Below are 72089 nucleotides of genomic sequence, written 5' to 3'. Positions count from 1 at the left end.
AAAGGCGTGTGACATGCCGAACGTTCCAGAATGTCGGACTCGTCGGCTGGCTCTTGCTAACGAGAGCGCGGTTGTAGCAGACGCAGACAGTGACTCAGTTCTGCAGTTTCGACATCGCCCTTCTGCCGGGGGTTCCCCCTGTCCTATAGCACAGGGTGCTCGCGTCACCCTGTTAACGAAGCTGCCTCGCCCGTTGCTGCTCGTCTGCGCTGGGTCTCCAGCCTCAATGCAGACGCCGCCTATGGAGATCACTGCCGCACACTAAAAGAAGACCATGACAGCATATATCACCATCATCTGTGTCCCAAAAGAATTACGCGATGGTCGATTCCGAAAACAAAATAGAACGTGTAGCTCAACAGATTGAGTGACTCTCCAAGATCAGAGGGTGTATCTACAAACGTGTATACTACACTAATAGAAAAAATCGGAACCTCAAAAAGTAATGGATGTAGAGTAGTGATATTTCGGGTATAAATTTCTCTAGGTAACATACACCACTGGCCATTAAAATTGCTACATCACGAAGATGCGTTACAGACGCGAAATCTAAGCGACAGGACTAAGATGTTGTGATGTGCAAATGATTAGCTTTTCAGAGCATTCACACAAGGCTGACGCCGGTGGCGACACCTACGGAGTACTGACAAGAGGAGCGTTTCTAGCCGATTTCTAGCCTGGTGATACGTTGTTGTGATGCCTCGAGAAAGGAGGAGAAACGCGTACCATCACGTTTCCGACTTTGATAAAGGTCGAATTGTAGCCCATCACGAGTGCGAATTACCGTATCGCGACATTGTTGCTCGCTTCGGTCGAGATCCAATGACTGTTTGCAGAATATGGAATCGGTTGGTTCAGGAGGCTAATACGGAACGCCGTGCTGGATCCCAACAGCATTGTATAACTAGCAGTCGAGATGACAGGCGTCTTATCTGCATGGCTGTAACGGATCGTGCAGCGACGTCTCGATCCCTGAGTCAACAGATGGGGACGTTTGTAAGACAACGACCATATGCATGAACAGTTCGACGACGTTTGCAGCAGCATGGAGGAGATCATGGCTGTGGTTACCCTTGACGCTGCATAACGGGAGCGCCTGCGATGGTGTACTCAACGGCGAACCTAAGTGCACGAATGGCAAAACGTAGTATTTACGGATGAATTCAGGTTCTGTTTACAGCATCATGATGGTCGCATCCGTGTTTGGCGACATCGCGGTGAACGATCATTGGAACCGTGTATTCGTCATCGCCATACTGGCGTATCACTCGGCGTGCTGGTATGGGGTGCCATTGGTTACACGTCTCGGTCACCTCTTGTTCGCATTCACGGCACTTTGAACAGCGGACGTTCCATTTCAGAAGTGTTACGATCCGTGGCTCTACCCTTCATTCGATCCCTGCGAAACCCTACATTTAAACAGGATAATGCAGGACCGCATGTTGCAGGACCTGCATGGGCCTTTCTGGATACAGAAAATGTTCGACTGCTGCCCAGGTCAGCACATTCTCCAGATCTCTCACCAATTGAAAACGTCCCGTGAATGGTGTCCGAGCAACTGGCTTGTCACAATATGCCAGTGACTACTCTTGATGAACTGTGGTATCGTGTTTAAGCTGCATGGGCAGCTGTACCTGTACACGTCATCCAAGCTCTGTTTGACTCAATGCCCAGGCGTATCAAGGCCGTTATGACGCCCAGAGGTTGTTGTTCTGGGTACTGATTTTTCAGGATTATGTACCCAAATTGCGTGAAAATGTAGTCACATGTCAGTTCTAGTATAATATATTTGTCCAATGAATACTCGTTTATCGTCTGCATTTCTTTTTTAGTGTAGCAATTTTTATGTCCAGTGGTGTAAAAACTGAAACTGGAATCACTGAACTTCTGCGGAACGGCAAATTACCTAGACCTACACCTATATTTCCGATACCACCATGAAGAGCTTGGCGGAGGGTGCATCCTATTTTACCAGTTATCAAGATTTTTACACGTTCCATTGACATATGGAGCACAGATAGAAGGACGGTTTAAATGCTACCGTGCGTGCACAAATTAATCTAATCTTTCCCTCACGATCCCTACGGGAGCGATACGTAGTATATTCCTAGAAAGTCGATTCTTGTTGTAAGGGATAGTTTATATCTCTAAGAATCGGTCCTTTCAGTTTCTTCAGCATCTCTGTGACACTCTACCACGGGTCAAAAAAAGCTATGAACACTCGTGTTGCCGTTCTCTGCACGCGTTTTATATCCCCAGTTGGTCCTGTCTGGTACAGGTCCAACATAATTGAGAAATATTCTAGGATGGGTCACACGAATGGTCTGCAAGCAGTCTCCGTTGTAGAATGATTTCATTCCCTCGGTATCCGACCACCTGCTTTGTCCACGACTGAATTTATGTGATCGTTACAATACAAATCGGTACAAAGTGTTACGTCCAGGTATTTGTATGAGTTGACCAATACCAGCTGTGACTCACTGATACTGTTATCATAGCTTTCGTTTTTTTAAGTGGACAGTTTTACATTTCTGAACATTTAAAGCAATTTTTCAATCTTTGTACCACTTTGGAACCTTATCGAGATCTGACTGAATACTAATGGACGCTCTTTCAGATGGTACGTTAATATAGGTAACTTCATCATTTGCAAGAAGTCTGAGCTTACCATTAACCCTGTTCGCTAGATCATTAAGCTGCAATAATATATAACATTATCGATTTGGATCTCAAGAGCGTGAGTGGGGAAGGGATAGCTCGAAATATTCCTTTCTGAAATCAATGAACTTAGTTTGTATATATTGTGTTATCATTTATGACGGATTTTAATAGTGTGTAATTACCAAGTCGATGGCCGTCAACTACATATACGTTACGAACACATATGTAGACGGTTTATTTCTGTTTCAAAATGGTTCAAATGGCTCTGAGCACTATGGGACTTAACTTCTGAGGTCATCAGTCCCCTAGAACTTAGAACTACTTAAACCTAACTAACTTAAGGACATCACACACATTCATGCCCGAGGCAGGATTCGAACCTGAAACCGTAGCGGTCGCGTGGTTCCAGAGTGTAGCGTCTAGAACCGCTCGGCCACTCCGGCCGGCATTTCTGTTTCGGGCGTGATCTGCTGTAAGTCGTCTTCCATAAAAGTCCGATCTCTAAACAATTAAATGAGCAGTAAAACGGTGAGCTTGGATTATGTCGCTACACTGGTCGAATGTTTACGTGTTACTGTCGTGAGCTTCTACGGAAAGAGATAGAAGGACAATGAAACTACTACTTGGTGCTAAATAGTTGGACGTCCACTGTTGTGGTTGGCACGAGGGCCAACCGTGTTTTTCTAAAGGAGGCCGAAATACACGCGTCTCAGCTCACGCAGGCTAGCGTGAGGTCTGGAACATGACAAGGGGATTAGAATTGAGAAAAACGGACGTAGCTGGTAGAATACTTAACTTTAATCCATTCATGGAGAACGTCGCTCTTTATGGTACATGATTCACAATATCAATAGTACGGATACTGACGCCTTGCTAGGTCGTAGCAAATAACGTAGCTGAAGGCTATGCTAACTATCGTCTCGGCAAATGAGAGCGTAGAAGTCAGTGAACCATCGCTAGCAAAGTCGGCTGTACAACTGGGGCGAGTGCTAGGAAGTCTCTCTAGACCTGCCGTGTGGCGGCGCTCGGTCTGCAATCACTAATAGTGGCGACACGCGGGTCCGACGTATACTACCGGACCGCGGCTGATTTAAAGGCTACCACCTAGCAAGTGTGATGTCTGGCGGTGACACCACATCCACTATTTGTGGGGTTCGGAGGCTTGTCTGCTCTGTAAAGTAGGACAGGCGTCTCTGCCAAAAGAACACAATGCTGGTTGAAGCACAAGTGTTTCAGAGCACATCGTTCATCATACATTTTTGAACATGAAGCTTCGCAGCAGATCACCCCTACGTGTTCACATGCTGACCCAATGACATCGCCGATTAGATTGAAGTGGACACGGGACCCTCAGGATTCGACCGGACGGAAACGTGTCACCTCTTTGGATGAATCACATTTTTGCTGCACTAGGTCGCTCTTCGTCTTGTAAGTAGGCTGTTTAGGTTTTCTTATTGGTAACGCCACATTGCGCTCTGTATGAAAAATCACTGGCTATGCTGTGTGCAGTCAGTGGCTGGTTGGCATTGTTGTAATACTCGCCATTGTAGCGTTGGACAGCTGGATGCTAACAGAGCGTAGCGTTGCGCAGTTGGAAGTGAGCCGCCAGCAATGGTGGACGTGGGGAGAGAGATGGCGGAGTTTTGAAATTTGTAAGAATTGATGTCATGAACTGATATATATATATATTATGACTATTAAGGCAAATACATTGTTTGTTCTCTATTAAAATCTTTCATTTGCAAACTATCCCTATCAGTAGTTAGTGCCTTCCGTAGTTTGAATCTTTTATTTAGCTGGCAGTAGTGGTGCTCGCTGTAGTGCAGTAGTTCGAGTAACCAAGATTTTTGTGAGGTAAGCGATTTGTGAAACATATAGGTTAATGTTAGTCAGGGCCATTCTCTTGTAGGGATTACTGAAAGTCAGATTGCGTTGCGCTAAAAATATTGTGTGTCAATTTAAGCCCAGTCCTGTATAATTTTTCTAAGGGGACGTTTCATATGTCGACCCTTAGCCGAGGTTACCTCACTGGAATCTTCTGATTTTTTTTCTTGTAATTTGTGTAGTTAGTGTAGCCTTTGTTTATTGCTAGCGCGTAATTGTAGAGAGAATTTCCTCTGTAGTTGCAGTCTTTCATTGTTGTACAGTAAAACAGTTGTGGCATGCATGCAGAGTTGCACCAAGTATTTCGCAGTTGGCTTGCAATTAACTAGATATTATTTTCAGTGCTATGTTAATGTGTTTTCTTATTTTTGCTCTTCAAATTGTTCTTTTCTGTGTTATCGTGTGAAATATTGTGACAATAATGGCGTGTGAAAAACGTAATACTAGGCTCCAAAGTAAACTGAGAAATGACAGTGAAGACGAAAGCAGTATGTTAGCGCCACCATGTAATGAATTAACTAATGTTCAAAGTAGTAATTTAGTAATTGTGCATAGGGAAATGGAGAGGGTTTGCAAATAATGGTGTAGGCAGTGAAACAATTAGTGAACAGGGAAGCATTATCGATCGATCGGTCGGCAACAGCTCGCCTCAGGATTCCGAAATGACAGGACACAATCTTGCAAATACTGTAGATTCAGATTTTGCGTCCTCACCGATTTCTCAAATAAGTCAAGACACATTTTCTGTTTTTCAAACTGCGAATATTGCTGGTTCAAATGCATTGCCGAATAGCACTAAGGAACATGTTTCAGACACCAGTGCATTGTTATTACAATTAATGCAACAAATGGGACAAAAGCTTCAAAAGTTAGACACAATGGAACAAAATCAGAGACAAACACAGCAAAAGCTTCAAAAGTTAGACACAATGGAACAAAAGCTTCAAAAGTTAGACACAATGGAACAAAAGCTTCAAAAGTTAGACACCACGCTTGAACAAACACGTGAAGATTTAACTAATGAGTTACATGACATTGAATCGAAATGTCAAAAAGTCTGTAATGACGTAAAAACACAAATTTGTGAGCATTTTCAACCTATTTTTTCGCGGAATGAAAATGCATTACAGAATCACGAAGCAGCCATAAAAGAACTGCAAACTATTGTTCATGAAAATCATGAGACCTTGCAAGCTAAAATTGACTCAGTTGCATCTACCGATTCGGTTACACAACTTACAAAAACTCAAGAAAACTTAATGGACACAGTAGATACTCTGAAAATTGGTTCAGAAAGACACATGGAGGACATTAGTTCATTATCAGAGAAAGTAGTTGAACTTTCAGATCAGCTAAATAATTTATCTACGAAGGTAGATGATAATCTGAATGACACAAAACCGGTAGTCTTTAATGACACAGAAGAGTTCGAACAAATTAGGAAATTCAAACAAAATCAGAATCAAATTAATACGCAACACCAAAGAGAAATCCGGGAAGTACAAGATCAGCTGACACAGGTAATACAAGAATTACGTATTTCAGAGGACACTCGCACTCCAATACGGGAAGAGGGACATAAAAATACGGAACTGCCACAAAATAATAACACAGGGCACTTCGGAGATTATGAAAGAAATTGGCAAAGTACACCGAATTTTGAGATGGAACCGCCGAAACGATGTAACAATGACCGACATGCGACTCGCCGACATGATTATTTTGACTATAAGCTGTTCATTACTACACGTAAATTCAAAACATTTAAAAATTCTGGTAACGACATTCATCCACAAGCGTGGCTTCGTCAATTCCCTCATTGTTTTCCTCCCAACTGGTCATTAGAACACAGATTAGAATTTATGTGTGGCTACTTGTAGGATGAACCAGCTGTAAGAATGCCATCGGTCATTCACGATTGCCACAGTGAAGGAGAATTTTATCATGCCTTCCTCTCAGCGTATTGGTCTCAAGCTACGCAAGACCGAGTAAAACATGGCATCATAATGATGAAACATTTCGAACAATCTGAATTTTCCAGTCTTGTGAAATATTTTGAAGACATGTTGCACAAGAATCAGTACCTGTCAAACCCATACAGCCCCTCAGAACTCATCCGCATTTGCTTAATCACATTGCCTGAACATTTACGACATATTATTTTGACAGGACGTTGCAAAGACGACATTGAAGCTATTCAGGGACTCTTACAAGAATTAGAAATTGACACAGACAGTCGCGGAATGCGAAAACAGGAAAACAATCACTACAGGTCACATCCGTCACAATTCCGTGACGACAGAAACAATAACTGGACACGACAAGTCTATTCTTACAACGCAAATCGTGACCAAAACAGACACCACCCGTATGACAACCACTGGCACAGTAATAATAGTTACAGAGAAAGATCGCATTTCTGTAGTAACGAATATGACAGAGATTATCATAGAAACAGACAATATGGGAACAAAAACAATTATTATCAAGGGAGACAGAATAACTTTAGACGCAGCGGTCCAGCGCGCAGTTACGATTCAGGGAGAAATTGTCCATCACTTAACCGACAAGAAAGAAACTACAGGAACTACCGACATGACGACAGACGATATAATCATAACGACAGACCGAAATTTCATCAGAACTGGCGGGATTCAAACAGAACTGGACCCTCTCGTCAAGGCGAATTTGTAGAAGTTAGGTCTCCTAATCCCAATAACGGCGCGCCAACAAAGAGACAATGACTCACACCGCAGGCAGCCGACATGTGGCTCAGAGAAAAATAACATAGACGCTAAAAAAATTCCAGTACTCTTTACCGACGTATACCGCATGATAATTGCGTTCAAGTTAACTCTGAGCACTAGGAAGAGTAAAGGATTGTACTACATTTCACATGTAAAACCGTTTATTGAAAGATCATCTGCTTTTTAACTTTGTCTTTGCCATAAAACTTGTCACTTCACATTTCTAGTATGCTTTGTCAGACTTAAGAAACTGTTAACATGCAACAATGTTTGAAGTTAAATATCCGATAAAGAACCAAGAGAACTTATTTAAACAGAAATTACGAATGCATTGTTTTAGTGAACAGACGACACAGTGTTGTTGTTGTGTGTGTACATTCTTGCTTGTTAGTGGCACGATTACGTAACGACCATAAGGCTCACATACTTAGAACATTTACCAGTACTGCTAATGAGATTTTAATGCAACATTTTGGTGTACTTGAAAATACATTCCGGATTTAAAGTACTTTCTGTGAGATACCAGATGACACAGTGGTTAGTTTATGTGACAGCTACACGATTTTATCACGACGCTACTAATGAGTGACAATTTACGATGTTGCTTTTGCGGTTTATCTATTTTATATCTGCACAGTTTTTCTGAATTCTTCTGGAAAGTAAAACATGTTTTAGTAGTAACTTCTGTGGCATAGCTACAAGGAGACAGCCTTTTCCGTAGCACAACATTACCTTACAGCACAGTACTTTCTTCATCATGGCAATAACCGTAATAACTTAGATATCACTACGCAAAGCATTTCACTTCTGTTTATCATCAGGTAAGTACATTGACTTCTGCGGAACTTAGCTTTCGGAGGACGATAACTACGACACTCCCACAGAGATTATCTTACAACAAGACGCACAGTTTAGCGCTACAGTACACGTATTTTAGTGATTAATTTTCTACTTAGAACATTTACTTTTAAAGATATTTGAAGTACAATGATACAAAGGTTTTCCGTGATACATTTCATTCCATTGCTGCAATCTGTAACACCTGAGGATATAATTACATTAATACTCAGGGGGGTACACGCCTACTTTGTGTACTATGTGTCTGGCAAGCACAAGGAGCCCCAGCTAATATGGCATTTGCTTATACAACTTTACACATCGGTACCATATTTCTGTAACACATAAATTACACAGCTATCTGATAATTTAACTGAGAGACAAACATTCATTTCACTACATCAGTGACAGATGTTTACGTAATTACACAGTTGGATAACTTCACACTTACGAAATTGTATTTTGTCTGTACTTTGTGAAATGTTCATATTTTTTCGGAACCATTGTGATACTATGAGAGCTTTGAATGACATATTTGGTATGGGATCATGATTTTTAAAGTACGTTTGAGGTAGATGACACTATTGAAATGAGCAGAGAATATTTTTTTTAGGTTTTGAAATTATTGCAGAGGGCTATGACGTTTTTGAGACTTGACTGAGGTGTTATGATGTAATTATTACGACGACGATGTGAATTATGCTGCTGAGGTGTGTTTAAGCTGATGCTACACTCCTGGAAATGGAAAAAAGAACACATTGACACCGGTGTGTCAGACCTACCATACTTGCTCCGGACACTGAGAGAGGGCTGTACAAGCAATGATCACACGCACGGCACAGCGGACACACCAGGAACCGCGGTGTTGGCCGTCGAATGGCGCTAGCTGCGCAGCATTTGTGCACCGCCGCCGTCAGTGTCAGCCAGTTTGCCGTGGCATACAGAGCTCCATCGCAGTCTTTAACACTGGTAGCATGCCGCGACAGCGTGGACGTGAACCGTATGTGCAGTTGACGGACTTTGAGCGAGGGCGTATAGTGGGCATGCGGGAGGCCGGGTGGACGTACCGCCGAATTGCTCAACACGTGGGGCGTGAGGTCTCCACAGTACATCGATGTTGTCGCCAGTGGTCGGCGGAAAGTGCACGTGCCCGTCGACCTGGGACCGGACCGCAGCGACGCAAGGATGCACGCCAAGACCGTAGGATCCTACGCAGTGCCGTAGGGGACCGCACCGCCACTTCCCAGCAAATTAGGGACACTGTTGCTCCTGGGGTATCGGCGAGGACCATTCGCAACCGTCTCCATGAAGCTGGGCTACGGTCCCGCACACCGTTAGGCCGTCTTCCGCTCACGCCCCAACATCGTGCAGCCCGCCTCCAGTGGTGTCGCGACAGGCGTGAATGGAGGGACGAATGGAGACGTGTCGTCTTCAGCGATGAGAGTCGCTTCTGCCTTGGTGCCAATGATGGTCGTATGCGTGTTTGGCGCCGTGCAGGTGAGCGCCACAATCAGGACTGCATACGACCAAGGCACACAGGGCCAACACCCGGTGTCATGGTGTGGGGAGCGATCTTCTACACTGGCCGTACACCTCTGGTGATCGTCGAGGGACACTGAATAGTGCACGGTACATCCAAACCGTCATCGAACCCATCGTTCTACCATTCCTAGACCGGCAAGGGAACTTGATGTTCCAACAGGACAATGCACGTCCGCATGTATCCCGTGCCACCCAACGTGCTCTAGAAGGTGTAAGTCAACTACCCTGGCCAGCAAGATCTTCGGATCTGTCCCCCATTGAGCATGTTTGGGACTGGATGAAGCGTCGTCACACGCGGTCTGCACGTCCAGCACGAACGCTGGTCCAACTGAGGCGCCAGGTGGAAATGGCATGGTAAGCCGTTCCACAGGACTACATCCAGCATCTCTACGATCGTCTCCATGGGAGAATAGCAGCCTGCATTGCTGCGAAAGGTGGATATACACTGTACTAGTGCCGACATTGTGCATGCTCTGTTGCCTGTGTCTATGTGCCTGTGGTTCTGTCAGTGTGATCATGTGATGTATCTGACCCCAGGAATGTGTCAATAAAGTTTCCCCTTCCTGGGACAATGAATTCACGGTGTTCTTATTTCAATTTCCAGGAGTGTATATGAGTTATTTGGTTATGCTACGTATCTGTTATGATGAAATATTGAAGAAGTGTCGACGAATATGTATATGTGTAATAAGGTAAGGAATAATGAGTAGTGGTTAGGGACTCTGGTTTGTGAAAAGGTTGTTGGAAACCAAGAAAGAGTTATGAAATGTGTGTATATGCGTGAATGTATCACAATGCTGGTGAAAATATTTTGGACACTATTATATTTATAGGATTTTATTTTCTAAACATTTGTAACGCAAATTCTCAACGTGTGAAAATTTTTTATATGAGACTGTCACTGTAGCAGAAACTGCTGTCGTAAATTTTTCAGTAAAAAAGCCATTAGTTTGTGCCTTTCAGAGGCACAAGAAAGAAAAAGAGGCCATTATCCTCGCTATTGACATTCCTTTGTAGAGAGCATCACAAAAACGACACGCTCATTACTTGGAAAAGATACTTATTTACATCTGCACACCTGATAATGACAAGCGTCTTTCTATGAGAGTTGAGAGAATTTGTACTAACTTTTGAAATGTCACATGACTATTGAATGATATTTTTATGCTTTGCCTTTCATAGTTGCTTGTTTCATTTGTTATATGTTTTTATAAGATAAAATTAAATGCATTTGCTATTGTGAAAACTTTCTGTCAACATATATGTTAAATAATAATTTTATGATCCACATTCTTCAAAAGAAGGAGCACTTGGAAAGGAAAGAACAATAAGTAACTGCATATACAATTTTCTTTTCCAGTACTTGGTAATTTTTTTAGAATTAGTTTTTGTAGTGCGCCACTTTAATTTAATAGACATTAAGATGTGTATTTCCCTTATCTGCATTGTTGCTTTTGTGTACTATTTTTTTCTGCTTGTGGGTTTGTCATGTTTAGATATAAGTTATTACATTTGCTGCTGCTTGCTTTGCCAATTTCTAGTTTTTTTGTTATTGCTGTTTGTATTAATTGTTTTGTGCTGCTGCATTGCCTCGTCCCTTAGTTTAGCATCTGAGCTCAGTAGCTTTAAGTTAGCTTAAGATGGGGTAGGTTATAAAAGAGAATGAGTTGTGATGAATTGGAAGAAATGCATTGAGAAGCTATAAGAAATGATTTGGCCAAAAAAAAGTAGTGTACAGTGGATAAAAACTAGTTTTGAAAGACGATGTGAACAAAATACTGAAAGCGTGCTTGGATAGGATATTTTTGGTGGAAACAAATGTTGAGATATGACGAAAGATCTACAGAATGAAGTTTTCGGTTGGACTGCAGTACCAAATGTTACACTGAAAAGAAACCCTGTCCTTTCCTTGTGTTATCCCACTATGTGTTTGTGTTCCCTTGTGTATTTATGTTCTTCCGGTCTTTATATGTTTATCTGATAAGACTTATGTTGCAGAAGTTTTCTAATACTCAGCTACATAAACTATGATGAGGAATACTGTTATCCTCAAATATAATTTGCATTAATAATATGTTATTTACTTTGTAAAGATGTTAGACATTATTAATTCTGTTCTGTTTTAATGCTCATGTGTGAAGTTTATGTTTCAAAAGTTATTCTGATCTTTATGTATGTACTTATGTCATAATTCTTGTAACACTGATGTATATGTTTATTTCTATTCTTTTGCAAAGCCCCTATTACTACAAATGTTATCTGTATTTTTATGTTCTTTAATGATGTATTTTGTACCTTTGTTATTGTATTCTTATGTTATAATTGTATACACACCAGCTCTTCAAATTAAGTATCATTTCACTGCACATGTTTCTGTTGGTCAAAGTATATGGACAATATGTGAGAAGTAGGGACTGTTAGTGTTTGAACGTGTGTTGATAATTCAGCAAGGGACTGGTTAACAGCACTGCTGGTTCTAAGGACAATTAGAAAAAAACTTTGTTAGTGCACAAGTGGTGGTTCAAGGACTTGCGAAATTGTCTGCAAGACTCTTCGATGGTGATTGTGCACCTGCACAGACCCAATGGATGGCTGCTAGCCATCTTTACAAGAACTACAGTGGGTCTGCACCTTCGATGGCCCACCAATACCATTATTTCTACAAGGACTGAAGTGGTTCTGCACCTCTGGTGGCCCACCTATACCGTAATCTCTACCAGGACTCCAACGGGTCTACTCTGTGTTGACCTACCTACCAATATTCTTCAAAACTTCGACTGACTCTGCTGTGGGTTTGCTCTGTTGTGGCCCATTACCTGTCAGCATGTCTTTCCATTGAAAGGACGACACTACTTCTTCAAGACTGCATGGAAATCCACTACATTCGTGTGCATTTTCTTTTACTGCTCAGACTTTGAAAAAAAAAACCACTGCAATTTTACTGTGATGAATGATCAGGACTGTCTTTATGGACTGTGAGAAAATTTTAGCTTTTGACCAACATTGTATTAATAAGTGTGTGCATTTGATATCTTTCTTAACGTAATTATGAAATTTTTTTTTTCAAATCTGTAATGACCAGTGTCCAAAACAATTTGTAAATTTTTTTGTGGGGAGCATGGGGGCTATGAAAGTAGGCTGTTTAGGTTTTCTTATTGGCAACGCCACATTGCGCTCTGTATGAAAAATCACTGGCTGTGCTGTGTGCAGTCAGTGGCTGGTTGGCATTGTTGTCATACTCGCCATTGTAGCGTTGGGCAGCTTGATGCTAACAGCGCGTAGCGTTGCGCAGTTGGAGGTGAGCCGCCAGCAATGGTGGATGTGGGGAGAGAGATGGCGGAGTTTTGAAATTTGTAAGAATTGATGTCATGAACTGATATATATATTATGACTATTAAGGCAAATACATTGTTTGTTCTCTATTAAAATCTTTCATTTGCAAACTATCCCTATCAGTAGTTAGTGCCTTCCGTAGTTTGAATCTTTTATTTAGCTGGCAGTAGTGATGCTCGCTGTAGTGCAGTAGTTCGAGTAACCAAGATTTTTGTGAGGTAAGCGATTTGTGAAACATATAGGTTAATGTTAGTCGGGGCCATTCTCTTGTAGGGATTACTGAAAGTCAGATTGCGTTGCGCTAAAAATATTGTGTGTCAGTTTAAGCCCAGTCCTGTATAATTTTCCTAAGGCGACGTTTCAGTCTCAAGGAACAGCGTCATCGGGTTGAACGGCGACCCGAAACTTGGAGCGCCACGGGCGCAGGCTGGCGGGAACAGTGTTATGCTATAGCAGACATTCTCCTGCGCTTGCATGGGACCATTGGTAGTAATGGAAGACACGCTGACAGCTGCGAACCCCCTGCGTTCCTCATGCGTAATGTCTTCCGCGACGGTGATGTCATATTTCAGCAGTATAACTGTCCATGTGCCGGAGCCAGAATCGTGCTGCAGTGGTTTGAGGAGCTTTATAGTGAACTCACGTCGATGTCTCTTCGACCAAATTCGCCTGATGTAAATCCTGTGGGAGTCATCTGGATCAGTTGCCGAGAATTCTTCCGGGTTGTATGGCCGTGGTCCATTGAACTCTTCTAACCCTGACGTTTCGTACAAAGCTACGTTGGACATCTTCAGAGGTACTCCTGGTTGTGCTGACTCTTGCCGACTAACGTGTCGGACGTCGAAGAACGGCCTAAATAGCGTGAAAAGTGGGCGTGGTCTGGATTTTAACTGATAGCAGTGATAAACCTCGTCAAGAATAAAGTGTAACTATCGATCATAGTATGTCAAAGATAAAAATTTCTCATCGATTCTGTAGCGCCACTGTCCATATATCGCTGAGTTTCATAGCTTCTATTCCCATGTTTATATATTTCGATGACTTCTCCATATAGACATGGATCATAGTTCGTCATAGTACATAAAACTTCACTTTCCGAAAATTTCACTACGTGGTCACCCAACTGAAGAGCATATTCTGCCACGGTTGACTTGTCTGTTTTCCCTAGTCGGCAAAGACTTATGTTCCTTCAACCGTGTATTCACACTTCTCTTTGTATTTCCAGTGTAGACCCTACCACATGTACACGGAATCTTGTACACAAAATTGCAGACAAAGGGGGACGTTTATCCTTAATGGAACAAAGTGCTTGGACTATTTTCTTAGTTGGTCTGCAAATCGGTCGAACGTTCTGTTTCCACGGTATTTAGGCCGTTCTTCGACGTCCAACTCGTCAGTCGGCAAGACTCAACACAACTAGGAGCACCTCCGAAGATGTCCAACGTAGCTTTGGACGAAACGTCAGGGATAGAAGAATTCCATGGACCTCGGCCATACAATGCGGAAGAATTCTCGGCAACTGATACATCTGGTCATGAAAGCCTTCATTGTACTCATCTGGATCGTTATCGGGTGCCATTACGTAACAAATTAGGGGCCCTTTATTTACGCGAATTACGTGACCTGTGCAGCACATCTAGCACAAACAAACTGTCTTCCAAGAGTGCTAGTTCTACATGGCCTGCAGGATAGCGCCTGTAAAGTTTGAAAGGTAGGAGACAAAGTACTGGCAGAATCAACGCACTGAGGACGAGTCGCAAGTTGTGTATTGAGAGCTCATTTGCAGCTGGCACGGTAGCTGAGAGTGTTCGGTCAGAGGGTTAGCCGCCCTCTGTAATGAAAAACTGAGTTAGTGGAACGACGATGAACTTGAACAAGCGTCATGAGACATCTGCAGAGAACAAATAGACCGAACTCTCACGAACGAAATGAGATTTTTTTTTTAAAGAAAAGAAAGTTAGTAGGGCATCTGCCCGCGAAAGACGAAGATCCCGAGTTCGAGTGGCGCTCCGGCACACATTTTTAATGTGCCAGGAAGTTTCATATCAGTGCACACTCCACTGCAGAATGAAAATTTCATTCTGGTAACTGTCAGATCCACGGTACGCAGAGTCAGTGATGTATCTCGTTCCAAAGATGAGCAAACAAGCTATTAAACAGGTGGTCATAATCTTTTGGCTCATCTTTTTATCTGCTTTGAACAATCTCTGAGTTTCTTCCCTACTGGGGCATGAAGTATTCTTATAGTCTAAGGCTCTTTTCAAGGTGACGTGGTTTACAGACACATCGTTTCAGAAACCATAGTTGACTGTTTTTTATACAACACTACAGCGTCTTACCAAAAACGTAAAGCCATGTTATGTACAACATATTTCCAGAATGAACATGGTAGATACTTTACAAATAAAAACAAAACGCATCTGGTGAAAAATTGTTTTTGGTTGGAGTAAGCTTAAGACGTAAAAAAATTATTAATAATAATTGATATAAATGATTCATTCATTTTCAGTGTTCTACAGCTTCCAAAGGATTGTTGTTGTTACTGTGGTCTTCAGTCCCGAGACTGGTTTGATGCAGCTCTCCATGCTACTCTATTCTGTGCAAGCTTCTTCATCTCCTATTACCTACTGCAACCTACATCCTTCTGAATCTGCTTAGTGTATTCATCTCTTGGTCTCCCTCTACGATGTTTACCCTCCACGCTTCCCTCCAATACTAAATTGGTGATCCCTTGATGCCTCGGAATACGCTCTACCAACCAATCCCTTCTTCTAGCCAAGTTGTGCCACAAACTCCTCCCCAATTCTATTCAGTACCTCCTCATTAGTTATGTGATCTACCCATCTAATCTTCAGCATTCTTCTGTACCACCACATTTCGAAAGCTTCTGTTCTCTTCTTGTTCAAACTATTTATCGTCTACGTTTCACTTCCATACATGGCCACACTCCATACAAATACTTCCAAAAGCGACCTCCTGACACTTAAATCTATACTCGATGTCAACAAATTTCACTTCTTCAGAAACACTTTCCTTGCCATCGTCAGTCTACATTTTATATCCCCTCTACTTCGACCACCATCAGCTATTTTGCTCCCCAAATAGTAAAACTCCTTTACGACTTTAAGTGTCCCATTTCCTGATCTAATTCCCTCAGCATCACCTGACTTAATTCGACTACATTCCATTATCCTCGTTTTGCTTTTGTTGATGTTCATCTTATATCCTCCTTTCAAGACACTGTCCATTCCGTTCAACTGCTCTTCCAAGTCCTTTGCTGTCTCTGACAGAATTGCTTGTACAAATATGACTGATGCGTTAATGGAATCGTAACTCACAGAGTTTGTATTGTGCCCATTAGTTGGCATTACGAATGCATTGCCTTGACAAAATGGTGACAAAGCGAGAACAGAGTCATTCATTTCCGTCATATATACTCTGGAAAATATTGAGATTTTAAAACTCTGGAAAATATAGAACTTAGTAGCCGCGCATAACTGCTGCTGCGGAAGATGCTCAAGCAAACAAATATACTACTTTTAATTATTGTTTACTGACATTCGTAGGGCGAATTATTAGTTACAGAAAATAAAGGGCAAGGAATATAAACCGGCGATAGGTATTTTGCCAGGTGAGTAACGTGGATTATCAGTTTTATGTTACGCATTACCACTATTGTGCTAGTGTAGCTGGTTAAGCTTAGTTGTTTTCAAAATTCAGCGACTGGCATGTGCATTGTGATTTATTACTGACGTTAGTAAGCAACAGCATTTATTTAGGATATACAGGAAAGTAAACAAAGACACAATAATACTACCCACTTCCCAGTATATGACACACAAACATGCATACTTCCACTCTTCCACTACTATCTTTACCACAGACCAAATTGAATTGAAAATAATTATAGAAATATATACGGAAAAAGTTATAGTCCCAATCTAATTGACAACATTCTCAGGAGAAAGAAGGAAAAGTGGATAACAGCACATCTGTCTACTCCTCAGAAGACATTGACCCACACTGATAACAAATGGGTCCCCATGCTGTATGTAAGTAGGATTTCGCACGTACTAGCCAGCAAACTAAAATTCAAGAAATATATACCAACTTTTCGTTCTAGGAATACTGTTCCCCACATTTTGTTTAATAGTAAAGACAAGATACTACGTTTATTCCTGCAATCTGTATAGCAAATTATGTGTAGGTCGATCAGGTACGGCTACAACTACTAGATTAACTGAGCATGATAGAAATTGGAGACTGAATATGAAAGATTTCACTTTTGCCATACGTGCCCTGAATGATGTCATTCTCTTGATATTTAATGTGATGTTGTCCGTAGAGGAGCTAAAGGCTGAAAACTAACACTTCTCAACATTCTGGCTATTAATAAAAGAACACCGACCTCCTGCTTAAAGATCAGTCACAGTTTCGTTATTCACCTTTACTACAGTACCAGCAGGGAGTTAATATTTTCCTCACTATTTGTTAATTTTCTTGTTATAACTGTTCCACATCCACATTCCATACACTCCTTTCTCCCCACTGTCGATTCCCCCCCCCCCCCCCCTCCCCCTTTTCTTCGGGCATTACATTCACCAGTTTGTCCGTAAAACATAGCAGTCTGTGTCATAACTCACTTGTACCACGTTTTCGCCTTATATATTTCTATACTATTGACCTTTGACCATAACTTAATCGGTATGCAGGCGAAAGCGTGCGTACCTCATATGTTCCGAAGCGCCACACATGATAAAGGGATTTCCTTGAGCTTATACCTCGGGTTGTATTGGCCCTTGGGCTAGGGACTATTTACATACACATCAGAATAAGTTTTGCATCACCCCGGTTCCCAGAACACCTGAAGGTAGAGGTTGACTGTGGATATTGCATCACAGACACAGCCCCTTGGACTCTTTAGAGACGTCACTAAACCCTGCCGAAGATGCGCGAACCAAGCATGAGCAGCGCCTATTAGACGAAGGGGATCCGACAGTCGATCAGTTCCAGTCATTCCACCAGGAAGGAGGTAAACGGCTCGTGTTGTCTGTAGTTCAACCATGCCTAGACGGTCAGTACCGCGGTTCGATTGCGTCCGCATTGTTACTTTTTTCCGGAAGGGCTCTCAACAAGGGAAGTATCCAGGTGTCTCTGACTTAACCAAAGCGACGTTATTCGGATATGGAGGAGATACAGGGAGACAGGAACTGACGATGACATGCCTCGCTGAGGTCGCCCTAGGGCTACTACTGCAGTGGATGACCGCTACCTACGGATTATGGTTCGGAGGAACCCTGAAAGCAAGGCCACCATATTGAGTACTGCTTTTCGTGCAGTCACAGGACGTCGTGTTACGACTCATACTGTGCACAGTAGGCTGCATGATGCGCAACTTCACTCCCGACGTCGATGGCGAGGTTTATCTTTGCAACCACGACACCATGCACCCCGACACACATGGCCCCAACAACATGCCGAATGGACCGCTCAGGATTGGCATCATGTTCTCTTCATCGATGAGTGTCGCATGTCCCTTCAACTAGACAATCGTCGGAGACGTGTTTGGAGGCAACCCGGTGAGGCTGAACGCCTTAGACACACTGTCCAGCGAGTGCAGCAAGGTGTGGGGCCGACGTACGTCACTGATGGTCATGGAAGGCCCCGTAAGAATACAATACGTGAATGCCATCATCCGACCGATAGTGCAACGATATCGGCGGCATGTTGGTGTGGCATTCGTCTTCATGGACGACGATTCGCGCGTACACATCTTGTGAATGACTTCCTCCAGGATACCGACATCGCTCGACTAGAGTGGCGAGCATGTTCTCCAGACATGAACCCTATCGCACATGACTGGGATAGATTGAAAAGGGCTGTATATGGACGATGTGACCCACCACCCACTCTAAGGGATCTACGCCGATTCGCCGTTGAGGAGTGGACCAATCTGGACCAACAGTGCCTTGATGAACTTGTGGATAGTATGCCACGACAAATAAAGGTATGCACGAATGCAAGAGGACTTGCTACTGGGTTATTAGAGGTACCGATGTGTACAGCAATCTGCACCACCACCTCTGAGGGTCTCACTGTACGGTGGTACAATATGCAATGTGTGGTTATCATGGGCAATAAGAAGGGCGGAAATTATGTTTGGCTCAAAATGGCTCTAAGCACTATGGGACTTAAAATGTGAGGTCATCAGTGAACTACTTAAACCTAATGAACATCACCCACATCTATGCCCGAGGTAGGATTCGAACCTGCGACCGGAGCGGTCGCGCAGTTCCAGACTGAAGCGCCTACAAGCGGCGAAATTATGTTTATGTTGATCTGTATTCCAATTTTCTTTACAGGTTCCGGAACTCTCGGAACTGAGGTGATGCAAAACTTTTTGCGGTGTATGTATATCCAAGAGAATGATCGTTTTTGTGTCACTAGCCTACAGTACAGCGTCAGAGTATGAATATTACATATTTCCTCCTCCTTAGCAAATTGCTCCCCCTTGGAACAAATTGGTTGGTTCTTTTTGCATTTGAGATGGTGTATGGCGGGCTTGGTGGGACTTTTTGAGTCACTATTAGTTCATGGGAGGCTACTCGGAAATCCCCACAAAAATAGTTTCTTACTACATTTTCTCCGTCACCAGGGAACCAAAATCTTGTCGAGGATTGTAAGACGGCTATGCACATCAAATGGGTGAAATTTTTACAAGATATTCATAAGACACCGATTTCAAAATAGCTTGAAACTTTTCTTCACATCTTCATCCATGTCCGAGATACAAAGGTTCAAACTTATCCCATTTGCAAACGTAAAATACGCACGTAAAATCTAGGTGACATTTGGAAATACTTGACATCAGTAAATATGTAACATGGAGTTGTGTTGTTGTGGTTGTGGTCTTCAGTCCTTAGACTGGTTTGATGCAGCTCTCCATGCTACTCTATCCTGTGCAAGCTCCATCATCTCCCAGTACCTACTGCAACCTACATCCTTCTGAATCTACTTAGTGTAGTCATCTTTTGGTCTCCCTCTACGATTTTTACCCTCAACGCTGCCCTCCAATGCTAAATTTGTGATCCCTTGATGCCTCAGAACATGTCCTACCAACCGATCCCTTCTTCTAATCAAGTTGTGCCACAAACTGCTCTTCTCACCAATCCTATTCAGTATCTCCTCATTAGTTACGTGATATACCCACCTAATCTTCAACATTCTTCTGTAGCACCACATTTCGAAAGCTTCTATTCTCTTCTTGTCCAAACTATTTATCGTCCATGTTTCACTTCCATACATGGCTACACTCCATACAGAGTTGTAGCTTAGTTTTAAAAACCCCCTGTTGAATTAAATTTCAGTTATGCAAATATTAGCTTAAAAAGAGAAATTCAGGTTCATTTCTGTATAAATTTAGAAAGTACGGGGGTCGTTCCGAAAATAATGCCTCCTATTTTTTTGTGGTGACTTTGGATGATCGCACCAGATGTCGCTGGTGTAGTGCTATTGCTTGTACCTTCCTGTTTCATTTGCAGATGGTTCTGTTGTTATGCAGTAGTCGGCGCCAGCAGGGAAGTGTTCCAGAATGTAGTCTGATACGGGCGTCCGTATAAAACAGCTATGTGTGATTGAATTCCTCACTGCTGAAGAAATTGCGCCGATTGAGATCCATCGGCGCTTGTTAAATTTGTATGGAGACGATACAACAGACGCGAGGAATGTGAGGCGACGGGTACGGCATTTTCAAGGTGGTGAAAAGGGGTGGGCATGACACCGTTCGACCCTGCAGAGCTGTGTCACCCCTCGCAATGAAGAGCGTCTTGATCAACTCATACACGCTGATCGGCGGATATCGATCAGAGAATTGTGTGCAAAGCTGAAAGTCAGCTGTAATGCCTTGGAAACAGTGTTGGAGCGTCTTGGTTATCGCAAAGTCTGTTCGAGACGGATCCCGCGGATGCTTAGAGAAGAACAAAAAACTCATCGAATGGAAATTTGTCGGTTCTTGCTGGACAATTACTGAGCTAAAGGCGACAATTTTCTGAATATCATCGTACTGGAGATGGGACGTGGTGTCATCACTACGAGCCGAAATCCAAAAGACAGTTCGTAGAATGGCAACATGCGTATTCTCCGACAAAGAAGAAACTCAAGACACAGGCAAAGTGATGTACACAGTCTTCTGGGATAACCAAGGTGTAGTTCTTTTGAATGTCCTGGAGCCGGGAGAAACTGTCAATTCAGCATGCTACAAGACGACGCTGACTAAGCTAAAAGCCCGAATTTCCAGGGTAAGGTCAGAGAAGACGAACTTTCACATGTAACATGATAATGGTAGACCCCACACCAGTTTTGCGACCGTGCATCTCATTGCAAAATTCGACTGGACTATCTTACCACATGCTTCGCTCAGTCCAGATTTAGTGTCTTCAGACTTCCATCTCTTTGGGTCTCTGAAACATTGACTGCGTGGTGAACATTTTCAAGACTCGGATGCTGTTGTCAAAGTTGTGAGGAAGTGGTCAGCCTCAGCTGGTTCCGAATTTTACAAGCGCAGCATGCAGGTTATGGTTCATCTTTGGCGAAAGTGCATGGTGACTACGTGGAAAAATGACACTCTGTAGATGAAATATTGCTCTATTTAGCATTGCAATTGTAAATTGCTAAATATAGCAGTGGTATTGTGTCCCCCGCCCGCCACCCCATGAGCCATGACCCTCCCGTTGGTGGGGAGGCTTGCGTGCCCCAGCGATACAGATGGCCGTACCGTAGGTGCAACCACAACGGAGGGGTATATGTTGAGAGGCCAGACAAACGTGTGGTTCCTGAAGAAGGGCAGCAGCCTTTTCAGTAGTTGCACGGGCAACAGTCTGGCTGACTGACTGATCTGGCCTAGTAACACTAACCAAAACAGCCTTTCTGTGCTGGTACTGCGAACGGCTGTAATTTTTCCCGAGAGCATGCATCTTTACTGTATGGTTAAATGATGATAGCGTCCTCTTGCGTAAAATATTCCGGAGGTAAAATAACCCCCCCCCCCTTCCCCATTCGGATCTCGGGCGGGGATTACTCAGGAGGACATCGTTATCAGGAGAAAGGTAACAGGCGTTCTGCGGATCGGAGCGTAGAATGTCAGATCCCTAAATCGGGCAAGTAGGTTAGAAAATTTAAAAAGGAAAAGGGAAATGGATAGGTTAAAGTTAGATATAGTGGGAATTATTGAAGTTCGTTAGCAGGAGGAACAAGATTTTTGGTCAGGTGAATACAGGGTTATAAATACAAAATCAAATAGGGGTAATGCAGGAAAGGTACAGTAGTGAAAAAAAAATAGGAGTGAGGTAAGCTACTGCAAACAGCTTAGTGAACGCATTATTGTGGCCACGATAGACACGAAGCCCACGCCCACCACAGTAGTACAAGTTCATATGCCAACTAGCTCCGCAGATAACGAAGAGATTGATTGAAAAAGAAATTATTCAGATAGTAAAGGGAGTCGAAAATTTAATAGCCATGTGTGACTGGAATTTGATAGAAGGAAAAGGAAGAGAAGGAAACGCCGTAGGTGAAGATGGAATGGGGCTAAGAAATGAAAGAGGAAGCCGAATGGTAGAATTTTGCACAGAGCATAACTTAATCATAGCTAACACTTGGTTCAAGAATCATAAAAGAGGGCTGTATACATGGAAGAGGCCTGGAGATACTCGATTTCAGATAGATTATGTAATGGAAAGACAGAGATTTGGGAACTAGGTTTTAAATTGTAAGACATTTCCAGGGGCAGATGGGGACTCTAACCACAATCTATTGGTTATTTACTATAGCTTAAAACTGAAGAAACTGCAAAAAGGTGGGAATTTAAGGAGATGGGATCTAGATAAACTGACAGAACCATAAATTGTAGAGAGTTTCAGAGAGAACATTAAGGAACGATTAAAAGGAATGGAGGAAAGAAATACAGTAGAAGAAGAATGGGTAGCTATGAGGGATGAAATAGTGAGGGCAGCAGAGTATCAAGGAGGTAAAAAGACGAGGGCTAGTAGAAATCCTTGGGTAACAGAAGAAATATTGAATTTTATTGATGAAAGCAGAAAATATAAAAATGCAGTAAATGAAGCAAGCAAAAAGGAATACAAACATCCAAAAAATGAGATCGACAGGAAGTGCAAAATGGCTAAGCAGGGATGGCTAGAGGACAAATGTAAGGATATAGAGGCATGTCTCACTAGGGGTAAGATACATACTGCCCACAGAAAAATTAAAGAGACTTTTGGAGAAAAGAGAAACACGTTCATGAATATCAAGAGCTCAGATAGAAACCCAGCTCTAAGCAAAGAAGGGAAAGCAGAAGGGCGGAAGGTGAATAAAGAGGCTCTGTACAAGGGTGATGTACTTGAGGACAATATTATGGAAATGGGGAGGATGTAGATGAAGATGAAATGGGAGATATGATACTACGTGAAGAGTTTGACAGACCACTGAAAGAACTAAGCCGAAACAAGGTCCCGGGAGTAGACAACATTCCATTTGAACTACTAATAGCCTTGGGAGAACCAGCCTTGGCAAAACTCTACTATCTGGTGAGTAAGATGTATGAGACAGGCGAAATACCCTCAGACTTCAAGAAGAATATAATAATTCCAATCCCAGAGAAAGCATGTGTTGACAGGTGTGAAAATTACCGAACTATCAGTTTAATAAGTCACGGCTGCAAAATGCTAAACGAATTCTTTACATACGAATGGAATAACTGGTAGAAGCCGACCTCGGGAAAGATCCGTTTGGATTCCGTAGAAATATTGGAACACGCGATGCAATACTGACCTTACGACTTATCTTAGAACATATATTAAGGAAAAGAAAATCTACGTTTCTAGCATTTGTAGACTTAGAGAAAGCTGTTGACAACGTTGACTGGAATACTCTCTTTAAAATTCTAAAGGTGGCAGGGTAAACTAAAGGGAGCGAAAGGCTATTTACAGTTTGTACAGAAACGAGAATGAGATGGCTGTTATAAGAGTCGATGGGCATGAAAGGGAAGCACTGGTTGGGAAGGGAGTGAGGCAGGGTTGCAGCCTATCCCTGATGTTATTCAATCTGTAGATTGAGCAAGCAGTAAGGGAAACAGAAGAAATATTCGGAGTAGGAATTGAAATCCATGGAGAAGAAACGAAAACTTTGAGACTTCCTGGCAGATTAAAACTGTGTGCCGGACCTAGACTCGAACTCGGGACCTTTGCCTTCGCGAACAAGTGCTCTACCATCATTTTGGTATTGTTATCATCATTTTGTTCGCTATTATGCGTTGCATCTGCTCGGGGCGGACGTAGTAAGACATCCGTTGAAGTTCGTTGTTGTTCTATTAGCCCAGTTTTTTTTTTATTACAGAGGGCAGCTAACCCTCTGACCAAACACGCTGAGCTACCGTGCCGGCACCATCTGAGTTACCCAAGCACGACTCACACCCCGTCCTCAGTGCTCCACTTCTGCCAGTACCTCGTCTCCTACCTTCCAAACTATAACAGAAGCTCTCCTGCGAACCTAGCAGAACTGGCACTCTAGGGGGTGTTTCCAGAATGTGATTTTCACTTTGAGCGGAGTATGCGCTGATATGAAACTTCCTGGCAGATTAAAACTGTGTGCCGGAGCGAGACTCGAACTCGGGACCTGTGCTCTAACATCTGAGCCACCAAAGCACGACTCACGCCCTGTCTTCACAGCTTCACTTCTGCCAATATCTCGTCTCCTACTTTCCAAACTTTACAGAAGCTCTCCTGCGAACCTAAGACAAAGGTCCGGACTTCGAGTCTCGGTCCGGCACACAGTTTTAATTTGCCAGGAAGTTTCATATCAGCGCACACTACGCTGCAGAGTGAAAATCTCATTCTAAAAACTTTGAGGTTTGCCGATGACATTGTAATCCTGTCAGAGACAGCAAGGGACCTGAAGAGCAGCTGAACGGAATGGACAGTGTCTTGAAAGGAGGATGTCAGATGAACATCAACAAAAGGAAAACGAGGATAATGGAATGTAGTCGAATTAAATCGGGTGATGCTGAGGGTATTAGATTAGGAAGCGAGACGCTTAAAGTAGTAAATGAGCTTTGCTATTTGGGGAGCAAAATAACTGAAGATGGTCGAAGTAGAGAGGATATAAAGTGTAGACTGGCAATGGCAAGGAAAGCGTTTCAGAAGAAGAGAAATTTGTTAACATCAAGTATAGATGTAAGTGTCAGGAAGTCGTTTCTGAATGTATTTGTATGGAGTGTGGCCAGGTATGGAAGTGAGACGTGGTCAATAAATAGTTTGGACAAGAAGAGAATAGAAGATTTCGAAATGTGGTGGTACAGAAGAATGCTGTAGATGGGTATATTACATAACTAATGAGGAGGTATTGAACAGAATTAGGGAGAAGATAAATTTGTGGCACACCTTGACTAGAAGGAGGGATCGGTTGGTAGGACATGTTCTGAAGCATCAAGGGATCACCATTTTAGTATTGGAGGGAAGCGTGGAGAGTAAAAATCGTAGAGGGAGACCAAGAGAGGAATACACTAATCAGATTCAGAAGGATGTAGGCTGCAGTAGGTACTGGGAGATGAAGAAGCTTGCACAGGATAGAGTAGCATGTAGAGCTGCATCAAACCAGTCTCTGGACTGAACACTACAACAACAACAACGTTGTGATTTATGTATCTCCTGTAGTTTCCATGAATAAAAATAGGAGGCATTACTTTCGGAACGACCCTCGTAATAATTTTCTTTGTGAACCTCTGTGTCTCATCATTTTCTGTTGCTTTATGTTGTTTTCTTCGTACTGCTGAAGGTGTTGCAGGGACTGCTCATGTCAAACTTATAATGAGCCGCTTACGTTAATGAGCTTTGTTTTCCTTCACTCGCATTAAGGAAAGAACATGAAAAATGACGCCCGGAAATCGAACCTTTGCTCATTCTGTTAGCAATCCGCGATGTTGAAAGCGCCAGTACCGAGGCAGACATATTTCCAGGTATGTGCTGTTCAGCTGTTACACCTGCGGTTAACATTTCTTTCCCTCCAACCACTGGGCGTAAGTTATCAGCTGAGGTTTCGGCACTTTCTATTATTTGTATCACTATATCTGTTGTTCTTCTATGAAGGGTTAAAGCTCGGCCGGCGTGCATGCACTACTGTAACATCCGGCTCACTGACTTCATAAGGCCGCAATGCCACTGCATCGGAAGCTGCAGGATTATGTGAAATGTGTCTATCTCTCACAGGTACACTCGCTGTGTTGGGGGCAGTTTCACCTCGAATTCGTTTCACTTGCCCATCTGATTCGAAACTTCTGGTTAATACGATAGCAGAGACATGTCTCATTTTCTGTAACACGCTTGTAGACGGTGGGATGGAGGCCTCGATCTCTTACATGACACCATCCTGGTTAGTTTCTTCTGCCACAAGCAAGAGAGACGGGGGCACGTTTACCCAGAGCATTTGTCTGAGCAATCATTCTTGCTAGAGCGCTAACAACAATGGAACTGCCATCTACTGAATTCTCACACAAACTTCATTGTACCAGTTGCGTAAACGTCTTAGAGCCAATAACATATTTATGTATTTTTATGCAAGGTGAGTAAATTTTCCAAGTTGAAATTTTCACTTTGCAGCGGAGTGTGCGCTAATATGAAACTTTCTGGCAGATTGGAACTGCGTGCCGGACCGAAACTCGAACTCGGGACCTTTCACTTTTGCGGGCAAGTGCTCTACCGACTGAGCTACCCAAAAACGACTCATGGAAGGTAAGAGACGAGGTACTGGTGGAAGTACATCTCTGAGGAAGTGCTGTAAGTCGTGCTTGGGTAGCTCGGTCGGTAGAGCATTAGACCGAAATAGGAAAAGGGTGCGAGTTCGAGCCGTGGTCCGGAGACAGTTTTAATCTGCCAGGAAGTTTGAGGAAATTTTATCACTCAAATATCGAAGCTCATAGGGGGCACACCTTTTAGAACTGAGAACAGACAAATACGTTGGAAAATAACTTCCGGGAATTCAGCCAGGTAACACTTTTAGCTTTGATTTTGGTCATCTTTGGTGGCACTAATGTTCAGTGTGTTTTATCTTTCCTGCTTCAGTCCGAGAACCGAGGTTTTAAATTTGCATGTACGTCGCCTGTCCGTTGCAGTTTGCCTTGCAAATGGCGGGGTGTTCTCCCGCCGAAATATCGGCGCTCGCTGAAAGTGTTACCTGGCTGAATTCCTGGAAGTTATTTGAAAGTTGTAAACGCCAGGAGAAACTCAGGTCTCACTAATATATGTTCGTCTACATGAGCATATTTTACCTCGATAGGTACATTTGTATAATCTGGAAGTCTGAAAGTTACTACTGTAGGTTCGAAAAGATTCAACACGGCGATGGGGCGCCTTTGAGCCGTTATGTTGGGACGCGTTTAAGTAGTATTTTGCGTTTCCATCATAACTGATACCCCAGTTGAGGAAACACTAAGAGAACAGCAGTTGGGAACGAAATGTAAATGAATGTAGGCATGGGAGAATAAAAACTAGAAATTGCTATTAAAACTACTTGGACCTAATGAATCTCAAGCAGAAAAAATTAATTCTTCGAGAACAAGGAGAGATAAGGGCAAGAAATTGCTAAAAGGAAGGACGAAGAATAAGTGGAGAGGTCTGTTTCTGATGTCATCATTAGCGTTCTGCTCAAAGAGAACACTCTATGCCCTCTTGCCACCCTCTTTGGGTCCACGTAATTTTCGCTTCCTTTTTTGTCGTCTACCGTCATGTTTCTCCTCCCCCTTCTCAATCGCCTCTAATAAACTTGTTCTTCCAAGGCGTCTGTTAGCAAGTATCCCGTCTTAGCGAATATGTCATCTAGTTCTTCCTTATGTTATGCATTCCAGCACTCTGATTGCAGAGTATCAAAACTACCTTTGTATTTACTGCTTGACACTATGCAACCAATCGAATACAAATCGACAATGGGTCCAACGCTTTAGCTGTTAACGGTGGGTTCATGACCATTATGCCTCAGAAAATACATTATTTTATGTTCACGTAAATCATATTTAGGACACTGACGATGAATAGGACTTTCATTGACATTCATACTTCTATGTAGGCCATGTAATGATAATCGGTAGAATTTTCCAAAATATTTATTTAATACCACAGATTGTTTTGTATTTTAATTGTTAATTGATGCAAAGAAGCGTGTAATTTTGCTTACTGCCAGTAAAACGTGTTTTGGAAACTATACTAGTGATTTTTGTTTGCGCATTATTGCGTTCTGTGATATGCGTAAACATGCCCCCTAAAGTGCGTAAACAAGCCTCATACAGGGGGCACGCTAACCCACTCGACTGAAGCATACATAAAATTATTTTGCACTCTTATACGTAATGTTGAGTTACAAAAATGTACTCCACGTTATACTTCATTAACAATGTTATACGACTAAACATTTTGAAACACGAAAATCTAACCAAAAACTTTAAAAATGCCGAAAAAGTATCCGCATATATGTGTCCAGGTCTCCCCTACATCCTGTGGTATTGGTGTAACTCATATGTGGTTCTGAAGCATGTCGCCTATCACCGCCAAATCTGAATAACACTCGCGGACGGCGCTGTTAATGATCTGCCCGGTGTCTGGGGGATCATTCATGGCAAGAGAAGAAATCTACCAGACCGTTCGTTTCAACTGTGTATCTATAACGCTAATGGACACTTGAAAGAATACGAAGCACCGCAGACGTCAGCTAAACGTGAACAATTCTCGACCGCTTGGAGATCACTGGCTAATACGTTCGTATTTGGCAACGGGCGGAAGTAAACTATGTAGTGTGATTGACAGCAGCGAGTGGGGCTCGTTCAAAGCAGAGCTGAGTGGAGGGTTCGAATCCGGAGCTCAGACTGTTCAGTGATCTTTTTGACTGCACATTCTTTGAGTTATCTCTTGCACCAATCCACGTGCAGAAGCGAAGCGGTTTTTCTCCACTTGCCGTGACCTTGCCTTACAGTCATGATAGCCTCTGACCGCAGTTGTTACGTGAGAAGATAAAGCGCTGTTTTATGCGCGTATGGCGGATGCAAAGAATGACTATAGGAAAATCCACCTTATGGCCTCAAATTTCTCTGAAGTTTTCGTCGTGGTTATTTTGCGTGACGTACGTTGGAGGGAGTAACATGTAGCCTGTCTCTTCTTGGTACGTTAGCTCTCGAAATTTCATCAGAAAACGTCCCTGTGATGAACGATGCTACTGCTAGAGCGTCTGCCAGTGAATTCAGTATGTCAAGTTTTTTGACGACTGCGGTTTTGCGATACGATCAGCATGAGCATAGGGGACATGAACGTTTAATGCAGCGACAGCTATGTAGTAAAGTCCATGGACTTTCTTTTGCTATTTACAACGTAACTAAGATTTTTGTCGCGTAGTTTACCCTTTGTAGGTTAACAAAAGTGTAGGGACTTTTTACATCTCCTTTAGGTCAGTTGTCTGGTACCACAGGATGTGACTATAGTCATGAAACCTGTTGTGAACCAACAGGAGGCAATAAATCTTCTCAGGGCAGTTTACTGATTTATTCAAGTACATCTCTACAACGTGGTCGCCCCACTCATCGGTTGATTTTTGCATCGGTAAATACACCTGGTCAGCTAAAGGATCTGACACAACAAACTATGTGACAGCAAATAAGATGACAAATGGTTGAAATGGCTCTGAGCGCTATGGGACTTAACTTCTGAGATCATCACTCCCCTAGAACTTAGCGCTACTTAAACCTAACTAACCTAAGGAGATCACACACATCCATGCCCGCAGCAGGATTCGAACCTGCGACCGTAGTGGTCGCGCGGTTCCAGACTGGAGCGCCTAGAACAGCTCGGCACGACGGCCGGCAATAAGAATACAGCTTCTACCGCAAGACATAAGATTGATGAAAGGTTCGTATATCTCTTTAGAACATTTCTTGTTATTTTCAACAATAAAAAGATGGAAGGTACTTTCTAAAAAGAAACAAAATATTGCTGAAACAGCATCTGACGCACATTTGCTACAAGAAGAGAGCATCGAGTTACTGTATCAGAATTGACTTGAAGAGTCCATAAGTTTCTATATAAAAGTGGATAACATTAACCAGGAATGGAATAATATAAAGGAATCACTAATTAAAGCGGCAGCAGAAACAATTGGCACAAGAATGAAAAGTTGTTTCAAAACGGGTAGTCTATGCTATAATGAGATGATGAAATACCTAGCCTAATTGATAACTGAAGGTAAGAAACATTCCTACTTAAAAACGTTAAATTCCCCAGATGATCAAAATTGTGAGACCAAATTCCAAAAGAAAATCAATTGTAGTGAAAAGGAAAGTCAATCAAGTTAAAAACCAGTTAAGAAAAATTTATTACCGACATTGGACTCGATGTAAGGGGAAGACAAGACATAGAATTTAAACAAATAAAATAATTTGGTTACAATACTACGATACACTCTAGACGGATATGCAAGAAACTCATATGTTTCTGGCTGAAGCAGATAGGAATGTAGACTACATAAAACTGGGGAAATTACAGGGTGCAATAACTTCTAGTAAAAACAGTAAAAGTCGGGAACCGTGTATAGTTCTGATAAAATAATCACCAAATACTGCAAAATAAGAACACTCGATTTTATGAATATGTGCTCCAAAGTCGTCATATTCCAGAATAATGTGATAAACCCTACGTATATCCAGTTTATAAGAAAGAAAACAGATATGGCTGTTAGACTCTGGCTCTGAGCCCTATGGGACTTAACGACGGCCGGCAGAGGTAATTAGACTTCTAAATGCGAATCATAAACTGTATGCTAGAAATGTAAAAAAATAATAAAAAATTAAAAAAATACACTGTTTCAATGTCGCGGAGACTATATTATCAGATGTCAACCTTAATTTGCAGAGGAAGATCACGCTCGGACTGTATCTTCACTGTGAAACAATTAACAGAAAAACGCCATGAATTCAATTCACCAACTTGTCTTGTCTCCATTAAATACGAAAAGGGATTTCATAAAGTAAATCTAAATTAAAATTTGTGAAAAATCTTTTAAAAAAATAGAAGAATCCCATCTCATCTTACAAGATATATATGAAGAACAAAATGCAAATAAAAATAGAGGGTTGCGAGTATAGTATGGCGGAAATAAAGCGATGATTTAGACAAGGATGTTCCCTTTTAACTACACTTTAATACAGAATTTGGTTCAGCTGACCCCCCACCTAAGGGTATTTGCAACCTGGAACGCCTTCAGAAACCACGAATGAAATTTTATTGGAAATTGGAAATTTGAGGTAAGATCGTATGGGACCAAACCGCTGAGATCATCGGCCCCTAAGCGTACACACTACTTAATCTAACTGAAACTAACTTACGCTAAGGAGAACCGTGATAAGGCGCCCCAGACAGCGCGGCTTAAATTTTATTCTCTCGACCACTACGCGCTAACTATTGTTGTTGTTGTTGTTGTTGTGGTCTTCAGTCCTGAGACTGGTTTGATGCAGCTCTCCATGCTACACTATCCTGTGCAAGCTTCTTCATCTCCCAGTACTTACTGCAACCTACATCCTTCTGTATCTGCTTAGTGTATTCATCTCTTGGTCTCCCTCTACGATTTTTGCCCTCCACGCTGCCCTCCAATGCTAAATTTGTGATCCCTTGATGCCTCAAAACATGTCCTACCAACCGGTCCCTTCTTTTTGTCAAGTTGTGCCACAAACTCCTCTTCTCCCCAATCGCAAACTATTAGTCCTACAGAAAAATAAAGAGGACGTTTTTGAAGGAAATTACGTACAGTTAAATTTTGTTTGGTGTACATTTTCGCTGGAGGTCATCATTTTATGTGTCATTAAAAAAAAATGGTACGCGTTTGATGGTTACATTCGTACGTTTTTCTTGAATTATTCGAAACCTGGGGTATCTAGCGAAAACATAGCCCAGTACAAAATTTAACTGCATTAAATTTCCCACAAAAATTTTCTGTTCGTTTTTTCTACATGAGTAATAGTTTTCAAGTAGAGAACGAGAGATTATGAAAATGTTGTGTATGGTATTTGAAGGCGCTGCGGCTCGCGTGAAACTCGCATGTAGGGGCATTTGAATTACCACGTGTGTATTGATGATGTAAGAAAAACGTGGGTACAGAAAATAAAACATCCTAAAACTAAAAATGTAGACATTCAAAAAAATAGTTCAAATGGCTCTGAGCACTATGGGACTTAATTTCTGAGGTCATCAGTCCCCTAGAACTAACCTACCATCATGCCCGAGGCTGGATACGAACCTGCGACCGTAGCAGCAGCGCGGTTCCTGACTAAAGGGCCTAGAACCGCTCGGCCACAGCGGCCGGCTACCAATTTTTTAACAGGCTCTACTTTCGAGTGGCCCCTGATTAGTACACCAACACTCATCGAAATAGGGAGCTTAGGGAATCCGCCGTTTCCGTCTTAGCATTCACAGTATTCCTGTTTGTAAGCAGCTACGGCAGGTGTTGGGCCGTGTTTAGCAGTGGCACACGAACAAGGATGTCGTGATGCGATCTGAATGGCATCTTGGCCTTGTTGACGTTCAGCTTCCGTGATAACACAAGTGTGCCGCACGGGACAAATTGCTACAGATCTGTTTTCTATGCGCCAGCGGGGAAGCCCCCACGCCATTGCGCATTTCAGTGCGTGGCGTGCTGGGTCAGGCCCATGTACATAAGACGGCGACAGAGGACGGCTGAAGTATCATTCGCACAGCGCGACATGGCGAAAGTACTGGCCCTCTTCCTGGTGCTGCTGATTGCTGCCTTGGTCTGCGAACAGGCTCTAGGTGAGTGGTGTTTCAACAGAGCTCTTATTCAATTGGCCTTTGGCATTCGGTATGTAGCCGGGGGAGTAGGTTGTTACAAAACGTATCTCAATACCATATACAGGATGTTAGAAAAAGGTACGGCCAAACTTTCAGGAAACATTCCTCACACACAAAGAAAGAGAAGATGTTATGTGGACATGTGTCCGGAAGCGCTTAGTTTCCATGATAAGTGCTCATTTTAGTTTCGTCAGTATGTACTGTACTTCCTCGATTCACCGCCAGTTGGCCCAATTGAAGGAAGGTAATGTTGACTTCGGTGCTTGTGTTGACATGCGACTCATTACTCTACAGTACTAGCATCAAGAACATCCGTACGTAGCATCAACAGGTTAGTGTTCATCACGAACGTGGTTTTGCAGTCAGTGCAATGTTTACAAATGCGGAGTTGGCAGATGCCCATTTGATGTATGGATTAGCACGGGGCAATAGCCGTGGAGCGGTACGTTTGTATCGAGACAGATATCCAGAACGAAGGTGTGCCGACAGGAAGACGTTCGAAGCAATTGACCGGCGTCTTAGGGAGCACAGAACATTCCAGCCTATGACTCTCGGCTGGGGAAGACCGAGAACGACGAGGACACCTGCAATGGTCGAGGCAATTGTTCGTCCAGTTGACGATAACCCTAATGTCAGCGTCAGAGAAGTTGCTGCTGTACAAGGTAACGTTGAGCCCGTCACTGTATGGAGAGTGCTACGGGAGAACCAGTTGTTTCCGTACCATGTACATCGTGTGCAGGCACTATCAGCAGCTGATTGGCCACCACGGGTATACTTCTGCGAATGGTTCATCCAACAATGTGTCAATCCTCATTTCAGTGCAAATGTTCTCTTTACGGATGAGGCTTCATTACAACGTGATCAAATTGTAAATTTTCACAATCAACATGTGTGGGCTAACGAGAATCCGCACGCAATTGTGCAATCACGTCATCAACACAGATTTTCTGTGAACGTTTGGGCAGGCATTGTTGGTGATGTCTTCATTGGGCCCCATGTTCTTCCACCTACGCTCAGAGGAGCACGTTATCATGATTTCATACGGGATACTCTACCTGCGCTGCTAGAACATGCCGGCCGCGGTGGTCTCGCGGTTCTAGGCGCGCAGTCTGGAACCGTGCGACTGCTACGGTCGCAGGTTCGAATCCTGCCTCGGGCATGGATGTGTGTGATGTCCTTAGGTTAGTTAGGTTTAAGTAGTTCTAAGTTCTAGGGGACTAATGACCACAGCAGTTGAGTCCCATAGCGCTCAGAGCCATTTGAGCCATTTGCTAGAACATGTGCCTTTACAAGTACGACACAACATGTGGTTCATGCACGATGGAGCTCCTACACATTTCAGTCGAAGTCTTCGTGCGCTTCTCAACAACAGATTCGGTGACAGATGGATTGGTAGAGGCGGACCAATTCCATGGCCTCCACGCTCTCCTGACCTCAACCCTCTTGACTTTCATTTATGGTGCATTTGAAAGCTCTTGTCTACGCAACCCTGGTACCAAATGTAGAGTCTCTTTGCGCTCATATTGTGGACGGCTGTGATACAATACGCCATTCTCCAGGGCTGCATCAGCGCATGAGGGATTCCGTGCGACTGAGGGGGGGATGCATGTCTCCTCGGTAACGGAGGACATTTTCAACATTTCCTGTAACAAAGTGTTTGAAGTCACGCTGGTACGTTCTGTTGCTGTGTGTTTCCATTCCACGATTAATGTGATTTGTATAGAAGTAATAAAATGAGCTCTAACATGGAAAGTAAGCGTTTCCGGACACATGTCCACATAACATATTTTCTTTCTTTGTCTGTGAGAAATGTTTCCTGAAACTTTGGCCGTAGCTTTTTGTAACACCCTGTATAAGGGAGAGTTTTCTAAATACGGACAAACTGAATGAAAGATAGGATACGGGGCAAAAACAGGCGATAAGGACATAATATGGGCAGAAATGCATTTTAAGGTACTCCCACTTGTAGGTGAGGTAAAAGATTTTTGAAAATGACCGCGGCGTCAGCTCCAGAGAGGTGGCGAGGAATTAGCCAGACGACGGTGTGGAGCAGCTGTCACTGTCTGTACGACGTACGACGCGTACAGGCATTATTGGATTTACATTTGCATCTGCTGAGACGGTTTTGTCGCCGCCAGCCTTTGTGGCCGAGCGGTTCTAGGCGCTTCAGTTCGGAACCGCGCTGCTGTTACGGTCGCAGGTCCGAATCCTGCCTCGGGCATGGGTGTTTGATGGGGGCAGTGAACTATCACCATTGGTTCAACCTCAATGTGTGGGCGGGGCTATTTTCGACGGACGTTTGGAACCAGCCATCCTTCCACAAAGCCTCTCACAGGCGAATTATATCTGTAGCTGTCCTTGCTCCCTTACTGGAAGACTTGCCTTTGTGTGGTACTAAGAATAATGCAGATGTCCCACGACCGTACTCCAGATCCTTGCACTCCTGAGAACGGAGCATAAAAACGTAACATGTGCACTTAAATTGTGTGTCCTCTATTTTTAATAACTGAAACGTACAGTGTCAAAGATAGATTATCTCCACCCCCATAAGGGTGTACCTCCCATGTGTGTAGGTTTGGCCATTCATTCACAGAATCTTTCTTGCTGCTTATTCTCTAAGGAACGATTTCTGTAGAACGTCACAGACTAACACAAAACTGACTTTGAATGTCCTGTGCCAGCTCACAGTGATGGCACCAGGGGGTGACGTTGCTCATACACTTGCTGGAGATCAGAGTAAACAAATAGAAGTACAAGGAAAAGTCGCACTGGTGGGTCGGTCAACCGCCTTCAGTTGAAAGTTTGTCTGAGTACAACACGTGTAGCAACTGAAAGGAGGCGGAAAGGCTACTGATCTATTTAGAGTGCAGGTTAACAGAATAGTAACTGAAGTAATGATTTGCTAACTTACGAGAGACGTTCAGTAAGCAATGCAACACCTCTCTTTCTCGGACAATATCGGTCGAAAAAATGCGGAATGTGGGACATAGTCTAATAATTCCGCTTCAGCTGTTATAAAGTTCCGATAGGTGGCAGCGCCATACGTAGCCTTCAAAATGGCCTCTGTACCGGAAGTGCGTTCCAAGCAGAGATCTGTCATTGATTTTCTTTTGGTGGAAAACCAGAGCATTGCAGCTGTTCACAGGCTCTTTCATTATGTCTGCGGAGACCTGGCAGTAAACAAGAGCAGGGTGAGTCGTTGGGCGAGGCGTTTGCCATCATAACACAAGGCCTCGCCCAAAACTGTCCGCTCTACAGCGTGCCTGCAATATTACAACTTGCGGACATTCGCATTCGAGGTGATCGACGGATCTCAATAAAACAGCTTGCTGCTCGACTGGAAGTCTCTCTGATAGTGCTGACACAACCGTCCTCATATTGGGTTACATGAAGGTGCGTGCCCTGTGAGTTCCTAATGGCTTTACAGAAGTCGATAAAGACGACATTCTTGCTCGTTACAAGGCTCGTCGTGACAATTTTTTGTCGTACATCGTCACAGGTTACGATGGTCTCATCACTTCGAACCGGAAACAAAATGGTAATCCATGTAGTGGCACTACACCATTTCTCCTCTGAAGAAAGAGTTCAAAGCCTCACCCCCAGCTGGTGAAGTCGGGCCGACGGTCTTCTGGGACTCTGAAGGGGTAATTCAGTGTTGTTTTCTCTCTCATGGTGCAACGATCAACTCTGCAGTGTACTGTGCTACCCTCAGGAAAGTGAAGAAATTACTTCAACGTGTTCGTCGCCACAAAATGCAGACGAACTTCTCCTTCTCCGTGACACAATTCTGCGCGTCCGAGAGAAGCTCACAAAACTTCATTGGGCTGTCTATTCTCTTCCACGATATAACCCGAATCTGTTTGGGTCAACGAAGGATGCACTCCTCTGGCTGTTGATGACAGCAAGACCAGTAGAGTAGAACAATGGGCCTATACAGGCCTTTCCACTGATGTGGCGTAAGTTCGCAGCACTGAACGGAGATCATGTTGAAAACAGTCTTGTGTAGTCATAAAATTGGGGAATAATATGGGTTAATAAAACCAACCTGATTTCAGAAGAAATGTCTTTTCTTAGGTATTGAAATTACTCATACATTACCCATACATTCGACGAAACTACATTCTCCACAGATCAGTCATGTTTCTTACATTCTCTTCGTTGGTGCACGTTATTTTCCTTGTGTCTACATTTGTTTATTGTTAACTCCAGAAAGTGAACGAATTACGTTATCTCGGTTAGTTGAAGTGTGTGCTGCGACAGAATAGTCAATGTCACTTTGGCATTACGATTCTAAAGTAAAGAAAAATGAGAACCCTGTATTATTTTGTTGACAGTCTGCTAGCAATCTAAAGAAACTTATCCCATTGTCAGTTTAATATCTGATGTATCATACGGAGAATAGACAGTCGACAATAAAGGATCTGATGTGACAGTGTAGTTATTGCGATAAAATATTATACGAAACCGTATCAGCCTTCTGACTCGTTTGATGTGGCTTGCCAGGTATTCCTCTCATAACCTTTTGATCTCAAGTAGCACTTTCAACCTATATCCTCAATTATTTTTCGGATATATTGTAGTGTCTGGTTCCCTCTACAGTTTACCATCGATACCTACGTCTAAGACCATCGAAGTTTTTCTCTGATATCTTAAGAACTGCCCTATCGTCCTGTCTCTCCTTTTTGCAAGGGTATTACACATATTTTCTTCGTCGCTGGTTCTGAGTTGAACTTCCTCATTCCCTACCGGTCCACTATATTTTCAACATTCTTCTGTGGCACCACATCTCAAATTATTCGATTCTCTTCAGTTCAGGTTCTCCCTCAGTAGATGTTTCACTACCATACAATGCTCTGCACCAAGCGAAATTCTCAGAAATTTCTTACTCAAATTAAGACCTATGTTTGATACTATTAAGTTTGTCTTGGCCAGGAACGCCGTCTTTGCCAGTGATAGTCTACTTTTTATGTTCTCTCTGCTGCATCCATCATGGGCTAATTTGCTGCATAGGTAGCAGAATTCTTTCGTGATCTGCAATTTTGATGTTAAGTTTCTCGCTGTTATCATTTATTCTACGTCATATTAATTTCGTCTCTCTTAGATTGCTCCCAATCCATCTCGTGTATTCAGGAGACTGCTCGTTGTATTCAACAGGTCCATGACAGCGATGCCTTCAGCAAATGTTATCATTGATACCCTCTCACCTTGAATTTTAAGCCCACTTTTCACCCGCTGTTTTATGTCCGTCATAGGAGGCACTCACTGACGCTACCGCTCGTCTTAGAGTAGACCATCCTGACCGCATAAAAACCCTTATTCGAAAGTGAATAAAATTGTTTTTATGCAGTCAAGTCTGTTTTCCGTAATGTTTTATCACAGTCCATTGCGATCGCTGCTAATCGCAGAATTTTTACATAGTTATTGCGAGGTATCTGTAACTATCACATCTTAGTGATCTGAAACGAAAGAACAGTTCGTGTAGCGAATTCAGGGGTTGGTTACTTAGTTACTTGGTTGCGTGTTCCGTTGATCAATCGTACGGTATGGCAGCCGTTATGATGTGGAACGTGTCAAGTGCACAAGAAGTGCACATATGAAACAAGATTTTTTAATATATATAACAATACAGAGTTACAGATTGATATTTCTGTTATTTACCCCATTGCCTTAAATGGCACAAATTGCATATGCTATATAGATTTATTTATTCCTATTCAAGAATTCATCTGTGGTATTGACAGACCTGTCAAGGAGATATGATTTCAATTTATTTTTGGAGCTGTTGTCTGTCAGAAATTTTATTCCATCTGGTAATTTGTCGAAAATTTTTATAGCAGCATATTATACCACTTTATGTGCCAAAGATAGGTTGAGTAAAGGATGGTGTAGGTCTTTATTCTTTCTGGTATTGTTGTTGTTGTTGTGGTCTTCAGTCCAGAGACTGGTTTCATGCAGCTCTCCATGCTACTCTACCCTGTGTAAGCTTCTTCATCTCCCAGTACCTACTGCAGCCTACATCCTTCTGAATCTGCTTAATGTATTCATCTCTTGGTCTCCCTCTACGATTTTTACCATCCACGATGCCCTCCAATACTAAATTGGTCATCCCTCGATGACTCAGAACATGGCCTACCAACCGATCCCTTCTTCTAGTCAAGTTGTGCCACAAACTTCTCTTTTCCCCAATTCTATTCAATACCTCCTCATTAGTATTATAATCATGAATGTCACTTGTTTTTAAACTGGTCCATATTGTTGAGAACAAACTTCATTAGTGAGTAAACGTACTGTGAGGCTGTTGTAAAAAGATGCCTACAAGATGTGCGACTTTCAACCTCACGCATTATTCTAACCACTTTCTTTTGAGCAGTGAATACTTTTTGTCGAAATGTTGAGCTACCCCAAAATAATATTCCGTATGACATCAAAGAGTGAAAGTATGCAAAGTATGTTACCTTATTAATTTCTGTATTCTCAAAATTGGCAATCATTCTGATTGCAAAAGTTGCTGAACTTAGTCGCTTTTAGAAGATCCAAAATATAAATTTTCCAGTTAGTATTCTCATGTATATGTACACCCAAAAACTTAGTATGCTCTACCCTGTCTACTGACTTCTGTTGAATTGTTATATTTATTGAATGAACTGTACTTTCTGCACCAAAAAATTGGATGTTCTGTGTTTTTGCAAAGTTTAGGGCAAGCCCATTTACGGAAAACCAATTAATGACTTTTCCAAAGACCTTATATGTATCATATTCAATTAGAGATTCTTTTACTGGATTAATAATGATGCTTGTATCTTCATTAAACAGTGTCAGTTCAGCATCCTGTTTCAATTACGAAGGGAGGTCGTTCACATATATCAAGAACAGAAGGGGACCCATGATTGAACCCTGTGGAACACCTAATGTAATTTCAACCCAGTTAGATGAAGTGGCAAACTTATTTAAATTACTTGACCCATATAAGGAAACGTTTTGCTTCGTGTTCTGTAGGTATGACTTAAACCACTCATATGCTATTCCATTTATACCATGTTGTTGTTGTGGTCTTCAGTCCTGAGACTGGTTTGATGCAGCTCTCCATGCTACTCTATCCTGTGCAAGCTTCTTCATCTCCCTGTACCTACTGCAACCTACATCCTTCTGAATCTGCTGAGTGTAGTCATCTCTTGGTCTCCCTCTACGATTTTTACCCTCCACGCTGCCCTCCAATACTAAATTGGTGATCCCTTGATGCCTCAGAACATGACCTACCAACCGGTCCCTTCTTTTTGTCAAGTTGTGCCACAAACTTCTCTTCTCCCCAATCCTATTCAATACCTCCTCATTAGTTATGTGATCTACCCATCTAATCTTCAGTATTCTTCTGTAGCACCACATTTCGAAAGCTTCTATTCTCTTCTTGTCCAAACTATTTATCCTCCATGTTTCACTTCCACACATGGCTACACTCCATACAAATACTTTCAGAAACGACTTCCTGACATTTAAATCTATACACGATGTTAACAAATTTCTCTTTATCAGAAACGCTTTCCTTGCCATTGCCAGTCTACATTTTATATCCCCTCTACTTCGACCATCATCAGTTATTTTGCTCCCCAAATAGCAAAACTCCTTTACTACTTTAAGTGTCTCGTTTCCTAATCTAATTCTCTCACCATCATCCGAATTAATTCGACTACATTCCATTATTCTCGTTTTACTTTTGTTGATGTTCATCTTATATCCTCCTTTCAATACACTATCCATTCCGTTCAACTGCTCTTCCAAGTCCTTTGGTGTCTCTGACAGAATTACGATGTCATCGGCGAACCTCAAAGTTTTTATCTTTCTTCATGGATTTTAATACCTACTCCAGATTTTTCTTTTGTTTTCTTTACTGCTTGCTCAATATACAGATTGAATAACATCGGGGAGAGACTACAACCCTGTGTCACTCCCTTTCCAACCACTGCCTCCCTTTCATGTTCCTCGACTCTAATAACTGCCATCTGGTTTCTGTACAAACTGTAAATAGCCTTTCGCTCCCTGTATTTTACCCCCACGACCTTCAGAATTTGGAAGAGTATTCCAGTCAACATTGTCAATAGCTTTCTCTAAGTCTACAAATGCTAGAAACGTAGGTTTGCCCTTTCTTAATCTAGCTTCTAAGATATCTAGCTTCTAAGATATACCACAGAATTGTAATTTCCCTAACATGACATCGCGGCTATTAACATTACGGCACGTTTAGTTCGCGAGCCGTGTATTAGACTACATGAGCTGCTGTGTGTGCGTGAGTTGCCAAGTGACGGCTAGGTGTGACAGCAGCGCTGTGTGGTGTGTTGCAGCCTGCACGCCGGGCTCTCGCAAGTACGATGGCTGCAACTGGTGCACGTGTTCCAGTGGCGGCGCCTGGATCTGTACGCTCAAGTACTGTCCGCCCTCCAGAGGTGAGTACCCAAAACCACTTCATAAGACATTTTAGTGCCTGTGTTATTCCGTTTACGGTGCAAAGTTTCTTTGGACATGCACGCATATTTACGACGTATGGAAGTTTGGGTCTGGCAGAGGGTCATGCACGGATAGCCAAATGGTGAGACAACCGCTTGCGATAAGCTGGTATCCGGATTCTAGTTCAGGCCGGATACAAATTTTCACTGTCGTCATTCCATTCTACAGCTGATATTAGTCCTGATTCGTAATTATGAATTAAGGGCTGCATTGCAAACTCTTTGTCATTCAGCATTAAGACTCCATTTTGTTCCGTCTGTGAGAACGTTTGTACCCTATTCCCGATACTGCAACTAAAGTGTGTTGTTCATGAGGTCGGATGTTTCTTAGTCAGAGCAGCAACGTTAAGTATTCTGCAATTCACACATAGCTACATAATAGAGTTTAGAAGGCCTGATTTTCAACCAACATCTCTGTCTCTCGACCCGACAACAGCAGTTGGAAAAAATTAATGCGTAAATCTTTTCGTGCAGGCTAAATATTTCCGATTTTACGTCAATAGTCATTCTACCGCAGCATTTGTCTTATTTATCCTTACATGATTAATGACACCAGGACCTGTCTTACATCTAAACAGACAATTTGCGGTAAACTGACGTAATGACACAGCTCTAAGAAAGAGAATTAAAAATTATAATTGCAGCACACACAAGATTTGCATCTGAGAGTTTCGCTTAAGTGTACAGTGCTGAACTAAATTAGATTATTATATGTTTCACATTCGTATTGTGTGACGACGTTCATTCATTTATATTTCTGATGTATAAGAGAAGATATATATAGCTTAACAACTGTCAAATGGTATGGTGAATTATGGGAAACAACGACGAGAAGCACCAGTGATAAACTGAGGAAACTAGAAATAGATGTAATGATTGTATCACTGATATACAGTCTGAATCTAACACTTCCATGTTCCAGGTGGTGGTCTTACTTTCGCATGACCTGTATCCCGTGGACAGGTCACCTGTTGCTGAAGACTTGACCCGGAGAAGTTTTCTGCTGCCCCTCAAATGTTGAAATTCCAATGTATATGCAAGAAGCTTACCCAAAATGGCTACAAATAAAGCTTGAAATACTCAATTTTGCACAATATTATTTCTAAAAACCTTCCATAAAATGTTGTTAGTACTTAAACCTTCATTCTGATCCCCCAATTCTGTCCCTTGAGCCTTCTATCCTCCACATCTACAATAATAGTCAATGAATTCATGTGAAGTACTTGGTACGGGTATAGAAAATTCTGTTGACTAAACGAGACGTGTTTTTCGTAAATACTAATTACAAATGAAACTTATGCATTTTGGGTGTTGTAGAGCCTGTGACTGTGTACTGAATATAAATAGAGAAAAATGCAATCATCCATGGTTTTTGAATTGTTCGTTTATTCTATCAATTAGTTTTCTAACATTTCTAGCCTCTTCTTCCAATGGTATACTTGGAACTTACTTGTTGATTTCCATAGCGTACCCATCATCACGCAACGGAAATAAACTTGTGATTTTCACGTACCCCATCTGAAGATGAAGCTTAACGGGTCAGAAAATTAATGAAAGGAATTAACGAACATTTCAAAAAAATGACTAGTTACAGTTTTCTCTGTTTACCTGTATCACAAGTAACAATGTACTACAAATCAAATCTTTCTCTCAGAAAATTCCATTGTAGTCCAGCAATATTGAGCTAGCAACAGCATATGAACAGAAGACGTACAGCATAACTAAATTGTCGACAGGCAGTTTTAATTCACTAGTTTTCTAATTTACTCTGTTAAATTTAGCTGACATAAGAATCAATATCATTGAGTCATATGGTAATAATATGCTTTGAGAGAAACATTACTGCTGTAAACTGTAGCCAATGAAACAAGCCATACTACCACTCTTAATGTACACACTCTTGTCACATGTTAGTCCAGCCTGATGAGGATCACATCGCAAGAGAAAAGTATTCAACAATGGTTGGTGAAATATAAAGACACACAATCAGGCGTTATCAGTGAAATCAACTATGAAAATGGGCAGCAAAGCTAATAACGAAAAATTTAAATCGGAACATGTGTTCAATTACTACGAGTCTACAGGTTCAGTACGCAAAAACGACATGCTACTTAACTCGGCGGAATGTAAACACAAACCACTGAAATAGTAGAAACAGAAATTTTTTCAGGGCTTGGACACGTGCGTCCTAAATATCAACGTCATTTGGAAGCCGGATACCGGAACGTATAATGCAGTGGCCGAATTTCATCTCACATCCAAACCCCCAAACGTCAGACATCCAGATCGGTACCAAGTGTTGTATGTCGATAGAGTATCAACAGAAAGAGCGATTTAGTTCTTGCGATGTGCTGTCGTCCAGTATAACATGCGTAAATGGTAATTAAAAGTAACACCAGACCTACGGATACAGGAAAAGTGTATTTTTGAATGATTATATCGTTGTAGATATCGCGAGTGAGAATTGGTAGAGAATGAGGTGGACGTACCATAGGTCGTACCCAATAGATGAGTTCTTTTTTTTTCTTGCACGTGAAACTTATATGGGACAACATTTTCCTGGCATGTACAAGGACTTTTCGGTGTTTGTAGCAATGTTCTTTTGGCAGTCTTCTTTCTCTTCGTTAGTCGAAAGTAGCAAACCTATAGAGTACATAATTACATTTACAATTACACAAGACAAACATTAATAATTAGAGCAATAGAATATAGAAACAACTGCATCATACATGCTGAAGTATTATTAGACTCATATATCACTTCCACGCATAATACAGTAAAGAAAAATTTCATCAGTGGGATTTGCTCCCAGAGCCCTTGGTACGACGATCTCGTGTGAATATACTGGTTCGTACCTAAACACAGGAACTCGAATTTCCATCGATTCTACAACGATTTTGCCTTCCTTAGGAAATGTGGTCACATCTTCAACGCCAGCCTGATTATGTTCAGTCCATGGAAAAATGGCATCTCTAGCACTTGAAGACCATGTAAAAATTTCAGTTAAATCTCCTTCCCAGATTGTTTCTTTATAATCTTTGAAAAATCCACCAAATATTTTTAAAGGATAAATTATTTCATTTTTCTTAGTTTTTATCTCTCTTTTTATGGAGGATATGACCACCCCCACCCCCAATTGTTAATTCATTGGCTAGAAATCAGAACAATTACATAAGGACCGATGAAGAAATAAAAGAATGTTCCATTCTAGACGAAATATTAATTCCTTTCCCTACGGTGATAACCTCCAACAGCTTGGCCACATAGCTGACAGTCATTATTTTATAGGATTTTCCATCATATTTTGCATAATCTGCACCACGAGATCCAATAATACTAAAACTCACATGTAGCTGAACATGTTTAAGATGAATCCAACCATCTCCAACATTTATATTAATCTCTGTGGTCTGGTTGGTAATGTTTCGTTTGATTTTATTCTTCGCTTCCAGGGAAAGAATAAAACTGGAGGCTCTCTGTTTTGTGCATTATTTGTTAAAGATTAAGTACAACACAGCACCCAATCCCTGAGGAGAGAAAATCCCCGACCGAACCATCAATCTAGCCTGTGCATCTTCTGTTCACAATCCGTTGCGATGAATGCGTTGCTGCCGAAACGTACATACTGGCAGGTATGTTCTGATGGGCTATTACACCTGCAGCGAATTTTTCTTTCTGTAGAACAATTGGGAACAAGTTACCAGTTGAGTTTTCGGCACTTTCTATTACTCGTGTCATTATATCTGTTGTCCTTGACAGAAGGGTTAAGCCTCTGTCAGGTTTACATACACCACTCTAACATGCTGTACACTGATTTCAGGTAGTAGGGGTGGCCCTGCATTGGAAGGCACAGAATTATGTAGAATATGCATATCTCTCACAGCTACACTCGTAGCGTTGGTGGTAGTTTCAACGCGAATCCGTTTTACTTCCAAACTGATTCAACGTTTCTTGTTAATATGATAGCAGAGACATGTTTCATTTTCTGTAACAGCCCAGTAGACGGTGGAATGGAGGCCATTCTGTTCAGTTTTTTCTGCTGTATGTAGGGGAGACGGGGGCACGGTTAATCTACATCTACATATCTGCATATATACTCCGCTAGCTACCAAGCGGTGTGTGGCGGAGGCCACAATTCGCGCCAAAGTCATATTTCCCCCCCCCCCTCCCCCCTCCCCCCACCCATGTTTCACTCGCGGATAGCGCGGGGGAAAAACGACTGTCTGAACGCCTAAGTACGAGCTCTTATTTTCCTTATCTTTGAATGACGATCATTATGCGATTTGAAAGTTGGTGGTAATAATATATGCTCCACATCCTCGGTGAAGAATGGATTTCGGAATTTAGTGAGAAGCCCCTTCTGTTTAGCGCGTCATGTATCTGCAAGTGTGACTCACTTCAAACTTTCTATGAGATTTGTAACGCTCTCGAGGTGGCTAAATGTACCAGTCACGAATCTTGGCGCTCTTTTTTGAACCTTCTCAATCTCTGGAACCAGAGCCAACTGGTAAGGGTCCCATACAGACCAACAATACTGGACGAACTAACGTATTGTAAGCTATTTCCTTTGTTGAAGGACTACCAATAAAACGCAATCTAGAGTTCGCCTTACCCATTACTTATGTAATCTGATCATTCCATTTGAGATCATTTCGAATAGTCACAGCCAGATACTTGACTGATGTTACCGCTTCCAAAGACTGATCATTTATTTTGTGCACATACATTAATGGGGATAAAATTAATTATTCAGATAGTGAAGGGAGACGAAAATTTAATAGTCATGGGTGACTGGAATTCGAGTGTAGGAAAAGGGAGAGAAGGAAACATAGTAGGTGTATATGGATTGGGGCTAAGAAATGAAAGAGGAAGCAGCCTGGTAGAATTTTGCACAGAGCACAACTTAATCATAACTAACACTTGGTTTAAGAATCATGAAAGAAGGTTGTATACATGGAAGAACCCTGGAGATAATAAAAGGTATCAGATAGTTTATATAATGGTAAGACAGAGATTTAGGAACCAGGTTTTAAATTGTGAGACATTTCCAGGGGCAGATGTGGACTCTGACCACAATCTATTGGTTATGACCTGTAGATTAAAACTTAAGAAACTGCAAAAAGGTGGGAATTTAAGGAGATGGGGCCTGGATAAACTGAAAGAACCAGAGGTTGTACAGAGTTTCAGAGAGAGCATAAGGGAACAATTGACAGGAATTGGGGTAAAAAATACAGTAGAAGAAGAATGGGTAGCTTTGAGGGATGAAGTAGTGAAGGCAGCAGAGGATCAAGTAGGTAAAAAGACAAGGGCTAGTAGAAATCCTTGGGTAACAGAAGAAATATTGAATTTTATTGATGAAAGGAGAAAATATAAAAATGCAGTAAATGAAGCAGGCGAAAAGGAATACAAACGTCTCAAAAATGAGATCGACAGGAAGTGCAAAATGGCTAAGCAGGGATGGCTAGAGGAAAATAGTAAGGATATAGAGGCTTATCTCACTAGGGGTAAGACAGATACTGCCTACAGGAAAATTAAACAGACTTTTGGAGATAAGAGAACCACTTGTATGAACATCAAGAGCTCAGATGGAAACCCAGTTCTAAGCAAAGAAGGGAAGCAGAAAGGTGGAAGAAGTATATAGAGGGTCTATACAAGGTCGATGTAGTTGAGGACAATATTATGTAAATGGAGGAGGATGTAGATGAAGATGAAATGGGAGATATGATATTGCGTGAAGAATTTGACAGAGCACTGAAGACCTGAGTCGAAACAAGGCCCCCGGAGTAGACAACATTCCATTGGAACTGCTGACGGCCTTGGGAGAGCCAGTCCTGACAAAACTCTACCATCTGGTGAGCAAGATGTATGAAACAGGCGAAATACCCTCAGACGTCAAGAAGAATATAATAATTCAAATCCCAAAGAAAGCAGGTGTTGACAGATGTGAAAATTACCGAACAATCAGTTTAATAAGCCACAGCTGCAAAATACTAACACGAATTCTTTACAGACGAATGGAAAAATTAGTAAAAGCCGACCTCGAGGAAGATCAGTTTGGATTCCGTAGAAGCACTGGAACACGTGAGGCAATACTGACCTTACGACTTATCTTAGAAGAAAGATTAAGGAAAGGCAAACCTACGTTTCTAGCATTTGTACACTTAGAGAAAGCTTTTGACAATGTTGACTGGAATACTCTCTTTCAAATTCTAAAGGTGGCAGGGGTAAAATACAGGGAGCGAAAGACTATTTACAATTTGTACAGAAAGCAGATGGCAGTTATTAGAGTCGAGGGACATGAAAGGGGGCAGTGGTTGGGAAGGAAGTGAGACAGGGTTGTAGCCTCTCCCCGATGTTATTCAATCTGTATATTGAGCAAGCAGTAAAGGAAACAAAATAAATATTCGGAGTAGGTATTAAAATCCATAGAGAAGAAATAAAAACATTGAGGTTCCTCGATGACATTGTAATTCTGTCAGAGACAGCAAAGGACTTGGAAGAGCAGTTGAATGGAATGGACAGTGACTTCAAAGGAGGATATAAGACGAACATCAACAAAAGCAAAACGAGGATAATGGAATGTAGTCGAATTAAGTCGGGTGATGCTGAGGGAATTAGATTAGGAAATGAGACACTTAAAGTAGTAAAGGAGTTTTGCTATTTGGGAAGCAAAATAACTGATGATGGTCGAAGTAGAGAGGATATAAAAGGTAGATTGGCAATGGCAAGGAAAGCGTTTCTGAAGAAGAGAAATTTGTTAACATCGAGTATAGATTTAAGTGTCAGGAAGTCGTTTCTGAAAGTATTTGTATGGAGTGTAGCCATGTGTGGAAGTGAAACATGGAGGAAAAATAGTTTGGACAAGAAGAGAATAGAAGCTTTCGAAATGTGGTGCTACAGAAGAATACTGAAGATTAGATGGGTAGATCACATAACTAATGAGGAGGTATTGAATAGGATTGGGGAGAAGAGAAGTTTGTGGCACAACTTGACAAAAAGAAGGGACCGGTTGGTAGGTCATGTTCTGAGGCATCAAGGGATCACCAATTTAGCATTGGAGGGCAGTGTGGAGGGTAAAAATCGTAGAGGGAGGCCAAGAGTTGAATACACTATGAAGATTCAGAAGGATGTAGGTTGCAGTAGGTACTGGGAGATGAAGAAGCTTGCACAGGATAGAGTAGCATGGAGAGCTGCATCAAACCAGTCTCAGGACTGAAGGCCACAACAACAACAACAACAACAACAACAACAACAACGTTAATGGGGATTTTCGCCTTGTTTTACGCAGTAGGTTACACTTACTAATATTGAGAGATAACTGCCAGTCATTACACCACGCATATATTTTCTGCAAATACTCATTGATTTATTCACAACTGTCGTGTGATACTACTTTCCTGTAGACTACAGCATCATCGGCAAACAGTCTAAGGCCGCTGTCAATACCATCAACCAGATCATTATGTAAATTGTAAAAAAGCAAGGACCTATTACGCTGCCCTGGGTCACACCTGAAGTTGATCTTGTTTCTGTTGAAGTTACCTCGTTCAGGACAACATACTGCTCCCTGTCTGTAAGAAAACTTTCTATCCAACCGGATATGTCATTGGGTAGACCGTAATCGTGCACTTTTTGTAGCAAGCGACAGTGCGAAACTGAGTCGAAAGCCTTTCGAAAGTCGAGAAATACGGCATCAACCTGGGAGCCGGTATCTAGAGACTGTTGTATATCATACAGAAAGAGGGCCAGCTGTGTCTCGCATGACCGCTGTTTCCTAAAACCGTGCTGGTTTCTGCAGATGAGCTTCTCAGAGTCTAGAAAGGTCATTGTGTCTGAACACAAAATATTTTCCCTGATTCTACAACAAATCGATGTCAGTGAAATTGGCCGGTAATTACGTGCATCCGATTTTCTACCCTTTTTATAGATTCCTATGACGTGGGCCCTCTTCCAGGCCCCTTGGAACTTTCCGCCGTTCCAACGATCTCTGATAGATGACGGATAAGAATGGTGCTATATTTCTAGCATTGTCAACATAAAATCTTCCGGGGATACCGTCTGGGCCAGATGCCTTTCTGGCGTCTAAGGATCTTAACTGTTTTACAATCCCAGATACACTAAACACTATGTCAGCCATCCTTTCGTTTGTTCGATAATTGAAAGGGAAATGATGCTGCAGTCCTCTGTCTTAAACGAGTTTTTGAAAGCTAGGTTTATAATTTCGGCATTCTGTTTATAATCATCAGTTACATTACCCGTACTGTCAGCAAGAGAAGGTCAGCAAGAGAAGGTATTGAATTATTTGTAGCGTTCATAGATTTTACACACGACCAAAATTTTTTGGGGTTATTTTTAGAATGTGCAGATGAAATATTGCTTTAAAATTCGTTAAAATTCTCTCATTGTCCTTCTGACAACTGCTTATATTTCGCATAATTTCTGTTTGTCAGCGGGGCAGTGACTACGTTTAAAACTATTGAGCAAAATTCTCTGCTTTCTCAGCAACTTCCTAATATATTTGTTGTACCAAGGTTGGTCCTATCCCTCCCCTATACCTTTGCTAGGCACATACTTCTCTAGCACATGATGGACAATACCTTTAACTTCCGACCAAAGATGCTCAATGTCTATGTGTCCCGCGGTGAATGCTTGGAGCTGACTATGAAGATATTTGTTAATGGCACTTTTATTTGCCTTCCCAAACAAGAAAACTCTACGCTTTTTTTTTCAACGACATTACGGTCGCTAATACCTTCCTTTAGATTAATTTCGTCAAAAAGATCACATATGTTTGCCGCCAAGATATCTGATATGTTCCCATCTCGAGTTGGTTTTCTAACCAATTGCTCAAGAATGAGATTTTCACTCTGCAGCGGAGTGTGCGCTGATATGAAACTTCCTGGCAGATTAAAACTGTGTGCCCGACCGAGACTCGAACTCGGGACCTTTGAAGTTTGGAAGGTAGGAGACGGATACTGGCAGAAGTAAAGCTGTGAGTACCGGTCGTGAGTCGTGCTTCGGTAGCTCAGTTGGTAGAGGACTTGCCCGCGAAAGGCAAAGGTCCCGAGTTCGAGTCTCGGTCGGGCACACAGTTTCAATTGCTCAAGGTTGTATGTTGAGAGCGCTCCTAGGATAACTTCATACGAATCTTTGCCTCTGCCCCCTGTGATAAACGTGTAATTTTCGCAGTCAGTGAATGCTGGATTAAAGTCTCCACCTATAACTAATGGATAATTTGGGTATTTACTTCCTACGTACTCAAGACTTTCCATGAAACGTTCTGCGACCCCTTTTCTCGGGAACCTTCCTCGCTACAGCGCTGCCAGGAATGGAAGATTACTCGCAGTTCTGCCATCTACTGAGGGCTCTCACAAACTTCACGGTAGCAGTTGCGTAAACGTCTTAGCACGAAGAACGTATTTTTCTTTTTGTGCAAGGTGAGTAAATTTTGTTTAGGGAGCATACCTTTAAGATCTGGGAATAGATAAGTGTATGTTCGTTTAGAGAAGCGTATTTTACTTTATAAGCTACATTTGTGTGATATGAACGCGTGAAAGTTACCACTGCAGCTTCGAAGCTTATTCAAACAAGACGATGAGGCACAGATACGCCGTTCTATTAGAACACGTTTACGCACTATTTTGCACTACCATCCTAACTGATAACCCAGTCAACGAATCAATAAGTGGACACCAGTTGGGAACGAAATCTAGAAGTATGAAGGTATATGAGAGTAAATTGTAGAAGTTACTAATGCAGCTATTTGAACGTAATGAATCTCAAGCAGAAAAATGAATTTTGTGAGAACAAGGAGATATAAAGGCAAGAAATTGTTAAAAACAAGGTTCAAATGGTTCTGAGCACTATGGGACTTAGCATCTGAGGTCATCAGTCCCCTAGAACTTAGAACTACTTAAACCCAACTAACCTAAGGACATCAAACACATCCATGCCCGAGGCAGGATTCGAACCTGCGACCGTAGTGGTCGCGCTGCTCCAGACTGAAGCGTCTAGAACTGCTAGGCCACACCGGCCGGCTAAGAACAAGGACGAACAATAATGTGGAGAGGCCTTTTCTGATGTCATCATTAGAGTTTTCCTCAAAGGCACCTCCCCCTGGTCCCCTGTGATCCTCTTTGGGTCCGCGTAATTTCTCCCCCTTCTTAACCTCCTCTCACAAACGCCCTTCCAAGGTGTCCGTTTGGAGGTACTCCCGTCTTAACGAATATCTCATCCAGTTCGTAATGTTATGACCTCCACCAGCCTCATGCAGAGTATGAAAACTCCTTTATATTTACTGCTTGAAACTACGCAACTAATCAAAAGGAAATAAAGAATAGGTGGTTTTTGATTAAGCCTTTTATGTTCTGTGATATTCGTAAACGTGCCTCCTTAGGTACGTAAAAATGACCCGTACCCGGGGCACGTTAATGGACTCGATGGGAGCATCCGTAAAATTCTTTTCCTCTCTTAGATGTAATGTTGAGTTAGAAGTATGTGCTCCAAGTTATACTACAATACCCGTGTTATACGGCTAAACAAATTGAAACACGAAAATCTAACCAATAACTTAGAAAAAATTCGAAAGGGTATCCCCGTTAATGTGTCCACGTCTCCATTACATCCTCTGGTACCGGTGTAACTCGCATGTGGTACTGAAGCATGTCGCCTATCACCGCCATATCTGAATGACACACGCGAACGACGGTGTTAATGAACTGCCAGGTGTCCAGGAGATGGCAAGAGAAGTAATCTATCACACCGTTATTTTGAACTGTGTATCTATAACGCTAATAGACGCTTCAAGGAATAGGAAGGACCGCAAACGTCAGCTAAACGTAAACAATTCTCGACCGCTTGGAGAACACTGGCTAATACGTCGTATTTCGCAACAGACGGAAGTAAATTATGTATGTGTAGTGTGATTAACAGGAGCTAGTGCGGGCCCGTTTGATGTGGAGCTGAGTAGGGGGTCGAAGTCAGAGGCACAGACGGTTCAGCGACCTTTTGGATTGCACTTTCTTTGAGTTACATCTTGCAGCAATGCATAGCTCTAAGCGAAGCGGTTTTTGTCCCCTTGCCGTGTCCTTGCCCTAAGGTCGTGATATCCTCTGACAGCAGTTATTACGTGAGCCGATAAAGCCCTGTTTTATACACTAATGGCGGATGGGAAGAACGACTATAGGAAATTCCACCTCAAATTTATCTGAAGTTTTCGTCGTGGCTATTTTGCGTGACGTACGTTGGAGGTAGTAACATGTACCCTTATTTTTCTTGGCACGTAAGCTCTCGAAATTCATAAGAAAACGTCCCCGTGACGAACGACGTCACTGTTAGAGCGTCTCCCATTGAAGTTAAATAAGTAAGTATGTCAAGTTTTTTGACAGCTGCTAATTTGCGCTACGATCATCATGAGGGCAGGAAACATATACGTTTTACTGAGGGACGGCTTCTAGCTAGAAAAGTCCATGGACTTTCTTTTTGTATTCATAATGTAATTAAGAAATTTGTCGCATAGTCTACCCTACGTAGGTTAACAAAAGGCTTAAGTGCTTTTGGGTCTTCTGTATGTCAGTCGTCTGGCACATGAAGAAGTGAATTTATATTCACGAAAGTAGTTGCGAACCAATAGGAGAACAATGAATCTTCTCACTGATAGTAAGAAAACTTAAAGTTCAGAACTCAGTGCAGAACTGACAAGGTAATCACCACATATTGCAAAAATAAGAATACTCGATTTAATGAATATGTTCTCCGAAGTGGTTATATACCTGAAGAAAGGATTACACCCTAGGCATTTTCTGTGGTAAGAAAGAAAACAGATGTGGCTGTCACAACCATGGAGGTATTAGCCTTCTAAATACAAGTTATATACTGTACGCTAGGACTGTAAAGAAACGACTGTTGCCAGTCCTTGGGACTATTTTATCAGCGGTCCAACATGGTACTCGCAAAAGAAGATAATTCACGGACCGTATCTTCACTGTGAAACAACTAATAGATAATACCATGATCATTTTACCAACTTTTCTTGCCTCCATTGACTATGAAACGGGATTTCGTCAAGTAAATCGAAATAAAAAGTATGGAAAATGGCAAGAAACAGAGAGATCCCATCTCATGTTATAATAACTATATAAGATTTATATATGAATAACAAAATGCAAATAAAAGAAATGGGCAGTGAGTATAACATAGCGGAAATAAAGTCAGAAGTTAGACGAGGATGTTCCCTTTCAACTGCACTTTTTAATATAGAAGATGGTTCAGCTACCCGGGTTTTTGCAACGTGCAACTCCAGAAAGCACGCGTGAAATATCCATATTCTCTCGACCTATTTATCCCACATAAAAAATAGACAGAACTTATTTGCAGGAAACAATTTTCGTGTCTTTCAAGAAATACGCGTGTGAAGGTTACTTTCGTTGGTTTTTCTTGAATAATCCGTAAACTGCTGTCTCTAACGAAAACATATTCCCCGTACAACATTTAACTACCTTAAATTTCCTACAAGATAGTTCTGTTTACTTTTTTTGTAGGACTAATAGTTTGCACCTAGTGAACGAGAGAATATGAAAATGTTGCGTATGGTATTTGAAGACTATGCTTTTCGCATAAAATCTCTAGGTAGGGGCAGCTGAATCGCTGTATGTGTAGCGATGATGTAACAAAATCTTGGGTATAGACAATAAAACATGCTAAAGCTAAAAATGGTTACGTTAACACACTACTTTCTGGCATTTTCTAGGATACTATCTTATGCGACTTAAGATCTAAATTAAAAATCAGGTCGTTGAGCAAGTTAATACATTTAAGTACTTCGGGTGTGGTATCACATATGGCGTAAATAATGAAATACGAAATGAGTTACACCTACCCAACTATTACGGTGGAACTATACGCAGAACGCTGGGGAAGAAAGCCCAGAGTGATACTGTAATAAATTTCTATAAGGTTATAGCTATACCAATACTGCTCAATGGATGCAATAGCTAGAAGCTTAGGCAAGCAGACGAAAAGAGAATAGAATCATTTGTCCAGTTGCAAATTACAAAATGATTCAAGCAAATGTTCTTTAGCCGTCAGGAGGACATTAATCAGCATGACTGCCTTTGTTGTAGCTTTGTTTTTTTTTACTAAGATATGAACGACGGTATGACATTTTTAAATGGCCCCTGCATTTTTTATTCGGCAATTCATTTTCTCTCCTAAAGACCTATTCAAAAATGTGTCACAGTGTACCATTGATAGATATACAACGTTATTAATTACATAACACAACATTCACTTTGAACCAGGGATCACTCGTCCACCTGCTGGATTTGTCAGAAAACAAATGAAAACCAAGTAAAAACAATACACAAAATTGACTTTGACTCTCCTGTAGCATTGCCCAGGAGCAGAACATTCAAAGGTGCTCTGAGTGGTGACCCTGGACACCGATACACTGGTGCACATGTTGAATGACAGAATTATTTACGGTTGGTTGGGTTGTTTTGGGGGAAGAGGCCAAACAGCGAGGTCATCGCTCTCATCGGATTAGGGAAGGAAGTCGGCCGTGCCCTTTGAAAAGAACTATCCCAGCATTTGCCTGGAGCGATTTAGGGAAATCACGGGAAACCTAAAGCAGGATGGTTGAACGCTCGATTGAACCGTCGTCCTCCCGAGTGTGAGTCCAGTGTGCTACCACTGTGCCACATCGCTTGGTAATTATTTACGGCTTCCAGTGTTGCCTGCCGAAGAGAATTAAAAGTAATCACGATATGTTTCTGCATGTCCTCTGGAGTTGTTGGAATATCGCGATAAACAACATCTTTAATGCACCCCCAAAGAAAAAAGTCCAGATGATTTTAACCAGGAGACCTAGCAGGCGAAGTAACTATTCCTCCTCGACCAACTATCTGGCAGGATACTTTCGGTTCAGAACACGACGTGTACGAAAGGCATTACTTGCTGGACATCCATCGTGTTGATACCCTATAAGCATTCTGGTTCTTAGCGGCACTTCATCCAGAAGAGGAGGAAGAATTCGTCTCAGGAATTTGGCATTCTCTGTGCCGTTTAGACTACCATTGATGAAATACGGCCAATAACTGTAGTACCAAGCATCCCACACCAGACGTTAACTCTCCATTGACGCTGATGTTCCACCTGTCTAAGCATCGTGGATTGCCGCTGGCAAAAAATGCATGTTCCTTGTATTTACCTGTCCTTTGTTTGAGAAGAAACATTCATCTGTAAATAGAACATCGGAGAAGAAGTTCGGGTTGGCGAGGATTTGCTGCTGTGCCCACTGAGAAAACTGTACACCTTTCTGGAAATCATTCCCACGCAGTTCTTGATGTAGGTGTACATGGTAAGGATAAATCCGGTGACGACGTGTGAGAATACGATGAACACTGGTTTTAGGAATGCCCACATGTGGATTCATAGCAACGGAAGCGAGAACAGTAACTTCGGCAGCGTCGTCTGTGCGACAATTGCGTTGCCGTGGGTTGAAACTTCCCGTTTCCTGAAACATCACAACAAGACGAGAAAACATCCGTCGGGAAGGTGGGTTCTTGTCAGGATATCGTTGTATGTACGGTTCCAGTGCCTGCACAGCATTTCGCCTACTTTCAACAACAACAACAACAACAACAACAACAATAAAAGAAATGTTATGACTGGTAATGGCAAGGAAAGCTTTACTGAAGAAGAGAAATTTGTTAACATCGAGTATAGATTTAAGTTTCATCAAGTCGTTTCTGAAAGTATTTGTATGGAATGTGAAACGTCCCCTTAGAAAAATTTATGAATGATTGTGCTGATAAAACCCTTACGTTATTTGCTTTTCAAACAGCTGAGCAAAACTGAACGTACTCAGACATTACTCTCTTTACTTATTCTGATCAACACTAAACTGACACACAATATTTTTAGCACAACGCAATCTGACTTTCAAAAATCCCTACAAAAGGATGGCCCTGACTAACATTAACCTATGCCTTTCATGAATCACTTGCCTCACAAAAATCTTCGTTACTCGAACTACTGCAAAGCAGCGAGCGCCAATACTGCCAGCTAAATAAAAGATTCTAACTACTGAAGGCATAGGCATAGTCATCAAATGAAAGATTTTGATAGAGAATAAACAATGTATTTGCCTTAATAGTGTTCAAAAGACATATATATATATATATATATATCAGTTCATGAATCCAGTATTACAAATTTACTCTTTGTGGGGGACACACGTCCAGATCGTCCGCTCTTAAAATTCTGTTATCTCTCTCCCCATATCCACCACTGCTGCCGGCTCACCTCCAACTGCGTAAGGCTACGCGCTGTTCACATCCAACTGCCCAACACTACAATAGCGACTATTCCACCAATGCCAACCAGCCACAGACTTCACACAGCACAGTCAGTGATTTTCATATGGAGCGCTACGTGGCGTTATCAACATAATAACCTAAACATCGTACTTACAAGTGTAGCCATGTATGGAAGTGAGACTTGGGCGATAGAAAGTTTAGACAAGAAGAGAATAGAAGCTTTCGAAATGTGGTTCTACAGAAGAATGTTGAAGATTAGATGGGTAGATCACATAACTTATGAGGAGGTATTGAATAGAATTGAGGAGAAGAGGAGTTTGCGGCATAACTTGACTAGAAGACGGGATCGCTTGGTAGGACTTGTTCTGAGGCATCAAGGGATCACAAATTTAGTATTGGAGGGCAGCATGGAGGGTAAAAACCGTAGAGGGAGATCAAGAGATGAATACACTAAGCAGATTCAGAAGGATGTAGGTTGCAGTAGGTACTGGGAGACGAAGAAGCTTGCACAGGATAGAATAGCATGGAGAGCTGCACCAAACCAGCCTATGGACTGAAGACCGCAACCACAACAATATGTCGATAGAGATTCTAGGAAGGACAGCCTTTAAGGTATGCCTACTCTACACACCAGTGTTTAAAAGAACTAAACTACTGTACCAAATGTACCCATACATAAGAAAACGGTGTTGCAATTACTGTTCTGCTAACTTACATTCTACTTTCTCTTAGTTGGTGTACATTCTACTCACACAACTCTCCAACTGACAATGGTTGACAGAATGACGAGTGTGCATTCTACTTATGTTTACACTGACCCTCTGTCAACGTCAGCACGTAGATATGTTCCATCACCCCGAGTACCGGCACTAAGTGCTGGGAACGCAACGTCATTGTTGTGTTATGTAATAAAAAGGGTTGTGATTCAGTGAGTGGTACTCTGTGATACGTTTTTGAATAGCTCTTTGGGAGAGGAAATGAATTACCGAATAAAAAATACACGGTGCACTTTAAAAAATCATACCACTGTTCATATCTTTGTAAAAAACAAAGCTACACCGAAGCCAAACATGCTGATTGATGTCACCCTGACGGCTAAAGGACATATGCTTGAAACATTTTGTAATGTGCATCTGGACAGACAGTTATTTAGGGTGGTCAAGATAAACGGGACACCCTGTATATATACACTACTTGCCATTAAAATTCCTACACCACGAAGATGACGTGCTACAGGCGCGAAATTTAACCAACAGGAAGACGATGCTGTGATATACAAATGATTAGCATTTCAGAGCATTCGCACAAGGTTGGCGACACCAACAACGTGCAGACATGAGGAAAGTTTCCAACCCATTTCTCATACACAAACAGCAGTTGACCGGCGTTGGCTGGGAAACGTTGTTGTGATGCCTCGTGTAAGGAGGAGAAATGCGTTCCATCACGTTACCGACTTTGATAAAGGTCGGATTGTAGCCTATCGCGATTGCGGTTTATCGTATCGCGACACTGCTGCTCGCGTTGGTCGAGATACAATGACTGTTAGGAGAATATGGAATCGGTGGGTTCAGGAGGGTAATACGGAACGTCGTACTGGATCCTAAAGGCCTCGTATCACTAGCAGTCGAGATGACAGGCATCTTCTCTGCATCCGTGTTTGGCGACATCGAGGTGAACGCACATTGGAAGCGTGTATTCGTCATTGCCATACTGGACTATTACCCGGCGTGATGGTATGGGGTGCCATCGGTTACACGTCTCGGTCACCTCTTGTTCGCATTCACGGCACTTTGAACAGTGGACGTTACATTTCAGATGTGTTACGACCCGTGGCTGTACCCTTCATTTGATCCCTAAGAAACCTTACATTTCAGCAGGATAATGCACAACCGGGCCTCTCTGGATACCGAAAATGTTCGACTGCTGCCCTGGCCAGCGCATTCTACAGATCTCTCACCAACTAAAAACGTCTGGTCAATTGTGGCCGAGCAACTGGCTCGTCACAATACGCCAGTCACTAGTATTGATGAACTGTGGTATCGTGTTGAAGCTGCATGGGCAGCTGTACCTGTACACGCCATCCAAGCTCTGTTTGACTCAATGCGTACGCGTATCAAGGCCGTTATTGCGGCCAGAGGTGGTTGTTCTGAGTACTGATTTCTCAGGGTCTATGCAGCCAAATTGCCTGAAAATGTAATCATATGTCACTTCTACTATAATATATTTGTCCAATTAATACCCGTTTATCATCTGAATTTCTTCTTTGTGTAGCAATTTTAATGGCCACTAGTACATATACATACTCACAAAATTACGTTTTGATTTCTCCATTACATCCTGCAAAGAACTAGCTGTTTTTAATCGGCTACGAAATACTGAATGTAGTCACCGGCCGATACTTAGCAAGCTCCTGTTTTGTTCTCTAAATGGCAGAGCAGAGCCAACAAAATGATCCTACGCTATGACGTCCGAACTCTGTAGTATTTTCTAAAACGGAAGTTTAGTAACGCAAGATCTTCAATAGCTTTTACTTTCTAGTGGCCCCTTATTTGTACGCCGACACTCATCGAAATCGGGAGCTTAGGGCGTCCGCCGTTTCGGTCTTAGTGTTCACACTATGCTTGTTTGTAGGCAGGTATAGCAAGCGTTTGATCGTGCACAGAACTGGCACACGAGAACGCCTTAGAGAAGGATGTCGTGATGCGATCTGAATGGCAGTTTGCTCTTGTTGACGTTCAGCCTGCGTGATAACACGAGGAAACGGTGCCGCTCGTGACGAATTGCTGCATCTGTATTCTCCACGCCAGCGGGGAAGCACACATGCCCCATGCACTTGTTTTGTGTATTTCCCTGCGTGCAATATGTAGCGTGCTGGGTCGCAGTCCCGCGTATATAAGACGGCGACAGGGGACGGCTGAAGAATCATTCGCACAGCGCGACATGGCGAAACTACTGGCCGTCTTCCTGGTGCTGCTGATTGCTGCCCTGGTCTGCGAACAGGCTTTAGGTGAGTAGTGTTTGAACAGAGCTCTTAGTCAACTGGGCTTTGGCATTCGGTATTTAGCCAGGGAAGTGAGTTGTTACAGAACGTTTTTCAGTACCATATATAAGGGAGTGTTTGCTAAATATGGACAAACTGAACGAAAGATAGGTTAAGGGACAAAAACAGGGTGATAAGGACAGAATGTGGGCAGAAATGCATTTTAAGGTACTCCCACTTGTAGGTGAGGTAAAAGATTTTTGAAAATGACCGTGGCGTCAGCTCCAGACAGTTGGCGAGGAATTAGACAGACGACGGTATGGAGCAGCTGCCACTGTCTGTATGACTTACGACGCGTACACTTGCATCTGGTGGGACCGTTCTGTAGCTGGTTTACCGCCCGGGCCATCATGGGTCTGGGATTTCTGCCAACCGCCCTATTAGCAGATGAGGCAGTGTTTACAAGGAGTGATTTCGTCAGTCCCTCCACAAACACCTTTGGGCTGCGGAGAATCCGCATGGTTTAACTTCAATGAGTGGTCGGAGCTGTTGTCGACCACCGCTTGGAACAAGCGATCCTTCCACAAAGCCCCTCACAAGCAAGGTTATCTTCAGCTGCCCTTCCGCCCTTGCTGCAAGACTTGCCTTTGTGTGGTATGGAGAATAATGCAGATGTATGGAGAATAATGCAGATGCCACACGACTGTGCTCCACCTCCCTGCTCTCTTGAGTGCTTAGCTAACAAACAAAACATTCCTACTTAAATCTTGTGTCATCTATTTTCAATAACTAAAACCTACAGTGTCAAAGATCTACATCTACATCTACATACACGTTCAATAACTAAAACCTACAGTGTCAAAGATCTACATCTACATCTACATACACACTCCGCAACCCACCATACGGTGCGTGACGGAGAGTACCTTGTACCAAACCTAGCATCTTCTCTCCCTGTTCCACTCCCTAACAGAACGAGGGAAAAATGACTGCCTATATGCCTCTGTACGAGCCCTAATCTCTCTTATCTTATCTTTGTGGTCTTTCCGTGAAATATAAGTTGGCGGCAGTAAAACTGTACTGCAGTCAGCCTCAAATGCTGGTTCTCTAAATTTCCTCAGTAGCGATTCACGAAAAGAACGCCTTCTTTCCTCTAGAGACTCCCACCCGAATTCCTGAAGCATTTCCGTAACACTCGCGTGATGATCAAACCTACCAGTAACAAATCTAGCTGCCCGCCTCTTAATTGCTTCTATGTCCTCCCTCAATCCGAACTGATAGGGATCCCAAACGCTCGATCGCTACTCAAGAATAGGTCGTATTAGTGTTTTATAAACGGTCTCCTTTACAGATGAATCACATCTTCCCAAAATTCTACCAATGAACCGAAGACAACTATCCACCTTCTCCACAACTGTCATTACATGCTTGTCCCACTTCATATCGCTCTGCAGTGTTACGCCCAAATATTTAATCGACGTGATTGTACCATCGCTGCACTACTAATGGAGTATTCAAATATTACGGGATTCTTTTTCCTATTCATCTGCATTAATTTACATTTATCTATATTTAGAGTCAGCTGCCATTCTTTACACCAATCACAAATCCTGTCCAAGTCATCTTGTATCTTCCTACAGTCACTCAACGACGACACCTTCCCGTACACCACAGCACCATCAGCAAACAGTCGCACATTGCTATCCACCCTATCCAAAAGATCTTTTACCCCCATCCCCATATGGTTGTACCTCCCACGCAAGCAGGTCTGGCCATTCGCTCACGAAATCTTTCTTGCAACTTTTCTATAAGGAAATGTTTCTTTAGAAGGTCACAAACTAACACAAAGCTGTCTTTGAATGTCCTGTGCCAGCTCACAGTGATGGCAACTGGGGGTAACGATGCTCATACACTTGCTGGAGCTCAGAGTAAACAAATAGAAGTACAAGGAAAATGTACACTGGTGGTTCGGTCAACCGCCTTCAGTTGAAAGTTCGTCTGAGTACAGCGTGCAGTAACGAAAAGTAAGTGGAAGGGCTACTAATCTATGGACAGTGCACATTAACAGAACAGTAAATGCAGCAATGTTTTGCTAACTTACGAGAGGCGTTCAGTAACCAGTGGAACACATTTCTTTTTCTGTCAGTATTCGGAATGTGGGACATCGTGGAATATTTACGCTTCAGCTACTATGAAGTTCCGATAGGTGGTGGCGCTATTCGTAGCCTCAAAATGGCGTATGTACCGGAGCTGCGTTCCAGGCAGAGAGCTGCCACTGATTTTCTTTTGGTGGAAAACCAGAGCGTCGTAGCTGTACACAGGCGCTTTCAGTATGTCTGTGGAGTCCTGGCAGTGATAAAAACCGCGATGACTTGTTGGGCGAGGCGTCCGTCATCATGGCAACAAGGTCGCCCAAACCTGCCAGATCGTCCACACCGTGGCCGGTCGCAATACAGTTGTGACTCCTGCAATATTAGAACGTGTGAACACTCGCATTCGAGATGATCGACGGATCATAATCAGATACCTCGCCTCTCAACTGGGACTTCTATGTTGGTAGTGCTGACACCACGAAGGTGTGTGCCCGATGAGTTCCGCGCCTCTTAACAGAAGAACACAAGGACCATCTGGGTGGAATTCCTTGTGCGTTAGAAGACACATGGAGAAAATCGTCGCAGGCGATGAAACATGGGTTCATCCCTTGAAAACGGAAACAAAATGCTAATCCATGGGGTGGAACCACACAATCTCCCCTCCGAAGAAAGAGTTCAAAGCCCCTCCCTCAGCTGGTAAAGTCGGGGCGACAGTCTTCTGGGACTGTGAAGGGATAATTCTGTTTTCAGTCCTTCCTCATGGTGCAACGCTCAAATCTGAAATGTGTCGTGCTTCCACTAGGAAACTGAAGAAACGACTTCAGCGTGTTCGTAGCCACAGAAATGCAGACGAACTTCTCCTTCTCCATGACAACGTAAGGCCTCACACATGTCTGCGCATCCGAGAAAAGCTCACAAAACTACGCTGGACTGTTTGGAGTCTTCCACCATACAGCCCGAATCTCGCATCTTCCGACTTCCATCTGTTCGGCCCAATGAAGGATGCTCTTCGCAGGCTACTGATGTGGCAAGACAGTGCTTTCGACGTTGACCAGTAGACTAGAACCGTGAAACCTACAGGCTTTCACAGTAAGGCGGCGTAAGCTCGTAGTACTGAACGGACATTATGTAAAGATGGCGCTTTGTAACCATAAAAGAGGGCAGTAATATTGTTTATTAGAATGCTGAAGAAAACCAACCTTCATTTAAAAAAATTGTACTTTATTAGTTATTGGACACTCCTCCTACATTTGGCGAAACTACATTCTCCACAGATCAGTCGTATTTCTACCTTTTCTTAACTTGTGCACATTCTACTCACACAAACCCTCAGTAGAGGATCATGCATTTTCCTTGCGTGTACAATTGTTTTTTGTCAACTCCAGCCAGCGAACGAGTTACGTTACCGTGGTTAGCTACATTGTATACTGCTACAGCAGACTCAAGGTCACTTCGGCACTACGTTTTTTTAAGTCAAGAAAAAAGGGGCTACTCCGTATTATTTTGTTGACAAACTGCTAACGATCGGAGGCTGTAATGGCCACTTGTTGACAAACTGCCTATTGGCTACTGTCTCGGGTTCTCCGACCGACGTTCATCTTGATTTTACTGACGTTTCGCCAGCACGAGTGGCTGGCATTGTGAAAGCTTCACCCTCCATTGCCGGTGGTGAACTGGAGCCAAGCTCGCGGCCGCAGAGTGATGAACGTCGGCCGAAGAACCAGAGACAGAAGTCAAAAGGCAGTTTGTCAACTTATTCCATTTCCAATTTAAAATCTGATGTACGATACGGAGAATGGAATGTCGAAAACAAAAGATCTTTTGTGGAGTGTAGCTATTGCTATAAAACATTATGTGGCACAGTGTCAGTATTCTGACACGTTTGACGTGGCTTGCAACGTATTCCTCTTTTGTGCCAACCTTTTCATCTCAAAGAAGCAAAAAAAAAAAAAAATGGTTCAAATGGCTCTGAGCACTATGATCAACAGTCTCCTAGAACTTAGACCTACTTAAACCTAACTAACCTAAGGACATCACACACACCCATGCCCGAGACAGGATTCGAACCTGCGTCCGTAGCGGTCGCGCGGTTCCAGACTGTAGCGCCTAGAATCGCTCGGCCACCTCGGCCGGCTCAAAATATCAGTTGCAGCCTAAATCCTCAATTATTTGCTGGATATATTCCAGTCTCTGGCTCCCTCTGCAATTTACCATTCATAGCCACCTCTAGTACATTGGAAGTTATTCCCTGACGTCTTAACAAATGTTCTATCGTCATATCCCGCCTTTTTTCCAGCGTTTTTTCACATATTTTTTTCATCACCTATTCTGCATAGGATTTTGTCATTCCTTATCAATCCACCTAATTTTCTTCTGTGGCACCGCATCTCAAATGCTTCGATCCTCTTATGTTCCAGTTCTGACAAAGAAGATGTTTTATTACCATACAACGCTCTGCTCCAAACGTACATTCTCAGAAATTTCTTCCTCAAATTAAGTTCTATGTTTGAGACTAGTTACTTCTTCTGGCCGGGAACGCCAGTGATAGCCTACTTTTTATGTCCTGCTTGCTGCGTCCAACACGGGTTAATTTACAGCAGAATTCCTTAGTGATCAGCAAATTGGTATTAAGTTTCTCGCTGTTATCATTTCTTCCATTTCATATTACTTTCATCTCTCTTACTTAACTGTCAACCCATCTTCTGTATTCATTAGACTGTTCGTTCCATTCAACAGGTCTCGTAATTTTCCTTCACTTTCTCTGAGGATAGCAATGTCCTCAGCGAATCTTATCACTGATAACCTTTCACCTTGAATTTTAATCGCAGTTTTCACCCTCCGTTTTATTTACGACATAGGGGCGAAAGCCTACACTCTGTCTAGTACCCTTTCTACCCCGGGCACTCACTCACGCTACTGTAGACCTCGGGTGGATCATCCGGACCATATAAAAGCACCTTTACTCGTAGGTGAACAAAAGAGTTTAATTAATATTTATCATGGTCTATTGCGGTCGCTGCTATGCCCAGTAAGTTTACATACTCTACTGGCGAGTACAATTGATATACCACGAAGATGGCGTGCTAGAGACGCGAAAATTAACCGACAGGAAGAAGATTCTGTGATATGCAAATGATTAGCTTTTCAGAGCACTCACACACGGTTGGCGCCGGTCGCGAGACATACAACGTGCTGATATGAGGAAAGTTTCGAAACAGCAGTTGACCGGCGTTGCCTGGTGAAACGTTGTTGTGATGCCTCGTGTAAGGAGGAGAAATCCGTACCATCACGTTTCCGACTTTGATAAAGGTCGGATTGTGGCCTATATCGACTGCGGTTTATCGTATCGCGACATTGGTGTTCGCGTTGGTCGAGATCCAAAGACTGTTAGCAGAATATGGAATCGGTGGGTTCAGGAGGGTAATACGGAACGCCGTGCTGGATCCCAACGGCCTCGTATCACTAGCTGTCGAGATGACAGGAATCTTATCCGCATGGCTGTAACGTATCGTGCTGTCACGTCTCGATCCCTGCGTCAACAGATGGGGACGTTTGCAAGACAACAACCATCTGCACGAATAGTTCGACGACGTTTGCAGCAGCATGGACTATCAGCTCGGAGACCATGGCTGAGGTTACCCTTGACGCTGCATCACAGACAGGAGCGCCTGCGATGGTGTACTCAAAGACGAACCTGGGTGCACGAATGGCAAAACGACATTTTTTCGGATGAATCCAGGTCCTGTTTACAGCATCCTGATGGTCGCATCCGTGTTTGGCGACATAGCGGTGAACGCACATTGTAAGCGTGCATTCGTCATCGCCATACCGGCGTATCACCCGGCGTGATGGTATGGGATGCCATTGGTTACAAGTCTCGGTCACCTCTTGTTCGTACTGACGGCACTTTGAACAGTGGACGTTTCATTTCAGATGTGTTACGACCCATGGCTCTACCCTTCATTCGGTCCCTGCGAAACCCTACATTTCAGCAGGGTAATGCACGACCGCATGTTGCAGGTCCTGTACGGGCCTGTCTGTATACAGAAAATGTTCGACTGCTGCCCTGGCCAGCACGTTCTCCAGATCTCTCACCAACTGAAAACGTCTGGTCAATGGTGGCCGAGCAACTGGCTCGTCACAATACGCCAGTCACTACTCTTAACGAACTGTGGTATCGTGTTGAAGCTGCATGGGCACCTGTACCTGTACACGCCATCCAAGATGTGTTTGACTCAATGCCCAGGCGTATCAAGGCCGTTATTACGGCCAGAGGTGGTTGTTCTAGGTTCTGATTTCTCAGGATCTTTGCACCCAAACTGCCTGCAAATGTAATCACAGGTCGGTTCTAGTATAATATATTTGTCCAATGAATACAAGTTTATCATCTGCATTCCTTTTTGGTGTAACAATTTTAATGGCCAGTAGTGTAGTTATTGGGAAGTTTCTGTAAGTATCTCATGTAAGTGGACTGACACGAAAGAATAGATCGTGTAGTGAATGCCGGGGAACGGGTGCATCAACATTACGGCACGTTTAGTACGCGAGCCGTCTATTAGGTTACATGAGCTGCTGTGAGTTGCCAAGTGGCGGCGAGGTGTGACAGCAGCGCTGTGTGGTGTGTTGCAGCCTGCACGCCGGGCTCCCGCAAGTACGACGGCTGCAACTGGTGCACGTGTTCCAGTGGCGGCGCCTGGATCTGCACGCTCAAGTATTGTCCGCCCTCCAGCGGTGAGTACCCAACACCAGTTCATACGACATTGCAGTGCCTGTGTTATTCCGATTACGATGCAAAGTTTTTTTGGACATGCATTCATGGTTGACGGCATATGGAAGTTTGGGTCCGCGGAGGGTTGTGCGCGGATAGCCAAATGCTCAGACGACCGCTTGCGATAAGCTGAAAACTCGGTTTCGGTTTCACTGTCGTCATTCCATTCTACAGCTGATAGTTGTCCTCATTAGCGATTGGAATTCACTTAATGTAGAACACCACTTAAGGCCGGCATTACAATCGCTTCATTATTCAGCATTATGACTTGTAAATAGGTTGTCTAGGTATTTATGTTGGTAACACCATGTAGCGCTCTGTATGAAAATCACTGGCTGTGCTGTGTGAAGTCTGTGGCTGGTTGGCATTGTTGTAATATTCGCTATTGTAGTGTTCGGCAGTTGGCTGTTAACAGCGCGTAGCGTTGTGCAGTTGGAGGTGAGCCACCAGCAGTGGTGGATGTGGGTAGAGAGATCGCGGAGTTTTGAGAGCGGAAGAACTACACGTGCGTCCATCAGACCTTTGAATATTATTGAGCTAAATACGTAAATACATTTTTTGTTCTCTATCAAAATCTTTCATTTGCTAACTATGCCTATCAGTAGTTAGTGTCTTCAGTAGTTAGAATCTTTTATTTAACTAGCAGTAGTGGCTCTCGCTTTATTGCAGTAGTTCGAGTAACGAAGATTTTTGTGAGGTAAGTGATTCATGAAAGATATAGGTTATTGTTAGTCAGGGCCATTCTTTTGTAGGGATTTTTGAAAGTCAGATTGCGTTGCGCTAAAAATATTGTGTGTCAGTTTAGTGTTGATCAGTATAAGTAAAGAGAGTAATGTCTGAGTACGTTCAGTTTTGCTCATCTGTTTGAAAATCAAATAACGTAGAGGTTTATCAGCACAGTAATTCATTAATTTTTCTAAGGGGACGTTTGAGACTTCATTTGGTCCCGTCTGTGCATATGTCTTTACCCTATAAAAATGGCTCTGACCACTATGTGACTTAACTGCTGTGGTCATCAGTCCCCTAGAACTTAGAACTACTTAAATCTAACTAACCTAAGGACATCACACACATCCATGCCCGAGGCAGGATTCGAACCTGCGACTGTAGCAGTCGCGCGATTCCGGACTGCGCGCCTAGAACCGCTAGACCACCGCGGCCGGCCTCTTTACCCTATACTCGATACTAGAATTAAAGTGTGTTGTTCATGAGTTCACTTGTTTCTTAGTCAGAGAAGCAACGTTAAGTATTCTGCAGTTCACACATAGCTACATAATATAGTTTAGAAGGCCTGATTTCCAACCAATATCTCTCTCTCTCGATCCGACAACAGCAAGTGGAAAAAAGTTATGCGTAATCTTTCCGTGCATGCTAAATATTTCCGATTTTATGTCAATATTCATTCCAACCTAGCATTTATCTTATTTGTCCTTACATCATTAATGTCGCCAGTACCAGTCTTAGATCTTACCAGACAATTTACGTTAAACTGAAATAATGATACAGATCTTAGAAAGAGAATTAAAATTAGAATTGTAGCACACAAAAGATTTGCATCTCAGAGTTTCGCTTAAGTCTACAGTGTTTAACTAACTTTGATTATTATATGTTTCACATTCGTATTGTGTGACTAAGTTCTTTCATTTATATTTCTGATATAAAAGAGCAGATATATATCGCTTAACCATTGTCAAATGGTATGGTAAACTATGAGAAATAGCGACGAGAAACACCAATAATAAACTTAGGAAACTAGACAACAATTTAATGATTGTTTCACTGATATACAGTCTGAATCTAACACTTCCATGTTCCAGGTGGTGGTCTTACATTCGCTTGACCTGCATCCCGTGGCCAGGTCACCTGCCGCTGAAGACTTGACCCGGAGAAATGGTCTGCTGCTTCATAAATGTTGATATTTGAATGTATCTGCAGCGAATATACTCACAATGGCTACGAATAAAGCTTGAAATACTCAATTTTGCTCAAGTTCATTTTTAAAAAACTTCCACAGAATGCTGATAATAGCTAATACCTCCATGCTTTTTCTCTAATTCCACTTGTAGAGCCTTCCATCTTCCACGTCTACATCTATAGTCTGCGAACTCACGTGAAGTGCTTGGAGTAGGGATAGAAATCACTGTTGGCTACATAACAACTGTTCTTTGTAAAGTTTCCTGAAAAATCAAGCTTATCCGTTACAGATGTTGCAGATCATTTGACTATGTACTGAATATAAATACAGAAAACTGCAATCATACAGTTTTTTGAAATGTTAATTTATTCCATTAATTAATTAGTTTACTAACTTTTCCAGTCTCATCTTCCAGTGGTGCTCTTGGTACTTACAAGTTTGTTTCCACAGCGTACCCAGTATCACACACTAGAAATAAACATGTGATTTCCACATACAGCATCTGAAGATGAGGCTGAATGGGTTAGAAAATTAGTTAATGAAATAAACTAACATTTTGCAAAACTGACTGACTGACGTTTTCGTAATTTATATGCATCACAAGCAGTGATGTACTATAAATAAGACTCATTTTCTTTGAAATATACCGTTGTGATGTAGTAATATTAAGCTACCAATAACATATAGACAGAACGTGTGTGATATAACTGCAGCGACAGCAGGTTTTTTTTAAAGAACCAGCTTTGTCACTTAGTCTGTTAAATTTAGCTGCCATAAGAATGAATAACATTAAGCTGTATGTTAACACTGTGTTTTGGGAGAAAAATTTCTGTTACATTCTCTAATCAATGAAACAAGTCAAACTGCTACTCTTAATACACACTCGACGTCCCATGTTAGTCCAGATTGATGAGGGCCACATCGCATGTAGACGGTATTCGACAATGGTTGGTGTAATATGTGAAGACACACAATCAAGCAGTTACAGTGAAATGAGCTGTGGATATGGACAGCAGAACTAATACCGAAAAATTTAGAGCAAAATGGGAGCTGGATTAGAATGAATCTACGGTTTCAATGGACAAATACAAACGCTACTTAGCTCAGCGGAATGTGTACATAACCACTGAAATTGTTCAACAAAATCTTTTTTCACCACTTGGACATGTGCGCGCTAAATACCCATATCATTTACAAGCCGTATACCGGAAAGAGTAATTCAGTCACCGAGTGTCATCTCAGCTTCATTCGAGAGACTTAGACACGTAGAAGCGGGAAAGAAAAGCATCTGGAGGTCGTTAATCGGGTGAGGAACGACCATTACGGAACGGCAGTTTCCAAGCTCCGTTGAATCGTCAGTAACCGAACACGGGCCAGTAGGGAGATGCATAATGTGCAACAAGAAATAAAGAGGGAAACATTCGCGTAAGTGCTGTAAGCAATGCGATGTGGGACTGCGTGTTGTGCCTTCTTTCGGAATATATCACGCAACAGTTCATTCTGAAATTTTTTCATTGTAAGACATTTCCAGGGGCAGATGTCGACTCTGATCACAATTTATTGGTTATGAACTCTAGATTAAAACCGACGAAATTCCAAAAAGTTACGAAATTGAGTAATTTGTATGTGGAAACGTTGAAAGAAGCAGAGGTTGTGGAGAGTTTCAGAGCGAGCAGTAGGCAACATGACTAGATGAGTGAAAAGAAATGTAGTAGAAAACGAATGGGTAGCTTTAAGAGGTGAAATAGTGAAGTCAGCAGAGGATCAAATAAGTAAAAAGATAAGGACTGGTAGAAATCCATGTATAACCCAAGAAATATTGAATTTAACTGATGAAAGTCGAAAATTTAAAACTGCAGCAAATGAAGCAGGCAAAAGGGAATAAAATGTTTAAAATGAGATTGACAGGAAATACAAGGTGTTAAGCGGGAATGGCTAGTGGCGAAATGTAGGTATTTAGAAGCATTTTCACTAGAGGAAAGATAGATACCACCTACAGGAAAATTAAATAGACCTTTGCTGAAGAGGGAAGCAGCTGTATGAATACCAAGAGCTCAAATGGTAAACCAGTCTTAAGCAAAGAAGAGAAAGTTGAAAATTGGAAGGAGTGTATAGGGGGTCTATTGAATGTAGAAGAACTTGAAGGCAATATTACAGAAAACGAAGTGGACGTAGATGAAGATGAGATGGGGATATGATAAGTCGAGAAGAATTTGATAGACATCTGAGAGACCTAAGTCGAAACAAGGCTCCGGGTGTAGATGACATTCCTCAGAACTATTGATAGCCCTGAGAGAGTCAGTCATGAGAAAACTCTTCCATCTGGTGTCCGAGATGTATGAGAGAAGTTAAATACCCTTAGTTTTCAAGAAGAATACATTAATTCAAATTCCAAAGAAAGCAGCTGTTAATATGTGTGAAAGTTACCCAACTATCAGTTAAACTAGTAATGGTTGCAAAATACTAACACGATTTCTTTATAGAAGAATGGAAAAACTGGTAGAAGCCGATCTCGGGCAAGATCAGTTTGAATACCGGACAAATGTCGCAACATGCGAACTTGTCTTAGATGATAATTTAAGGAAAGACAAACGTACGGTTATTGCATTTGTAGCCTTAGAAAAAGCTTTTGACAAAGATGACTGGAATACCCTTCTCTGAAATTCTAAAGGTAGCAGAGGTAATATATAGGTAGTGAAGGGCTATCTACAACTAGTGTAGAAACCAGACGGTAGTTATAAGAGACGAGGTGTACGTATGAAGGGGTAGCAGTGGTGGAGAGGGGAGTGTGACAGGATTATAGCCTGTCCATCGTGTTATTCAATAAGTACATTGAACAAGCATTAAAGGAACTCAAAGACAATTTTGGAGTAGAAATTGAAGTTCAGGAAGAAGAAATAAAAATGTTGAGTTTCCCTGATGAGGCAGAAAATCTGTCAGAGACAGCAAAGAACTTGGAAGAGCAGTTGAACGGAATGGATACTGTCTTAAAGCTAGGATATAAAATGAACGTCAACAAAAGCAAAACAATGATAATAGAATGTAGTTGAATTAAATTAGGTGATGCTGCGGGTATTAGATTAGGAAGCGAGACACTTAAAGTAGTAGATACGTTTTGCTATTTGGGCAGCCAAATAACTGACGATTGCGCAAAGTAGAGAGGATGTAATACGTAGGCTGGTAATGGCAAGAAGAGAAATTTGTTAACGTCGAATAAAGGCTTTAGTCTTAGCGATTCCTTTCTGATGGTATATGTCTGTAATGTAGCCATGCATGGAAGTGACGCACTGACGATAAACATTAAAGCTTTTTAAATGTGGTGCTACAGAAGAATGTTAAAGATTAGAAGATTAAAACACGGAACTAATGAGGAGGTGCTGAATAGATTTGGATCATCAATTTAGTATTGGAGGGAAGTGTGGTCGGTAAAAATTTTAGAGGAAGACCAAGAGATGAATACAGTTAACAGATGCCGAAGAATGCAGGTTGCGGTAGGTATTCGGAGATGAAGAGGATCGCACAGGATTACTCTAGCATGGAGAACAGCATCAAACCATTCTTTAGAATGAAGAAAATAACACCAACTGTGGATCGTCTCGAGGTGTTGCTCAATTTCACTACAGTATTG

At 42.3% G+C, this 72089-nt stretch overlaps 1 protein-coding gene across 1 annotated transcript; it reads left to right on the top strand.

The window, feature by feature from the left end:
* Positions 1 to 32727: 32727 nt before the first annotated feature.
* On the top strand, positions 32728 to 68525 carry LOC126284822 (serine protease inhibitor 3). Its single transcript, XM_049984033.1, has 3 exons — positions 32728 to 32851; positions 41227 to 41328; positions 68364 to 68525. Exons 1-3 carry the CDS (start codon positions 32731 to 32733, stop codon positions 68384 to 68386), a joined length of 246 nt encoding a protein of 81 aa, XP_049839990.1. The 5' UTR covers positions 32728 to 32730; the 3' UTR covers positions 68387 to 68525.
* Positions 68526 to 72089: the final 3564 nt, after the last annotated feature.

This window comes from Schistocerca gregaria, chromosome 8 (assembly GCF_023897955.1).
Source record: "Schistocerca gregaria isolate iqSchGreg1 chromosome 8, iqSchGreg1.2, whole genome shotgun sequence".
NCBI classification, from domain to species: domain Eukaryota; kingdom Metazoa; phylum Arthropoda; class Insecta; order Orthoptera; family Acrididae; genus Schistocerca; species Schistocerca gregaria.
This window is presented reverse-complemented; position numbering and strand designations above follow the sequence as displayed.

Bases quoted from the DNA above. Each gene is read 5' to 3' on its own strand.
- LOC126284822 (XM_049984033.1), top strand. From the start codon at position 32,731: ATGTACATAAGACGGCGACAGAGGACGGCTGAAGTATCATTCGCACAG. The intron at 32,852-41,226 runs GTGAGTGGTGTT...GGTGTGTTGCAG, and splicing joins GGTCTGCGAACAGGCTCTAG to CCTGCACGCCGGGCTCTCGC. The intron at 41,329-68,363 runs GTGAGTACCCAA...TCCATGTTCCAG, and splicing joins GTACTGTCCGCCCTCCAGAG to GTGGTGGTCTTACATTCGCT.